The sequence below is a fragment of the Schistocerca americana genome, chromosome 3 (genome assembly GCF_021461395.2).
Source record: "Schistocerca americana isolate TAMUIC-IGC-003095 chromosome 3, iqSchAmer2.1, whole genome shotgun sequence".
Classification (NCBI taxonomy): Eukaryota; Metazoa; Arthropoda; class Insecta; order Orthoptera; family Acrididae; genus Schistocerca; species Schistocerca americana.
The window spans coordinates 288,926,112-288,998,200 of record NC_060121.1 but is presented as its reverse complement, the minus strand read 5'-3'; positions in this window follow the sequence as shown (position 1 = coordinate 288,998,200).

Here is a 72,089-nt window from a genome sequence, read left to right as displayed (position 1 = left end):
AAACGGAGTAATACGAGCGCGGCGCCCCACGAAGGTCTGAGGGACAAAAACGAAGAGGGCCGGCCGGCGTTTGAACGTTTAGCGCTTCCTGCGCCGGCCCTTGTGCCACGGACACCTCAAACACGCGCGCCGTGCTCAACGAGCGGTCTTACCGGAGATTTATAAGCCGCGTCTCGTTCGCCGCTTCCTGTTCTTTTTGGGGCGCGCTTTAAGGCAGGAATAGACCCTAGATGCAGGCTGCACCGCGGATGCTTCTAGCCACTCGCAGAACGCCCATCAATCTGGCAGGATGAAGCAAGCTGTCAACGCAGCGAGCCAAAGTCATTACGTCATAAGGGTACTGTACTCGCAGTTCGGTTAGTGGTAAAGGCGGCACTCGGTTCCTATAACGTCAGGTTTACGGACGCTATCTGGAAATTCTGTTTGTAATCGAGTAGTTACACGGTAACTCATCCGCAATGTAAGACCCTTTCATTCTGTAACTGGATACACACTCCGCAGGTCTCCACACGGTGCATGGCACAGGGCTCCCTGCCACACTGCTAGTCATCCCTTTTGCTGTTCCGCTCACAAGTGGGACGAGGGAAAAACGACTGTCTATTTGATCCCTAGTTTCTCGTATCTTATCTAATGTAGGCGGCAGTTGGATCGTTCTGCAGTCTGTCACAAAAACCTATTCTCTTAAGTAGCTCGTATGTTTCTCGAAAAGAATTTCTCTCTTCCAGGATTTCGCATTTCATTCACCTGAGCACCTTCGTTAATACTCGCGTGTTCATCCAACCTAACCAACTTGCACTGTGCCTCAGAAATGCTGTGATGTCTTCCTTCAACGCGATGAGGAGAGGATACCAAACACACGAGCAAAGCCGGCCGCGGTGGCCGTGCGGTTCTGGCGCTGCAGTCCGGAACCGCGGGACTGCTACGGTTGCAGGTTCGAATCCTGCCTCGGGCATAGGTGTGTGTGATGTCCTTAGGTTAGTTAGGTTTAAGTAGTTCTAAGTTCTAGAGGACTTATGACCTAAGATGTTGAGTCCCATGGTGCTCAGAGCCATTTGAACCACACGAGCAAAACTCTAGAGTGAATGGCATACGTGTTCTGTACACGGTCTCCTTTATAGATGAGCTGCATAATACATTACCATGCACAGTGGCATTCAAAACAGTTTCCATTCTGCTTGTATTTACACCTCCTGTATGGTTTCCGAGGGAATCTTATACCATACTTCCTGCAAAATAGTGGCAAATTGAGCTAACGGCGATGGAGCTGGATACTGATCACGCACTCTCCTCTCCAAAGTAGACCACAAACGCCAGATAATTTTGAGATCTGGTGGCTGCGATGGCAAGGGAGATGCCACAATTCATCCTTGTGCTCACAAAAGCAGTCCTGGAAGACGCGATTTGCATGAATAGGGGGCCCTTCCGTCATTGAACACAGGGTCACCATTGGGTAAGAAACTTTGTACTATAAGATGGATCAAGTCAGACAGATGATCACATTATCCTTGGCAGTGAGGAGGTCTTGCAGAGTAGCCCGTTGAATACCACGAAATGGCTGCTAAATCTATAGCCGGACCCCTGCCATGTTTCACTCTTGGGGCGTAAACTCGGCCACAACTTGGACACACTGTGAAAACAAGACTCAGGTGACATTCTTCCATCCCTACATAATCCAGCGTTCGTAGCTTCGACACCACACTTCTGTGTTATGGGCATTGGCATCACTAGCCGGTCGTTGTGGCCGAGCGGTTCTAGGCGCTACAGTCCGGAACCGTGCGACCGCTACGGTCGCAGGTTCGAATCCTGCCTCGGGCATAGATGTGTGTGATGTCCTTGGGTTAGTTAGGTATAAGTAGTTCTAAGTTCGAGGGGACTGATGACCTCAGAAGTTAAGTCCCATAGTGCTCGGAGCCATTTGAACCATTTGCATCACTGATGAGTGATTTTGGAAAACCAGCTTTCTTTGTAATTTTCTTCTTAGAGAACTCCCTTTGTGTTGTTTTGGTGCTGACTGAGTTCGCGAATGTGGTATTTCAGGTTCTGCAGTGACTTTTGCAGCTATCGTCTTAGTTTTCGTCGCAATCCGATGACCGCCTGTGACGTTCCCACACACACATTTTCGTCCGCGTTGTGACTTAGAGGATGAGGCTGTTCCGCTTTCCCTTGTCGCAATATTCGATACCGTGCCTTTTGAAACACGCAACACTTCATCTCCCTTGGTAACGAAAGCACACACCATGCGAGCACCAACAATTTGCACACGTCCGAATTCTTGTGGCTCCAACATAATTCACTCAGAACTATACAGAACACTGATCCGACCACGACTAACATTTGCAACGTATTGAGGATATTGCACCGGTGCCGATAGTAGTCAAATACAAATGCGAAACCTAAAGGATTGGTTAACACCTGCATTTACGTTTAAGCAAGCCTTTTTCGCAGCATTTCCCTATTTTTGTCCAACCCCTGTATGTTAATGGCTGTAGGACCGTTCTGTACCCTGTCGCGAAAGCCTGTTATCTTAAGTTTCTCAACAGCATTTCTTGAAAAGAATTTCTTCCCTCCAGAGATTCCCATTTGAGTTCCCGAAGTATCTCCGTAATATTCGCGTGTTGATCGAACCTACTTGTATCAAATCTAGCATCTCGTTTGTTAAGTACTGCGATGTCTTCCTTTAATCCCATTTGGTGATCTCAAACACTCGATCAGTGCTCAAGAATGGGTTGTACAAGTACGCAGTCTCCTTTACGGATGAGGTACACTTTCCTAGAATTCTCCCATCAAATTCGCTTTTCCCAAAACCGACCTTACGTTCTCTTTCAATCTCATGTCGTTTGAAACAGTACACCTGGATATTTAATCAACTTGGCTGTGTCGAGTAGCACACCTGTAATTCTATATTCGAACATTACAGGATTGTTTTTCCTACTCATATACAGTAACTTACATTTCTTCACTTTTAGAACAAACTGCCGTTCATCACACCAAATAGAGATACTACGCCAGTAATCATGTATCCCCCCACAGTCATTTATTACGACACTTTCCCATACACTACCAAGTCACAAACAAGCATTCGTAGACTGTTGCACAATTTATCCTTCAGACTGTCAGTGGGGTGGGTATCGCATCTTCTTTGCTAGGAGTAGACGCCATTTGCGTTAAATTACGGTTTGTATGCGAACGATAGCAGGAGTTTCTAAAGATCAACATAATTAGTTGTGTTTCATATGCTACTACATATTTGGCACTCTGCATCAAATCTGTTCGGTCAGTTTTGTCAATGATGAAGAGCGAAACTGACAACCTTCAGACCAGCTAAGCGATTGGTTAAACGGGTAACCGTGATGGTTAGAGAGAACTGTTCATCAGTACAGACGGAAAATTTATGCAACCAAGTCAACCTGAGCCGGCCGCAGTGGCCGAGCGTTTCTAGTCTCTACAGTCTGGAGCCGCGCATCCGCTACGGTCGTAGGTTCGAATCCTGCTTCCGGCATGGGTGTGTGAGATGTCCTTAGGTTAGTTAGGTTTAAGTAGTTCTAAGTTCTAGGGGACTGATGACCTCAGAAGTTAAGTCCCATAGTGCTCAGAGCCAAGTCAACCTGACCCGCAGCTATGATAAGTGTGCAACGATTAAAGCCCACACGCAGGAAAGTTGTGGAAAGTAAATACTGGATTTTCTCGAGACTCCACTTTTTTTCTAGGCATTAAAATGTTTTGCTCCTAATTTCTTGCAAAGCACTATGTGGCAGACATAGCATATCCGCGTCGTACCACTAGTTTTTATTTATTTATTTTTTTTAGTCACAGTTACTCGTAGAAAGCGCCAAAACGGTTGGTGTTCTTCAAATTGTTGTTGAGATCACCCATTTCGGAGAATATATTCCATCGTCAGACGATACTTAACATTAGCAGATCCCAAACATGTCAGTTTAATTTAAAATTTAAAATATTACTAGAAAAAACTGTGCAAACTATTTTTATAAATGCTTGTAATTTCCATGTAAAGATTTATAAAAATAGTTTGCACAGATTTTTCTAGTAATATTTTAAATTTTAAATTATTACTAGAAAAATCTGTGCAAACTATTATTATAAATGCTTGTAATTTCCATGTAAAGATTAAATATATAAAACAAAGAGGAAGCACTAGCTATTCAAAGAAGAAAATAACTCGTCTGAGTATCATGGAAGGCTCACATAAATTCTGCCTCGTCGCAATCTGTTTGATACGCGTTCGTGTCTTTGGAGTTCATCCAAAAATGACATATGGTGACAAACGCGTGTGACCCTATTCCAGTGTAATATGTTGCGACAACATCGTTCTTCTAAGTGAAATGAATAAAATCATCAGTAGGAACTCATGATTATGATTTCTTTCGTGTACGAATGCTATAAACTATAAACTAAGCAGTGACAACCGCACCACACTCATCTTCAAAGTCTTTGGTCTGTCATGATTTTGCTACAACAACGTCAGCTGTATGGGACGAATGAGACGGTGCTAAGTAATTCGTTTGACTTGTGGCAAATAAGTATGCACTACAGTTTAAAAATACATGCAAAAAGGACTCGTACTAGTTATACTTCTATTTCAGACTTTGAACATACACTACGTTATGAAGGTCAAAGATTAAACTCCGAGTAATCTTCCTTTCTTTTTCCACGGAGAAGCACGACGATCAAGTATAATTCAATGTTTTGTTAATTTACTAATGTAAAAGACAAAATTATTTAAAGTGCCTCTTATTAGAAATCGCTTTTGGTATTATGAACAACACTGAAGCCAATAACCTCCACAAACTGTCTTTGCAAAGGAACGTTTATTGTAGGTATTTTAGTGAACACCAGCAATTTTTTTAACTTATGTGCATTTGTTGTGCTTTGTAAGGGATAGTAATGGTCCGGTAGTTGCTAATAAGCATTTTTTGCAAAACTGTTCGTCATAACGGAAAATAAATTACTAGAGACAGATGCAGCGAGCTTTTACACAATACAAAATCGATTTCTGCCTAGTCGTTAATAAATATGACGTTGTGATTTATTGCATGAGACGTCAATGCGATTGTGTGAATTTTGCATTCCTGAATAAATATAGATTTCACCAATATCTAAAGACCTTCTGTCAACTTGTTGAAAAATTTTTATAAATAAATTTTTGTTTCTATTAGGCTTTGACGAATATTAGAAAACACAAGAAAAGTTTGATTGTGTCGGTAAATGAACACAGTACTAACGTTTCCATAAAAAAAAAATTACTGAATTTCTCGAGTCTTTTGATATTTGCAATGTGTTCTAACATGGCTCGGAGTTTGAACAGACATGAATGCAACTGGATATTCATTTCAATATTGAGACATGTGAGATCGCTTCAAACGCTTTTATTAAAATGTTTGGTGAAGCTGAGCAGATATGAGTGTATTTGAGCATGGGACTGAAAACAACTGCTTTTGCTACGCGGTGTATTTAACACTTCACCATACTGACGAAGCTGAGAGCTTTTCCTGAACTCTGTGATACGCGTTTGAATTTCAAGCGTGCCGCGGGCATCGGCTGTCGGCGGTATACCCTTTCTGAAACCGAAGTAAATTTCTTGCAGAACTTTACATTTCACCTTTAGCTGACAATGAAAGTTTTTCCTCCAAAGACAGAAGGTAATCCACCAAGTTCAATTTTTGTACCAGTTATATTTCGTGGACAATAGGGTGAGTTTCAAAATCTGAAATTACACTTAAATTTGCTGCACTTTTACAGCCCACTGCTGGTGTCTCAGCAACGTGAAATGACATGGAGAAAATCTTAATCACTGCAGTAAAATTAAAATCCGATCTTCGTACTTCACTCTTTACATAATATTTTCGAAAATAGTTTGCTGTTAAAACACTGTTCCAAAACTGCCGTATCTATGACATATTGATTGATCGCATATGGAGTGACAGATAAACAAGGAGGTCTATTGAGTTTAGACTGCGTTGCAGTTTTTGTGGTTTATTTATGTCCGAGTGGGTAAAAGCGATGAAAGTATACTCAGGAGCTGTGAAATACCAGATGAAATTATAACTTCTGTCACGTGCAACTCCGTTTACTTATAAAGCCAAAATTATTCCTAATGATGTCAATTCATTATTGATGTGCTTCGCACAAAAAAGGGTAGAAGGATATTGAAAATAAGTGGAAAAATAATTTACTGTAGGTAATTTTTTCCTTGTGTACTTACGAGTGACGAACTAAATAAATTACTAGTTTCGAATTTCAAAATATTTGAAGTATGATTACACATCCAAGAGTCTCTACGCCACCATTGGTGTATTACTAGGTAACGAATAAACAGGTGGCATTCATTGTCATGAAGATGTTCAAGTAATTCATAGAAGTTTTCACAAGCAAATAAGTTTTCTGTGGATTGTGTGTGTCATGCTCAGGAACTGTAAGGTACTCTGCGAATTTTAGTGTGTGCGGTGAAGTGCTACCTACATTTCGGGGTACATTAACACACGCCTAAGTAATTTATTTCAACTGTGATTATGTTTTTGGGCGATTCGCTAACCGTCTGATTGACTTCGCTTAAGCATAACCGAAATGCGATGGTTGCTATAAGAAACTGCTCATTAATCTGTTACTGACAAATTAGCGTTGTGAACGAGCATTGATTATGACGGCACTGGTATAACAAATGTAAGCGTTCGCTCTCGAAAATTACTGAATGTGATCAACATTTTTTGCGTAATGGAAAACCTTCATTATAAAAGTCGTTTCACACAGAATAATCACAGGATCCAATAAACGGAAGCTCTAAATTTAATTTAATATCTGAAAATGAGTTTCGCAATATTGCTTCTCGTCTTCAACTGGGATGTTTTTGTCTGAGGATAACATTTGGTTATGTCAAAGAGTGGAAGTTGGGATAGTGTGTCATGGCCCCCCGTGAGTGATAAAAAGTGAGTGATAATGTAAACATTGTGTACCATGTTGTAGCTGGGATTAAGTAAACTCATTTGTAACCGTTGTGGGATATTACAGAAATTGAGTTGAGCGCAGTGAAACCATTTGTAATGTATGTTTGGAAGAGAGTAAATTTAAAATGAAAAGGGACGCATTTAAACAGAAGAAAGAGACAAACCTGAAGTTGTCATATTTGCACATTATTTCTTAAAATATAGCTGCGTTTCTGTAGAGCACGATGAGTGGATAGAGTGCATTCGTGTGTGTAGAATTCTTCTTGTTTTCATTTTGAATTTCTCAGGATGTGTTTTAGGACGCTGTGAGTATAATAAAAGCAGAAGAGTCATTCTTCCTTTGGTATATTCCTGCAATATAACTAAAAAATTAAAAAAATACATGACTTTTGCACTATAATTCTTTGAATCTGTTTATGGAAGTTATTATTTGAAAAATAAAATAGATGTACGAACCGCTTATTATTGCAGAAAAGAAGTGATAAAATATTGGGATTAACGTCCCCGGCGACGAGGTCATTACAGACGTGGTAACAGATTGGGGAAGCATGGAAAAGGTAATCTTGTCAAAGGAAACATCCTAGCATTTGCCTTAAGCAGTTTGTGGAAACCACAGAAATTCTAAATTAGGATGGCTGGACAGGGATGTGAAGCGCTGTCCTCTCGAATACGAATCCGGTGACCTACCACCGCGCCACCAGGCTCGGTACTTCAAATTACAAGCCTATGCTGTGACTACCTAGCGCTGTGTATTTTGAAAGCACGTAAAACAAAGCATACAGACGACATGCACGGCCTTTGTGTAATTTATACGGCATACTCCAGCAGCAGCAATTGTTTGAAATGGCAACAGAGCGTGGACAGACATCTGCAGTCTCTGTTCAAGTACTGTATTGGAATGTTTAATTTTATTTTATTCAGTCCTGTTCATTTTATATGAAAGGCATAACTGCAAACAAAGACATACAGCATAAATGACAAATAACTCACAATATCTACCATTACCTAAGGTCGTTTGCGGGAAGTATTTTAGTTAGAAATGAGGCAGATATATTTAAGAGCGAGTAAGAGAAGATAATTCACTCAGTCCCTTGTAGCTAGCAGTAATACGGATTTATTTGTTTTAGATAACTGTCATAACTCCCGGCCACTAAAGTCTTCTAGTCACGCTCATGCACGTGCCAGATGCTATAACATATCAAACGGGTGAAAGGTATACAGATTGACACATACGGTCACAGTGGAATTCGAAATCTGATTCATCAGGGCATGCTGTTATCTTAATGATCACAGGTAATCCAACTCCGACAAGTAAAACAAACAAGACACACAACGTGACTACTTTATTGACATTATACCGCTTCACAGAAGATTGGCGAAACAATGAACAATAAATAAACATTGTGTTTCAGTGGGACCTGTACAACTGTAAGAAGAGATAATAGAGATCCATATTGAAACTCATGCTCTATTCATTACGATTTTTGGGCCAAAGATGCTCGAAACCGACAGCGGTGGGTACGATGCAGGTGCTACTACATTAATAGTGCCGTTTGTGTCAGAAATGCCGCCGCCAGCCTCGGTGTATTTTGCAATTTGTGTGTTCATGCTGTGTTGTTATTCAAAGATAGTTTCTTAATTTCGTATTTAGTCTGCACGCATGAATTTAAAAAGATAAATAAAATAAAGTAAAAACTTGAAATCAAGTTTCATTCATGTTTGAATTAAATTACAGTCGACTTCGATCTTTAACCAACGCCACAAACAACAGTAAACCTCACAAACAATAGTTTAGTGTAAACACTCAACCGAGAAACGTCGCAAAAGCTGTAAATATCAAATATTTGTATCTCACGGACAGTTAATCCCAGTGCATGTGACAAGGTAGTGTCTCTCCTTCTGAACAGTCCACAGTACCATCGCTTTTAATCTACGTCCATGCACTCTTGAAACATCCTATGTTTCGCTATTCTCAAACGAGAAGCGACTTAAAATTTCGAAACGCTGAATAGATAGTTGTTTACAAAATTCGTACTCATCTCGTGTCTGTTTAGCGATGTGTAAGTTTGAAATATAAGTTCGTACAGACCACGTGTTCTTCAGCACTTACAACGCATGTGTCAGCAGCAGTTGTTTTCAACGCCATCATTGAAACGGATGTCATTATACACACTGTCCTGTTAGTATCTCTTATTTCTGTTATGCGGGAAGTATTTTATTTCTTGTTCCTAGGTACTGATATAACATTTTCTTGGAACAAGCCAACATATTTGCATTCACTTATGCATTCTGTAAGTTATGTCCGTCGTCAGAAGATGATAACGATACAGCATAAATGAAAAAGCTGCATGTTAAATTTTTCACCAGTACTATGGCCGACAGTGAGATTCGAAGTCATGATTCTGCAGTTACCACGAAGATGTTTTACCGACGAAGGACAGTTCAGCTTCTATGCAACAAATAAAACATGAACATAAAGGGTGACTTAATTTATTCTGTTCATACTCTTTGCCTGAAAATTGGCCAAGTACTACCACTTCTCAGGTCACATTATGTCGTTATTGTTAACTGATACTGAAATCATTTGTTTTAACCGCGGTGTGTATTACGTGATACATACATGTCAGCACTGCTTAGTAAAAAAATAGCAATTTTCGAGACTTCGGACTGAATCTTACGTCTTGTCTGGAGTTCATAACACGTGAGATAAAATATTAGTACAAATATTAAAACATTTGAATGGCGTGCTGATGGTTCAGTTAGGCCTAATGCGTAACATATCTGTACTCCAGCACGTTGTAATTATAATGAAACGTAACCGTCTGGACTATGGCGGTAACGGCGCTCTCTGGCAACCGACCTTCTGAGATTAGAAACACCTGTACGTGTTCGCTATTTAAATTCGGGTATTTAAAATGAGTGTGTATAAATTATCCCACGAATACGAGAAGAAGCGTGATATGCTGTCAGTTGATAATGATGCACAATAGCAGGCAACCTGGCGGAACCCAAACTTAATAATAAAGCAGCTTCAGAAATAAAACCTAGACACACACAGGAGTCGAAACATAGCCTGTATCAGTAAACAGAATGAAAAAGAAAACTATTATGTTTTGCAAAGACAGAGTTTCTTCAAAAGCAGAAGAGCTTTCCGCCAACTACATTTCAGAAGTCGGAAGCTCCTGTATCCACATTTCCATGTTTGAGAATTAGCATTTTTCTTTTACGGCTCGCAAAACACACCAGCGATACAGAATAGGCAAAAAATGTGACATGCTGTCAAGCCACAAAATGCATAACAGCTGTGAACGGCGGGCGGCTCATCCTCCAGATTAATGCAGCATCAGAAATAAAAAAGAGACCCACGTATGTTGAAACGTAAGTGTCGAAACACGTGTTGGTCAATGACATAAGGAAAGATATTTTGAGACGTTACCCGCTTCGCGACATGAGACACATGTGTGAGTGGAGATACAGGTTTATATTGTCTTCGCCTCTCCATTTTTTGATGGCGTTTAATTCATACGATCAATTGCCAAATCAAGCAATTTCATCTTGAAATATGCTTGTAGCAGTTCATCTGAAGCGCAGGACTGAAGTATATTAAGCGAAGCAAAGCGTAACCACATCCAAAATTAGTAGTAGATACGGTAAGCACAAATTAAAGCCTAGTAGTTCTTGTGTGAACGGAATATGAAGGCCGGACATACACCAAATGGAAGTTCATGCCAGCCAACGAAAACTAACAGTACAGTGTATTCCAGAATTATCTTTACGACTTTGATCACGAATATTTCGGAAATGGGGGTAGACGAAAGAGTGCGGTTTGTGAAATAATGCTCTCACACACACACACACACACATACACACACAGACAGACACTTGAAGTTTTTTTTTTTTTTTTTAATTAGTTATTGACAAAAATGGTCACCACCCGGCAGATGGCACAGTGTTTGGCTTGGTTGATAGGGACCAAATCTGACACTCATTTCCAGAGGAACCAGTACAAAGTTTTGTTTGAGGTTTTGTGAACAATGCTGTCTATCAGATCACGAGCGAGACCTGCAAGAATTGCGAGAGTACGTAAGAGCGGCAGCTGCCCACGTTAATGAGGACACGCTGGGCTATAAATGGAATTGGAATACGCTATGTCCTATAGATGGCGCTCACGCTGAACTCTGTTAAACGGCTACCTAAAACTTTAGGTGTCTGTGAACATTATGCTGCAAACCGTACCTCTTTACCTGTTCCCATTTCCATAGTATATGTGATCAAAGTTGTAAAGATAATTTTGGAACACCCTGTAGATTAATTAATTATAACTGAACACGCCTCAGGTTGTATCCATGGAGATGAACGACACAAGCAAGAAAAACACTGTTTTTCATGCATTTTTTTTTTAATGAGGAGAGTACTCACTAGTGTGTGCGGCGCGGTAGGCGGGCAGCCAGGCGAGCGGCGGCAGCCCCCAGGGCAGCGATTCGAGTCCCGGCGGGGGCGGCGGCGCCTGCTGCGGGGGGTGCAGCGGCCGCGGCACCAGCGGCGGCGCCGGGGGCGGCGTCGGGGGCGTCGCGGGGCCGGCCGCGGGCGACGCCGCCGCCTCCGCCTCCGCGTCCACGTCTGCGCCGTCTTCCTCCACATCCACGTCGTCATCGTCGTCGTCTTCTATCTCGACGTCGTCGTGCGCGTAGCCGTGCGGCACGGCGTCTTCGTCGCGGTCGTAGTCATCGGGCTGCGCGGGTGGCGTCGACGGCTGCGTCGTCACCGCCAGCTGCTGCTGCTGAGGGGGCGGCGGTGGCGGCGGACTACGCGACAGCAGCGAGTCGACGCTGAAGGAGATTTTATGTTTGTTGCTGTGGTGATGGTGGTGGTGGTGGTTGTGCAACAGCGACGGCGTCGAAGTCGCGACATCGCCGGAAGGCGCCGCCGCCGTCACCGGCACTCCGACTGGGGAACCCCCGGAGCGAACGCTCGTCGCGGCGCTCATTGAGGCGTGTGGCGGCTCACAGTCTGCTGGCCACCATTCTTCTGTCCGGGCATTCTCGCGTTCTCCCGCTCGCGTCTTCTTTACATAACGTACAGGCTGCAGGCGAGACGCAGAAATGTCCACAGCGGACTAACTCCTCCGGACAGTAGAGGGCTTCGAAATGACGCCCGTATCAGTTATTGACACGTCACGAGTTACACTCTCGGACAATTTGTTCCGCCTGGCCCCAGACCGCCCACAAATTAATTAAGAACCGTGGCAGCGAGTGCGGGGATGAGAGGGAGGGGGAAAAAGGGGGACCGATACGGGCCAAAACAGCGAAGGAGTCGAGATGCAGCTGGCAGAGTGGGGGAGTAACGTCTTATTGTGAGAGGACGGGAGAGACGCGCCAGCCGAGGGAGACAGAGAGGCAGGAGCGACGGAGAGGGAGCGCCGCACAAAAAGGAAGCGAACAAAACGCGCGCGCCTGGCCGCGACGTCACCGGACGGCGGAAACAAAAGCAAGTCGGCCGCCGGTCGCTGCTCCGCCGTGCTCGCCCCTACTGTGCTGTGTGTGGCGCGGAGCCGTCCGCCTCTGGAGCACTACTGGCGACGGCTGCTGCTGCTCGCGCGCCGGCCAGATCGCATCTCACACACAGCCGGGCCGCCGTCAGCGCCGTGCGGCGCCCCGCCTACCGCAGGGGGGCACGCGGCCTGCGCGACTGTTGCCCCCCACCACTCCAGCGGGCTTCCCCCACCACGCCCCGTGCCGGGCAGCGCGGCGCGAGGAGACGCCCACTAGCGCCCCACCACGCAGCGCGCGCTCGGCCAATAGGCGCCGGCGCGTCACGTGGCGCGCCGACGGTGGTGGGGGTGGACTGTCAATGTCGCGCCGTGTAGGGGAGGGTGCGTGGGTGAAGCGCAGAGCGTCGTTGAGTAAGTGACTGAACGTCAGGCCACTCCGCCGAATGCCCGTGGAACGCCACTCGTGGGGTTCTCCACACGGCAAACTCTTCGCAACCTCACGAGGCAGCGTCCGCTTTTAAGATGGCTATAAAAGATATTTTTTAGCAAAAGCAGGCATCTCCTGTAGGCCACGCAGCCACCATTGTATATAATGTAAGTTAAACCAACATAGGTTGCTGGTTATTTGATTCATCTGACTAGTTTCTATCAGACACGAACAATCAGATATTCGTTGCCTTTGCGAATTGCCGAGCTGTGAATTAAAATTCAAACTTGTTGCCACGAGGGCACTGAATATCTGTCTGGTCTGTCGATGAGCTGAAGAGCGAGTAGCGCTTGCGCTGAGGTACATGGTCATTCGCGGAGGAATTCCCCAACTGCCTCGCTGAACAAGAACCAGTTTGCAGCCTAGGTGTGAATTGCAGCGTGGGGCGATTAACGCAGATTTTGTTGATGTGCTTCTCTTCCTTTAGTTTTATTGGTACCACAGCGTGCTGAAAACTAGAGCATCCGAAATTTGTATCCATCCGCTGGAGGGCTCCGAAATGAAGCGCTTAACATGGGGGTGTGTAACGTAACTACATCGTTGCCCGAGAAACAGCTTGCTATAATCGAATTTCAAATTCGGGGAGTTCCTCCACACTTGGAGCACCCTCTCCTTTAGTTTGTCACTACCAGGCCACACACGAGTGCTGCGACATCTGCAGTAATCCAGTACCTTGGGTTCACTGTCATCGATCATCGTCCACACATCCCTGACTTGGCCCCATCCGATTCTCAACTGTTTCCAAAACTCACAGAAACACCTTCGAGGACTTCACGTTGATGGTGATGAAGTGGTGCAAGCAGAAATACGGCTGTGGCTCCGTCAACAAAGTCAAACATTTCTACAATGAAGTTATCAACAAACTGGTCCCTCGTTGTTCGTCGCTAGGGTGGCTATGCAATAAATGTGTAGACATGAAGGATAAAGACAAAGAATTTTAGTAACGTTTGTTTTATTTAAAAAGCTTTAAGAAGTTTCACATAAAAAATTCAGCGGCGTAACTTTTCAGCGTGCTCTTGTATTCAGTGGAAAACAAATGCTCCCAGGAGTGTCTGAACTCAATCAACAGCCGCGCTGTGGAAGGGCCGTTATAACGTTATGAATGACTGGTACTTGCTCCTTGTCACTTAGTTGGGGAGAGAGAGTAAAGACTTTTCTCCTTGCCCTAGTTTTCAAACAGACTATACCTGAGGATATGCACGTCTTCTCAGCGACAGGTAATCAAATAAATTACATGAAACGAGACCCTCGACAGTTAACATGTGAACTGAGATTTTTGTTTCTATACGGTGAAAAAGCTATAAAATACATATGATTCACGCTCTTTTTCTCCTGTGTTTTTACATCCACGCTCCGTAAGCTACTGAAAAAAGAGTCGGCCACATATATTCCCTACACCAATTGTGGATGATACCACGAACTAATACCTAGCGATTATTGAACTTAGTTTTGGTTGAATATATATCCTGTGCTAAATTACTGCTGATCTGCCAGTGTTCGATAAAAAACTTTTGGGAATTTTTATTTTTTAGAAATAATTTATTTAAACGCCTACATCAATGTTATGCTCATAAAAACATTCCCCATTAACATAACGGAGCCAAGGTGCTCACGTAACGCTTCTGTATTTTTTCCTTCTGATTTACTAGTTAAATGACAATGAAAAAAATGGATACAAAACACATAGGATCATGCTTTACACCATAAAAAATGTTCCAGATTGAGGTATTGAAGTTATATTTAACAAAATGTTAAAAATGAAGAAAAAAGATCTTTGCCCGACCCTGAGCTAGCAACGCTGGATTTTCTGAGGTAGCATTCACGTATTTCTGTAAATGCTGGGGCCAATCAATGAAAACGGCCACTGTCATGTACCCCGTCTCTGATACCTGCGTTAATGAACCTAGGTCCCTCTGATTAGCGGGGGTTCATCATTTTTCTTTTGAACACATACATTGGCGGTAGGAAATGGCCTGTTGTACGTTGATACATCAAGCCACAGAAACGGTTTCACCTCTGCCGGCCGCAACTGCTTTAGTTAACACATTTTCGGCCCATTCTTGCCACAATTTTCCCGGTACAGCCTGTATTCTCGTTTCGTCTCGATTATAGACTCGATGGGGCGGAAAACTATATTTGGATTGCAAAGTTTCCAAGTTAAAAAAAAAAAAAATGTTCCATTTGTGATTTACTGCACCCCATTATCCTCGCGATACTGATTTTTCCCGGTTGCCTCGAACTTAAATTATGGTGAGCGATGAATGAACGAGACCACTCTTCCCCTACCACTTTCGGTTCTTTATTAAAGAGAAACTTACGCTATTACTGTGGCCAAGCAGATTTGCTAAATGTCGGAACTGTTTAAACGAAAGGCTATATAACATCATAGAATCCAGACTGATGCAGTGCTTCACCTATTCAGTTTCCTATGCCTCAGAAAACACTCTACTTGAAACCCCCTCCCCCCCCCCCCTGTCCCAATGACGCTACTCCGTAGCTTGCTTTAAGTCTTTTACGAAATGTGGGTTCAATACATCCAAGCCTTTTAGCTCGGTTTCTAATGGAAGATCCACTTTCTATTAGCTTCTTAGCCTCTAACAGAAGACAACGACGTGGAAGGCATTTTCCTCTCGTAGTTTTTGTAGGGCTAACATGATGTTGAACTAGTGAAATAGTGAATTAGTGAACTATAAATTAATGTGAACTACATATGTAAACTAAACCTGCGCGTTCAGTACTAAAACCGAGTAAAGAAAAGACAAACATTTTGCGGCAAAGATACGCTTCCGGACATGTGCCCCAGCTAGACCGTAGGATCTTTGCCCCCTGGCGCTGGTTTCTGAACTTCTGGTATCAACTAAGCTTAAAACATGAGTTATGTACTTACATACGAGGTATTGGTAATTCTTAGGGATTTTGGTATACCAGTGAGATAGCTATCAGTTATATGGAGAATACTTAAATGGAAAATTTCAAAATAACTAACTCACCACATGTGCCGAAACCTTAAAAAGTGCAAATCACACTCGCAACACACCTGGCTCATCCACTATCACAGCTTTCAATTCAAGGTGCAAGGCTGCCACATTACACTCAGAAGTGAAAAAACACTAGATTCGGATCTTTGTCCCTTGCGCACCTTTGCCCCTCCTCCCCTAAAGATACACATACATTAACGCCTCATACAATCACCGGAACACGACTGGAACTCGGTCTTTCGGATAGCGTTCACTTCTTTCATAGATGCGTTATTAATCTGAGCTATGGTTGTCCGTTGTCCAAATAAGACCTGTAAAGGTTTTCTTTATTTTTGGGCACAGAAAAAGTCAAAGGAGCTAGGCTGATGGATATGGAGGCTGGGACGTCGTTACAGTATTGGTTTTGCCCAAAGATTTGTGAAGAAGTAACAAAGTGTGAGCAGGTCCGTCACTGCGATGCAAAGGCCATGAATTGTTTCGCTACAGATACGGGCCCTTTTTTCCGGATTGCTTCGTGCCAACTATGTTGAATTTGTATGTAGTACCTTTCACTGAGTGTGACAAACAACGTTAAAATCGAACACAGTTGCTTAACCTTCACATTTTAGTGCAACTGTCAAGCTCTTTTCGGTGTTGGCATTTCAGATTTTACCAGTGAGAGGACAGAGCCTTAGTTCCGACGTCCTCACGTATCGTACGTAAAACATCCGAATACATTTCATTGTATGAACCAATAGATGTATCAAACTCTTCAGCTACTTCTCTGATTTTTATTCGCTGATCGTTCATAGTAATTTTTCACTTATTCAAAGTTGTAATCTGTTGATGTATTGGGATTTCATGGCGCTAATCATGCTGAACGTGTCACTATCTCCTTCGAAACGTTTATATCACTCGTCAACCCTTGTTTTACTCATAGCAGCCTCAGGAAAAACAATATTTAACATTTCTACGGCTTTGCTGCACTATATTCCACTCTTAATGGTGAAATATAATACATCCAAACCATCTAATTCATTTTGACAAAAAATAAATAATCGCTGATAATACCAAAAAACCAACACATTGGTGCTGTAATTGGAAGTTTAGACGAGTATACTCAAGATGAGAACCTCACTGAGACTATCAACAATAAAAGAAGACACGTTAAAAATAGGTTAAAATCAAATAAAACGACTGATACAGATGACATCCCTGCAGAGCTCCTACAAAAGTAAATTACCTGCTGTGGTATCTAAATGTTTTCAAGAGGGTATCAGACCACCTGGCTTCAGTGAAAGTAGAATTATTGCATTACGCAAGATGGGAAATGCGAAGGACTATAGAAACTATAGAACAGCAAGCCCTTCTGTCACGTGCATCAAATACATTATTGTGAGTAGTCAAAGAAAGGATAAATTTAAACTTAGTCAACAATCAGTTTGGCTTCGGAACAGGGAAAGAAACGAGAGAAGCATTATTGTCCCTACGTCAAATTTTGGAAAGAAGATTGGCAGTAAACAGAAAAACATATATAGCATTTACTGACTGTGCTAGAAAAAGCTTTCGATGTGGTTGACTGGAAGTTATTGTTTAAAGCAACGTGTAAAGCATGATTTCACTGGAAGTCAAGGCACTTATCTGGGTATTAATAGTGGCAAGAAAGACACAAAAACGGAAGAGGAGTGAGGCAGATGTGTCCTCTATTACCTTCCGTATGTAATATGTTCATCGAGGAGGCAATAACAACAGTGAAAGAAAAGACAACTGCAATCAAAATTAATGGTATTCATATTCACAGCATCACATTTGCCGATGGCACTGCGACAGTGACAGACTCAGAGAAAGAACTAAATAAACTTCTTAACGAATTAAATTAAGAAATAACAAAACCTGCAGTCAAATGCCGACGAGACAGATGGGAGAAAGTAAGTAAATTTTTTGTTATTTCAAAAGTAATTGCCAAAACTTTAATAAATTCATCCCACTGTGAGACAAGATGGTCAATGCTTTCATGGGATAACGTTTGCAGTTGCCTGCGGTATCGTATTCGTACCGAGGCGGGCCCACATTGTGGCAAGGTTGTTTCGACTACGGTGCACGTCCCCCATACATCCCTTGCTCTCTCCTCATACGATTTCCATTTCTTCGGAGCGCTGAAGACAGATATTCGTGGCCGTCGATTAGCTTCGGACGAAGAGGTGGACGCCTGAACACAACCATGGTTCCGGAGGCAACCGCAAATATTTTTCCATGAAGGCACTGACCTCCTTGTCTCGGAGTGGGAGGAACGTATTAACAGTTATGGCGACTACTTTTGAAATAATAAACAGTTGTCTTAATTTTTTCTATCTGTCTCGTTTTTATTTAACTGTCTCTTATAAAAGTAAATACCAAGAAGACAAAAGTCATAGCGATACACAAGATAGATGGTGGAGGTGATACAGAAGTAAAAATAGTCAGTGAGCAGCTCGAGGAAGTAAACGAATTTAATTATCCCTTTAGCATTCTGCAGGAAAGCTATAAATGCCTCAAGAAAATCAGAGAAGACAAATACTGACCAAAATTAGAAGCTTCTACTGAACAAGCACATCAGCTTACACACTAACAAAAGAGTTGTAAAGACCTTCGTTGGGGTGTCCTAACGTATGGACATGAAACTCGGACGTTAGCAAAGCAAGAAAAAGCTCGTCTTGAAGCTGGAGAAATGTCGTTCTGGGAGAGAATCACAAGAAACAGCTAGATTGGCAGAAAGACGAATGAGCTGGTGCTACAGGAAATAGGACAGAAGAAGGAACCACTCAAAATTATAGGCCAATAAAAGCAAAACTCGTTGGACACTGAATCAGAAATGATATTCATCTGGTAGATGTTTTCGAAGGCGAGATCGTAGGGACGACCGAGAACATTCTATTTTTAAAGAACGTGAGAACACTGCTGAAGAGAGCAGATTGTTGCTGCAGAGACAAGGCTTAGTCTTTTGAAAGAAGAAGAAAAAGAGTTACCAAGACACATGTAATGTTTTTGACAGCTGACGATAGGTTAAAAATGCTATAAGGCTAAAGCTCTCCAAATACTTTTTCAGATATGTGTACCAAAACAATAACAAACAATCGCGCAGCTCGGACAAATATACAAAATTACAAAATTCCCCTTGCTTTTTCAACACACCTCGCAATAAACGATGCTCATTCTAGATCTCACTAATGAAGCAATAGGACGGTAAAGTTGGAGGAATTGATTCAACCTAGATCAATAAACGCTTGCAATACTAACAGTGGCACGATTCTGCTTGTTTGTGGACATTCCGGTGGACAGCTACTTTAACTAGGCTGTTGTTATTTAATCAAGTTGTATTTTTCTTTAATCTGTATCGTAAGTGTCGCAAAAATATCGTTTTAATCTCTTCCTGATATGAAATTTTAAAATTGCTCGGATATGCGACAGCAGAGACCTCAGGTTAAATTTATTTCAAACTTTTCGACCAGCAGCTGGAACAATCGGTCCTTAGGAGTAAGCAGTGTTTCATCACTTCTTCATTCCAGTTTCACCTCGTAATCCACACTGCAGCTCCGAAAAGTTGAGATCATGAACGGCAATGGTAGTAAAGTTCACCGAGGCACGTAAGATTCCAGCGTTTGGTTTCGAAATTGGTTACTCACCTAGAACAACACCATGAACTTCATAAACCACGAAATATTTTATCCTATAGCAAGTTCGATCACATGAGTCGTGGGCTAGCTAAAACCACTAAGTGCGTTGTGACAGAGCAGCCACTACATTATCATATTAGATTAATTAGTAAACAGGCACGATCTTCAGAAATAGGTCTATTACAAATGTTCGGTCACGCGTTAAGCAGGTGTCAGTTCTCACCTTTTCGCTGACTAGGGGTGTGGTACAAAGACAACTATGTTTCGTTGTAAAGCGACAGTTCACAAAATGTGTGGCCCACTTTTTTTTCAGCTGTATAGTGAAAACTAAGCTGTAAAATTCTGGAACCAGGCACCAGCGGCAAATTTATAGATTGCATGACTAAAGAAATTGATCGTGTAAAAATCATTAAGATAATTTTAAAAAGAGCTACTACAGTGCGGAAAAGCAGTCATTATCACTCTGCTCCATCTATGTAAGAAAGGAGAATTTTTAATAAAATGGTAAAATGGAAACGTGTTGTACTATACTCTTTGCACAATGATTCAGAGATCATTAGGGTAAATACTGAAATAAACTTTCAATGTATTTATTTTCTGTACCAATTGCAGCATGTTCTTGGTTCAGAATGTAAGTTGTGAGTGTTAGCTTAGTCTAAATTCGAACTAGAGGTTCCCAAACTGTTATTTCACACTGCTCCCCTGCCCGCCTTTGAGTGTGGTGGGATGAGAGGAAGGGTTAGGCGGTAGGGGAGTTATTCATAAAGTAAGAATTACAATTTTTCTTCTTGTGTTGATAAAACATATTTAACACATGCATGTATGTATGCATTGAACCGGGGACCTAGAAACGACGGTGAGGCTTCGGTCCGGCCGTAGCCCTTAGTGGCTCACAACGCCACAACTGGCTACAGAAGTCCACTCACCCCACCGCCGCCCCACACCGAGCCCAGCGTTTTGGTGCGGTTCGGCCCCCAGTGGACCCGAAGCCGTGGTAAATTTAAATCGTAAGACCACGCCGGCTGAATGCACGTGCAGTCTCTCAACCTCTGCACCGCCACCGCCACACAAACCTAGTCAACGACCGAGGGCTCTAAGTGACGACTATTAATTTTCAATGTGACATTCCACTTCTCTTCTTCATAGCGGCAAGTCGCGGCCCAGGGGTCCCAAATCAATCCGATACGCGCGATCCCACAACGTGAAGTAATTACACCACTACCAGAGAAGGAACTTTTAAATGGTGGCCTGAGTTTCTGCCCCGCTATGTTTGTGAATTAGCGTTTTGTTAAGAGCCAGCGGCCTCGTTTTAGCTGCGAGATGTTAAAAAATTACACCTTATCACTGCCCAGCAAAAGTCCGATTGCATTTAGATAACTTCCAAAGTACGATGTCTGGACTTAGTCGCAGCGTCGTAAGTATCAGTAAATAGAAAATCTCTGGATGAGAAAATCTGAAAGACATACAAGAAACAAACACTCAGGCTTACATAGAAGCAATGCTACATATTCTAAGGAGTAATAAACCTCGGAAAGTCCATTTTTCTACCTGCACGTCCTCCATAAAAATAGTGGTTGCCTGATCCAACATGAAACGGGCGTCGAATAATAACCACTAGCTTTGAATAACTCACCTCAGCGTCACGACAAAAAAAAAAAAAAAAAAAAATGGCTCTGAGCACTATGGGACTTAACTTCTAAGGTCATCAGTCCCCTAGAACTTAGAACTACTTAAACCTAACTAACTTAAGGACATCACACACATCCATGCCCGAGGCAGGATTCGAACCTGCGACCGTAGCGGCCGCGCGGTTCCAGACTGTAGCGCCTAGAACCGCTTGGCCACCAAGGCCGGCAGCGTCACGACATCCAACGCGTTTATTGCGATAGCGAAGCTGGAGCCGCAATATTACTCGCGCCTCCGCTGAAATCAAAGAGCCTGTATTGTAAATGTGAAGTGTAGATAATACTCCGCAACAAGGTTCCGCTGGGTACCCTGAACCAAATTCCAAGAGCGATTCCCTGATTTCATGTTTTTAGATCAGTTCTCGAAGTTTTGTTATACACTGGTGGAACAAAATCGCAGCACGGAGAAATTGTGCGACATAAACGTAACGCCGGCCGGAGTGGCCGAGCGGTTCTAGGCGCTAAAGTCTGAAACCGCGCGACCGCTACGGTCGCAGGTTCGAATCCTGCCTCGGGCATGGATGTTTGTGATGTCCTTAGGTTAGTTAGGTTTAAGTGGTTCTAAGTTCTAAGGGACTGATGACCTCAGCAGTATAGTCCCATAGTGTTCAGAGCCATTTGAACCATAAACGATACCTGGTAGATGTGTTTCTACATCCGAAAGACGAAGTCTATTCAAATTTCGCACCAATCGCATAAGAGTGGCAGCAGTAGCGACGCTATGATGATGCAAATCAGGTTTGCTTTAAATACACGCTGTAACGGTCTTGAGCGTTAGTTACCTTTGAGACTGGTCGTGGTGGGTTGGTGTTAGTTAAGACTGGCTTTAAGGCGACAAGGACGCCGTTATCAACGTACAGTATAGCCTTTTCTAGTCAAAAATGACCACTCAGCGTGAGTTTGATGGTTCGTTAATTGCAGTTTATTCGCCGACAGCAGTCGACCAACAATTGTATACCTATCGCAAATATACTGGATGCTCTGTGCACCTGCATTACTCTTTGAATGTTCAACCGCTTTGTAAATATGTGGAATGTGCTCCATATTGCATTATGAAGATAAAAAGCAATAAAATTCAATGTTGTCATTACGGGACCGTTGGTAAGACTGCAATTCAATTACATCATGTACTCATATTATTAATTACGAACTCAATTTTCAGATTCTGTAAGGATTTGGATGTTGCGGACGAGCCTGCAGCACTGTTCAAAATGTGTGTGAAAGCTTATGGGACTTAACTGCTAAGGTCGTCAGTCTCTAAGCTTACATACTAATTAACCTAAGTTATCTTAAGGACAAACACACACACCCATGCCCGAGGGAGTACTCGAACTTCCGCCGGGACCAGCCGCACAGCCCAGGACTGCAGCGCCTCAGACCGCTCGGCTAATCCAGCGCGGCTGCTGCACTGTTGACGTTATTTCACACCTCTGCTACGAGAACTATCCGGCTTCACTATTTGGGCCCGCACTGCACATTGCGGAGTCCTTCCGACCATAAATTAGTCTTTGTTTATAGGTTCTGCTGACACACCTGGAGATTCTGTGGAGCGTTATAGACTAGCTTACAAATTAAGTGTAGTATTCATAACGACAAAAATGGTTCAAATGGCTCTGAGCACTATCGGACTTAACTTCTGAGGTCATCAGTCCCCTAGAACTTAGAACTACTTAAACGTAACTAACCTAAGGACATCACACACATCCATGCCCGAGGCAGGATTCGAACCTGCGACCTTAGCGGTCACGCGGTTCCAGACTGTAGCGCCTAGAACCGTTCGGCCACACGGGCCGGCTCATACCGACAGGCAATATAGTACGAGAGATAATTCAAACATCTCACTGAATTTGAATGGCGTCGGTAACAGGAATACGAAAAGCAGGATGTCCCTTCTGCAGTATTGCAGAAAGACTTCATAGAATCGTAGGCACTGTACATGATTGCTAGCAGCGGTGGTGGCGAGGAAATACGGTCGCAAGAAGACCGGGCTTCAGACGGCCCCCTGGCACTACCGATGGAAAAGGCCGTTGTGTTCGGCAAATGGCTCTGGCGCATCGTACTGCATCTGCAATTTGGCCAGCAGTTGGCACCACAGTGACACAACTGTTACGAATTGTTTACTCCAAGGACAGATTCAAGTTAGACGCCCTGTAGCGTGCATTCCACTGGCCCCAACCACCGGCATTTGAAACTTCAGTAGTGTCGCGAGAGCTCGTTGAAGGGTTGGATGAAGGCCCGGTGCCAGTGATGGTCACCCGTTGGTTAGAAGATGTACTACGCTATGCCACTTTGATCTATGGAGAGTCGCGTGTTGATACATGATTCTAATTCGTGTACTGACAATAGCCCTGCCTTCGAAACTGGACACACCTCGTCCCCAGTACTAATACAAATCGTTAAATCTTAGACAAGATGTAACTGAGTGAGTGTAACCGGAACTGCGCACAAAGTACGCATACGAATAAAACAGAAGTACTCAAGTTACATGCCCCTACTACATTGTACATACTCTGTCAATACTACACTCGTCAACATTATTGCAATGCGTTGAGGCGGGGAAGGATCAACACACTTTAGTATCGGTACTTAACGCTATAGTAATTAGGATTTAATTAAATCTTGTGCACACTGCACGTTATCTGAAACCTAAACACGCTCGTTCAATGATCCGTAACGTGAGTTGTTACTGGTAACAAGATTTCAACAATTCTCAGTAAAACTTCGTACGTTGTAATTCATAACTTGCGCCGATTATGGCGTTATTAGTAAGTACTTAAATCATTAGATCACTTACTGACATAAAACAAATTCATAACACGAAATAACTATAGCTATCGCTGGTTGTTTACGTTGTTCAGGTTGATGATCGGTATAGTTTACTACGCGAATATCTTTCTGTCACTACTATAAAAGCCGGCCGCGGTGGTCTCGCGGTTAAGGCGCTCAGTCCGGAACCGCGCGACTGCTACGGTCGCAGGTTCGAATCCTGCCTTGGGCATGGTTGTGTGTGATGTCCTTAGGTTAGTTAGGTTTAAGTAGTTCTAAGTTCTAGGGGACTGATGACCACAGATGTTAAGTCCCATAGTGCTCAGAGCCAAGAACTACTATAAAACAGAAACACCTAAAAGCGAATAATAAATATTTACCGTTATCAAAATTTCATTTACTTACGGTGAATCTCAATTTCCTACACCCTTGTTCAGTTAAATTTAATAAACCGTTTCTTATTAACGATAATTCCGAACGTAGCAACTAAAGCTATAATTTCATGGCCAACCAGTGATACAGCGAAAGCTATCTCTACGATACTATTAATTCTCTTACGATCTGTAAACGTTATTTCCTTTTGTCCCTGTTTCTTATTTATTTCTCTCTGATAACCGTTTAGTGAATAAAGAAGTTAACACACGCTTGCCTTTTCTTTAATGAAATGTAATTAAGTCCTTTTTTTCTAATTACTGATTTTTGAATCTTAATAAAATCTAACATGACATTGATTCATTGAGTCTACTTCTGTGACCCGGAATAGCTGATTTATCTCTGCAAGACTGACTTTTAACTTCTTTGCATCAGTGTAGCTCTATTATTTACGCGACTTGCGTATCTTTAGGGATTCAATCCTTTGCACTGTAGAATTAGACTCCGAACTCAGAATTCAGTTTAACTTGTCTTTATTAGGATCAAATAATTCTTTCCTATACATCTTCCATATGAACGAGCGTCATTCAAAAAATGTGAACTCCACACAAATCGATATAGAAAAGACAAAACAAAAACACAAACAAAAATGCTATGTTCCCCCACCACTTTTGTACAAACCTTAATACAACAATCAAGATTAATCTACTTCAGGTGTCGACAGTCGCGTTTCCAGTAACCGTCCCTAATTTAAATTTGCCACTCGTCATCTTACCAAGCAATGGAATTGAATATCATCGAATAATATTAATTGGTTCCGCTCGGGTACGAAGCCTATTTTCAAAGATAAGTCTCACAAATTTTTGGGGCAACAATAACTGTGGACTCTTTTACATATGTCGTGCCGATCTTGGTTCCTGGCTTTATAAAACACCAATTGAGACTTAAAATCAAAGGTGCGCAAAACGCAGGGCAGCCACCTATACAGCTGACAGCCTCGCGACTAAATATGAGACACTACCGATCAGAGAAACGAGAAACACTTGGAATACTTTGTAGATCTTCAGTGGAAGCATTCCAGAGTACCAGTCATCCTCGGATTTGGGGAAACTCCCCTCGTTCCCCTGAGACTACCGACAGATGGAGTACTCAACGTCCTGTCGACTTCAAGAACGCCCTCTAAGAACCCCGTGGAAATTCGCACCTGTCTGATCGGTCACAGCAGTTTAACGCAACTCAACTTAGATGGTACTTTTACAAATGGGATCGAGTAATTACAGCCCGCATCTCGTGGTCGTGCGGTAGCGTTCTCGCTTCCCACGCCCGGGTTCCCGGGTTCGATTCCCGGCGGGGTCAGGGATTTTCTCTACCTCGTGATGGCTGGGTGTTGTGTGCTGTCCTTAGGTTAGTTAGGTTTAAGTAGTTCTAAGTTCTAGGGGACTTATGACCACAGCAGTTGAGTCCCATAGTGCTCAGAGCCATTCGAGTAATTACTCTTCCAACACCCATCCCTATCGCTATCGAAAGGATACACCATTGTAGGACCGACGTCACCAAAGAATCTATATGTACATGCATACTACACAAGCCACCATATGGTGTATGGCGGAGGATACCATATACCACTAGTAGTCATTTCCTTTCCTATTCTATTCGCAAATGGAGCGAGGGAAAACGACTATATGCCACCATTCGAGCCCAGATATCTATTATCTTCTCTTCGAATTCCGTAGGAGAGATGTACGTTGGCGGCGATGGAATCGTTCTGCAGTCAGCCTCAAATGTCTGCTCATAGATTTGCTCACTAATGTTTCGCTAAAAGAACATCGTCTTCCCACCAGGATTTTCATATGAGTTCAGTAAGCATCGCCGTAACTCTCAGGCGCTGACTGAACCTAACGGTAACAAATCTAACAGCACGCCTCCGAAATGCTTCGATGTCTTCCTTTAATCCGACCTTGTGGGAATCCCAAACAGTCGAGCAGTACTCAAGAACGGGCCGAACAAGTGTTCTATACGCACTCCCCTCTATAGGTGAGCTACACTTTGCTAAGACTATCTCAGTAAACTGAGGTCGACACTTCGCCTTCCTTACTACCTTCCTTATGTGCTCCTTTTGTTTCATCTCTCTTTGAGATGTGATTGGGTCAAGAAGCATACCACTAATGATGTATTTGAACATTATAAGATTGTTTTCCCTTTTCATCTACCTTAGATTACATTTTTGTATCTCTGTAGCAAGCTGTCATTCAATAAAGCAAAGTGAAATGCTTTACAAGTCATCCTTTATCCTCCTACGCACATTCAACGGCGAAAATTCCCTGTTTGCTATAGTGTCGTCAGCAAACAGTTGCAGATGACTGTTCACCCTGTCAATCAGATCATTTATGTATACAGAGAACAAGAGCTGTCCTGTCAGACTTACCTGGAGCACAACTGATCATACCCATGTCCTCGCTGAACGCACGCCGTCGAGGATAAGACGACACCAGGTTAGCTATGGCAGTACACACTTGATATACGTAGATTTATCAACACTTCTGTGATATTTGTACCGAAATGTTGACGTTTTCTGTTTGCTTTATGTTGCGCGGAGGAGACCCTGCCGATTCATCGGCGTTCCACTGACGCAGCAAATCGGTGGTGCGGGTCAGTATCACGAGAGCTTCGGCGATCCGCGACAGCACCGCGAACATCGGGGTACCATTGTCAGCGTTATTTCTGCGCTTTGTTAAAAGCTATTCTTTGAAATGCATGTACCATAGTGTATCAGGTGAGCTTGTATGGGCACTGTACGTTGTCAACGCTCGTAAAACGAAACTGAATGTTAAGTACATAAGTGTCAACTACGACTACTGATTAGCATAGCAATTGTATCGCTGAACCATAATGAAGTTCACTGAAGTTAGACTTGTTTCAAGATAGCCTTTAAAAGCATCAAGTTAATACTATATTGGAAGGATAGATCTTCTACTGCAATCTGGTGGTGACTACTGAAAGCATTCTGAAGTTATTGACGGACAAATAATTTCATAAATTAATGCACGACGGAACATATAGCAAAAGGGTTTCCGGGTGGTGAGAAGTGGCTGAATCACATTTTCGGACGCGTTACACCGCTCAAAATATTAACTTTCTGCAACCTGACGAACTCTGTACAGTGAGAGAAATGGTTTGTTTGGACTGCTTGACTTCAAATTTGATCATGGTGGTCATTCAGGTAAACGGTATCCTCACACGAACTTTCACCTTGCATTAAAATCTGTGGGCTTGCCAATCATCGTTTTAGACCAAAGAGGTTCTTGAACTCAGAAATTTTGAAGAGTAATAATCAGTTATTGACTGACATTTAAGAAGAAAGTAATGGAAAGTGAGATATGTTAACGTTGCGCAGCGGAAACCATCTCTGTGACCGACCTTATTTTCTCGAGTCGATGTGTCATTCTTTTAGCGCAGCGAAGGGCTGTTCTTACACGACGAAGACAATGTACTAAATATTTAACAGAAAGTGGAATATATTTACGACAGAAGAAGATATAAAATTATTTACGAAGACATTCTCGTGTGAGGTGTAGTCGCGCCGGCAAATATGGTCATTTGTATTATGAGAAGGATTCTTTGATAAATTTTAAGTAAACGTCAGCACCTGTGATGGAGGAGTGCAGCGCTTACCACGTTCTGGTATGATCACAACGCAAAATGGGCAGCAGAAACACTCGTAAACAACAAAGCGAGATCAGAGTAGCGGATGTTGAATCGAATGCAGGCTACCAGATAAGCATTGAGCGAAAACGTGTAGTTGTGGAGAAACAGCTGCAGGAAAGCAGCCAGTCAGCTACAGCTGGATTGGAGTGGACGTCAGTGAAGAACTGATCGCGGGAGTTTTTAAAGACGCGATAGCCGTCCGCCGCACGCCAGGAACTTTTGAGCGGACGAGCCAGTCGTTTCTTCAAAGATGTCAACTTCGTAGCGCTGTTAGCGACAGAAATTACGAGCATTTACGGTAAAAATGCTATTTCATTTTTCATCAGTACTTAGCTCTCATTTACTGATCTTCCTGTTAGTATAAAAGTTCTTTCGTTCTCTCAGAGCACTGGTAAAACCTGAAACATATACCTTTAGTTTTTAGCAGTATTAGTCCTTATAGTACCACACGCAGAATGGTGCCGTTTCTGCAGTGCAGAACAAATTATTGGAGTTATAGCTTCCAAGAGTATTCTACTTAACTGCCCAGCTTTACCTACCAAACTCCACAAAGAAATAACGTTTGGCAACGCTTGACATATATTGGAATTTAAAATTTACTTTGCTTTGACTATTCAGCTTAAATAATTATTCTCATCCAGTTCAGTCAGTAACTAGATTGAACCCATGGTCGTGGGGGTAGAGTTTCTGATTAATAATCCTGGATATCCTGGATATCGGGTGCTAAAGTAGTTACTGCTTAAATTTTGAATAAAAATCGTCAGTAATGGCGGCCGAAAGCTTCCGGCTAAGAAATCACCTTCCCTCTGCCAGCGGCTTGTGAAAGAGGGTGGAGGAGCGAACAGAGGTTCAGCGCACTCTACTGCCCGTGCGATGGGAAACTGCCTCTAAAAGGTGGAAGAATCTGCAATGGTCAACAGCATGAGGATACACATGATAGTGGAAAAAACTACATGAAAGACACATGATGAGAATCCACAAGACGTATGGCCTGTAACTGAAAAAGTGTCATGACGATCTCTCCATTGACAAAAGATTTCTGATTAGTCCTCCATTCCGAAGGGAATTGCCAAGGATGGATGATCATGAGAAAAAAATGGAATAAACAATCAAAGACCAACTTCCTACGTCTCAGACCAACTTCCTACGAGTCAGAGTATGAAGTTCAGAAGTTCTAACTTAGTAGAAAAGTTAAAAAATCGGAAAAGAGGAAGGTAAAGGCTCAGTCTACACGTAGTGAGGGTCAGTGATGTGAAACGGGAAGAAGTTAAGAACTGATCAGAAGAGTATAGGATAAATAAAAAAATGGTTTAGTGGCAGTAGGGTTCGTTACGAATAAAAAGGTAAGGCAGAGAGTAAGATACTACGAACAGTTCAGTGATAGGCTTTTTCTCATCAGATTTGACACCAAACCAAGACCAACGACAACAGTTCAGAATTATGGAAGTAATGACTGGCTGACTTGATTACAGTAGGCGGCAGTGACTGATTGCTTGTGTTAATTAGCCTTAGCCAGTCCATTTTACACAAAGTGTTTATGTTATTCTCTTGTGTGCTGGAATACTGTGGCATGTACAGACTAATTCCAGCATGCAGAGAGATTTAAGCAGTCATTCTTTCCTCACTCCATATGCAAAGGAATGAGATGAAACATGAACATTTAATAGCATGCTAAGTACCCCCTGCTAACCAGTTCATGGTCACAAGCAGAAGATGAAGAGACGAAGTATGTGAGGATATTGACCGCGTATTTCAGAATTTAAATGGAGGTGGCAATGTAATATTCATGAGGAATGGGGATTGGAATGTGATAGTAGTGGAAAGAGTGGAATATAGAGTTAGGGAAGAATATGGGCTTGATAGCAGGAATGACAGAGCAGAAAAACTAATTGAGTTCTGCAATAAATTTCAGCTAATAACAGCGAATATTCTGTTCAAGAATCACAAGGGAAGGAGATATACTTGGAAATGGTCCAGACATTGGAAGATTCCAGCTGGATAACATCATGGTCAGACAGAGATTCCGAAATCAGATACTGGATTGTAAGGCATACCCATGACTAAATATAGACTTTGATCACAAATAGAAGTTTAGGAGAGTTGTCGGGAAGAACCAATGTGGAATGAAGTGGGATACTGAAGTACCGAGGAATGGTGAGATGTGTTGGAAGTTAACTAAATATGAGGATATTGCAATAAGGAACACCCCTTTAGGCAGTTCAGTTGCGGAGAAGTGGACATCTCAACAGAGTCGGCGGTGCAGACACTATTCATCCAGTGTCACGTAGATCACTGTTCGCAGTGGGGACCGTGAAACGGCAGGGCCATGCGTGCTCCTTTATTTCCGCAGAGCCCCGACTCTGTCGTCTCCTATAGTTGGAGTAACGAACGATGGTGGTCGAGTTTAGGCCTGTTCTGTGCACCTACGTCACGCATTCTCCGACAGCCAATGAGCGTTGCGTAGTGCTGTGAGCGCTCTGCTCTGAATGCCGTAGCGGATGGTGGTGATAAATGATACATTCCGCGTAAGTAAGGGAGATACATAATTTGCAGGATATACGCTTTCTTCAAGCGAAAAGCATGCGCTTGCGCGTACCGCAACTGTCGCTTGGAATCGTCAACAACTCATTTCTTGTCTGTGTCTCGACATGCGTGAACGGCCACCGTTCGTGAATCGGACTATAGCCGTCAGAGATCTTTGACAATCGGTCATCAACGAGCTCAACTGCAACATAAATCACTTACAAATAAATCGAGTAGGAACTGCAGAGAAGCCAAGGCGAAACGGTTGTAGGAAAAATGTGAAGAAATCGAAAGAGAAATGATCGTCCGAAAGACTGATTCAGCATACAGAAAAGTCAAAACAACCTTCGCTGAAACGAAAGGCAGGACTGGCAACATTAAGACTACAACGGGAATCCTACAGTTAAATGCAAAGGAGAGAGCGGATAGCTGGAAGTAGTACAGTGAAAGCGTTTTCGAGAAGGAGGAATTTTGTAGTGATGTGATAGAAGAAGAAATTTAAAGTGATATGAAAGACCCAAGAGCCCAATATTAAAGTCATAATTTAAAAGAAGTATGGAAGACACGAGATCAAATAAGGCAGGAGGGGTAGATAACCTTCCACCGAAATTTCGAAAATCATTGGGGAAGGCGGTGAGGGAGTGGAAACCAAACGACAAAGTTGGTGTGCAGAATCTATGAACAGGCGACATATCATCAGACATTAGGAAAAATAGCATCCACACGAAGCAGTAGCAGATAGTGCGAGAACTATCGCGGAATCAGCTTAACAGCTCATGCCCAAATTGCTGACAAAAATGGAAAAGAAGATTGAAGACCTGTAGTAAGGCGACTAATTTGGCTTAGGGATAGTAGAGCTATCAGAGAGGAATTCTGACTTTGTTCTTGTTAATGGAAGCAAGACTGACGAAAAATCATTGCAATATCACAACATTTGTCGACCTGGTAAAAGCAATCGACAATGTAGTATGGAGCAAGATAATAGAAACTCTGAGAAAACTAGGAGTAAGCTGTAGGGAACGACTGATAATATACGATACGTACAGGAACCAATAGAAGACAATAAGATTAGAAGAGCAAGAATAAAGTGCTCAAGTTAAAAAGGGTGTCACACAGGAATGCAGTCTTTCGCCAATACTGTTCAATCTATACATGGAAGAAGCAATGACGGAAATAGTATGAAGGCTTGTAACCTTCCCACAAAAATTAAAAAAAAATAATAATATGAATATGATTCTAATTTTTGTGTAACCTCAGAACAAAATTGGTTCCTATTTATAACCTCCCTACAGAAATTCATTCACATTTAACTTCCACACAAAATTTGTTTCCCATTTAATGTACCCACCAAATTCTTTTCTCATTTAATGTAAGCTCGAAACAGAAAAATTCCTAAACCTCGTAATAAAAAAAAAAAATTCAGTAACCTGGTAAATTTTGGACGAATAAAAAAGCAAAAATTCTTACCTCAACAAAGTCGCGAAATATCTGCTCTTACAATAAATTTTTCCGGCACAGCTCTGTGCAATGCTGGCCGATAGATTTGTCATTTATGAAAGGAAGCAACTAATTTTTCTTTTGCAACAATCGGAATGATTATGGATTGGAGAAATTAGTAAATTCTTTAAATTGAAATGAATGCTTGTAAAAAAATTACTTTATATGACAAAGATTATTATTAGGACATTTTTAAAACATTTGCATGGGAGTTCAGATAACATTACTAGATATGCGCGAGGCTGCTTTTTACCTTATACAATAATACTCAGGCTCCGGCATCGCTGCACCGCGACCGGCCCAGCCAACATGATACACCAGACAGGACTGACAAGCGCAGACAGGCGACTGCTTGCTAGCAACAACTTACTGCTACTGCTACACAGCTCCTACTCAGTCAACACTGCTCTCTGGTCAGCGATTCACTTATACCTTGCATATCACAGGCAGTGCATGAGCAATACATCGAAATTACATCTGCTCGGACCTCTTACAGGCTCAACAATAGGATTAAAATTCAAGATAAAAGGATATCAGTGAAATAGTTGGCTCGTGGCATTGCTATCTTCAACGAAGGTAAAATAGAATTAGAAGACGTGTTAAATGGAATTAACAATCCAATGAGTACAAAATATGGATTGACTGTAAACCGAAGAAAGACGAAAGTAAAGAGAAGCACCAGAAATGAGATTAGTGAGAAGCTTAACGTCATAACTGGTGATCACGAATAGACGAAGTTAAGGAATTCTGCTACCTTGCAAGCAATATAAACTACGATGAACGGGGCAAGAAGGACATAAGAAGCAGACTAGTATAGGGAAACAGGGCATTCCTGGCCAAGACTAGTGTAGTGGTTTAATATGAGGAAGAAATTTCTAGCAAAGAATGTTTGGAGTAGAGCACTGTATGACAGTGAATTATGGACTGTGTGAAAACCTGAACAAGAAAAGAATCGAAGCGTTTGAGAAGTGGTTCTACAAAAGAATGTTGAAAATGAAGTGGACTGAAGAGATAAGGAATGAGGGGGTTCATCGCAGAATTGGCGAAGGAAAGATCGTATGTAAAATACTGGCTCATAGAAGAGATATAATGATAGGGCATTTGTTAAGTCATCAGGGATCCATGATACTAGAGGGAGCTACAGAGAATAAAAACTGCAGAGGAAGGCAGAGATTGGAATATATGCAACAAATAATTGAGGACGTAGAGTAGACGTGCTGCTCTGAGATGAAGAGGTTGGTGTAGGAGAGGAATTAGTGGCAGGCCGCATCACGCTAGTCAGAAGACCGATGAGCCAAAAAAAAAAAAAAAAAAAGGTGGGATCTTTAGCATAACATGTGTTAGCTGGAGCAACACACATCCGCGCGCTGTTACTGACTGGCTGTGTTGTTTTACGACCGTAGCTCCGCAGTGCTACTTTTCCGACTTGTTAATATCCAAAAGAATTTGCTTGATTTGCCTTCGCCTTGTGGCATTTTTGCCGCACTGCGGGTAATAATTTGTCAAGACATCTTGGACGTGGAGTGTGGAAAAGCTTCAGTCGGTAGGTGACTTAGTCCCTGAGCTGCTACAGACCGTAGAAAATACCGTACAAAATAGGTGGCCTTTTGTATAACTTCAAGTGATAATAATAAACCACTTAGCAATGGACCAAGCTGACCATACTGGTATCTCTAATCACGTCGACGTTTTATATTTGCAATATTAGTTATTAAAAAAATAGTTATTATGAACAAATGAGTCAAATTAACATGTCGAATGTCGACGGAGTTGGCCGACCTCTGACGAAAATGCACCCTCCGAAGGCAAGTGAGAAAATATGCTAGGTGTGGTCGTTAAGCAGTCTAGATAGTGGCAGGCGATATCAACATGTAATTCGTTATGATACGATTAAGTTATAGTTTAGTTAATAGAAAAATAAGTTTTTAAAAAGCATTGGGCGGTTTCTGATGATACCTTACATGTCTCTCGAGAAAAGACCGTGACATTAGGTATAATAGTTGCCGTGTCCGATATTGTGACTAGGCTTCGCGATCGTGACATTATCTTATGGAATTTTGCTAGTTCTCACGCGGTATTGAGTTTGTCATATCGACAAATTTAAGTTGTTCCTTGTTTTACATAACTGGACGAATAAGTAAAATGGTAGCTGCATTTCTTGAATTAAAGACAAGTGATTGTGGTAATAATGGTAGCTAAACCAAAGATTACGCTCACTTTCAGCTTTTGGAAATAGCTACGATAGAAGCCGCGACCTTCGGAAAGGAATTACAGTGGGAACGTCTTTAGAAGAAATGAGGTCTTTCATCCATCAATCAGCGGACCACCGAACCCAGACTTAAGAATTGACACTTGCAATTCATCCAACGTAGTTTTTCATGCACAGATTTACATTGAGAATGGTTAAAGAGTTGGTACACACAGATGTAGGGAAGGTTGCTATCAATGGGCCACCTAAGAAAATGTGTAATAAAATCCACAGAAATTGAAATAAATATTTTATTTTCAGTGTAACTTGAACATTATCTATTACATCTGCCTGCAGAAGACACAGAAGCCATAAATGTTCAACATGAATCAAGTATTTGAAAATAAAAGCAAAACCATCAGTTAAAATTGGTACATATTGACCTACCTAGGCCTCCGATTGGACAAAATTCGGTGTCGTTAATTCAAGTCACCTTGCATTGCATCACTTAATACCTAGTCTCCAAATACAGCACGTAACTTTATATTGAAAATGTGACAAAAATAGTGTCTAGAATCTGTTCCCAAACCCCTGGATCGATTTCAGCCCTATCTGGTACAAAAACAGCAAGCTTCATGAGTATCTGCACTGTGGAGTTAATAACTTCCTAACTCCAATAGGAGTGGAGAGACAGGCAAATTGTGTTTTTTACAGCCCCTGGCATACATGCTACCCTGTCTGACAAATTTACCTGGTTTACAGAGCAGTCTATCTGTCAGGGGCAAGAAACAGTTTTCTGCACCTCAACATGTTGGCTGCCCTGCACGACAATTGTGTTGTGTTGAAGTAGTGTTGGTATGCTTTGTTGAACTGTATTGCAAGGGCTACCTGTGATCATAAGTATGGCTGGGGACAGGTTGAGATGGATGGGGGAGGGGATGTACAGGGTAAGGGGGATGAGTATTGGACAGTGAGGGGGGAGTAGGGGAGATGCATGAGACAATTGGAAGGTGTAGAGTGGTGGTGGGCAGGTGGAGATGGAAGAGGAGGAGGCAGAGATTGAAAGAGACAGAGGGAGGGGGTATAGTTAGAGGAAGGTCGATATGGTTAGAGGGAGGGTGAGGGTCATATTGTAAGAAAGAAGGAATGGAGGAAATAGAGAAAGAGAGGGGAGAAGGAGATGAAGAGACATAGAGGATGGAGAGAGGAAATTGGAAAGGTTGGAGGATGAGGTGGACAAGTAGAGAGAGCAAAAGGCATTCACAAAAAGGGGTAGGAGAAAATATATTCAATAGAGGGCTCAGATGCATATGCAGGCGAAGCTGCAGGAAAAGGGCTAGTTACCAATACATATGGATATAAAAAAATATGGAGTAATAGGTTGTGTCCTAAAATATCGCCTGCAATGACAACTGATAATCTGCCAACCGCTCATTCCAGCCAAGTGAATGAGTGGAACCAGAAATGAACCCAAACAGCATAGTTGTGCATAGTCGGCTTTGAATTAACTGGATCCGTACCAACCATGGGACCTGAGGTAAAGTGCCACAGAAGTGTGATATAATCTCCTCCAAACAGAGTAACTGTGGTGCTGAAAGACCGATGACCTGTGTCATTACACAACACAGCAACCGGAGGGCATATAGAGCATATGGTTAGTGGTGACATCAGTTGCCAAAGATTTCATTAACAAAGTAAGATGCAAATTCGTGAATTACTTTATATTTTCGTTACTCTTATCAGTTGTGAGCTAAGTTAATTTTTTTTACTCTTCTGTTTTAATTCTGTACATCCGTGTAAGGTTGTACTCTTAATTAACATTTCCTGTTTTTGTGATGTCGTCCATATGATAAATAAATAACTGCATACGAAACTTCCTGGAATTACACACTGAAAATATTCAAAGTGTGTAGCTATGAATGCAATCATCCTATGTAGTAATTACGAAGTTATAGCAAGGATGCTCAGTATCCTCAAATGAAAACTGGTGAGTGAATTAAACAGTTTTCTCTTAAAAAGGAATTAGATAAATTATTTCAGTTCCTATTTTTATTTCTGCTTCCCTTATAGCATCCATATTTTACGTGGATATTATAACAAGAATGAACTGGTACGTAAGGATGTTTGGCTAAAGTGTTTCTCCCTTCGTATCATTCACCAGATGGCAGGACAGAGAACATAAATTTTACTTTTTATAGTATTTGTGGAGCAGGAAACGGTGGGAGTGGAAAGTACCTGGGGGTGTTTGGGTGTAAGTCCTTAACAGTATTTAAATATATTTATTCAGTAACTTTAACAACTTGAAGCACGTACATAAGATGACACAAGTATGATACTCAACACCCAACACGAAAATGCAAAATTTAGTATCTTACACAATAGAACGTGCAATAAAATAATCAGCACCTGAATTTCACCAACTTTACAATATAGAAGGCAAGAACTATTCTACCAAAATTAATAACACAACAGAAAAAGGACAACAAGCAAAAACACAACAACCAGTCTTAGCTCAGAATACCAAAACCTAAAATAATACCCAAGCAAAAAGCATCACTCTGATACTAAACTATTAGTTAACAAGAGGTTGAATATCAGCAGTAGAATACTCTAGTTCAAACTACCCTCTATTGGGCACAATAAATAACAACACCAAATCACTGAACGGCAGCAACAAGAAGAGATTAAAATTTAACTCAACACAACAATATTAAAATAAATTGTACAACTCTAATACACTAGTGCCTACAAGTGCCTCACTGTAGTTAAAAATTGTGATCTTGTGATAGCTTAAATTATCTGCACTACAAAACTGCACTAATAACAACTGGCACAATTTCTCTTAACCATTTGTTGCATGACTGTCACATATTACAATGAGATATTGTTTGCTTTTCTCCCACTATTTTGGGGTTATTTTATTGTAAGTACTGGACACATGTGCCTTGATGGAAAGGGAAGGGAGGTGTGTTCCTGGTGTTGTCTCTCAAGTTCTTGTTTGTCGGCAGAAAGCGAGCAGTGAATCTTGTTAGAAACGGTGAGCATGTCCGAGGAGTTGCACAGTTTTCCCATGTTTGTTATTCAAGTTCTCCTCCTCGCAGATAGTTTCAAAGGAGAGTTAGAAACTAAGGGGTTTTAACTAAGATTCTAGGCGACTCGTCCCCCAGCCGCTTTCTGGTGCTGATTAGTGTCGGCTACCTAATTTTGGAGAAATGTGTCACTGCTGTGGGCCCGCGATCTATATTCTGAACATCTTTCTAATCACTTTGCTAAGCAAATTGTATTGCTTAATTTCTTGAAATGTGTTGCCTCCTTTTGCCTTGTTAACTTTGATTTGCAATTTGTCCAGATGGGGACATCTTGTGTTTTCTTCATCCAGTCTTCCACATAATTTGGAATCTCCCCTGAGTGTTACTTATATTTTGTAATAAGTTTTTAAAGAACTTTGTTCTCTGTTAATTTTATGAGAATTATGTCAGCCATTCAGATGAATCAAAAGTTACTCTCAGATTTATCTTAGATTTCAAGATCACTTATTGATCTACAATTTATCACTCGTTAGGCGGCCCACAGATGGGAAAATACAGCCTGTTGTATTTCTAAGCTATTCTCCCTGTGACGGTGGTCAAACTCAACGTCGAGCATTGCATTCACTCATCATATGTGATTGTATATTTGTTTATTAACCGGAGAGAGTTTTTTTATGTCCCCTAACCTATAACCCGTTTTTTGTTATTTCATGATATTACGGTCTGTGATCTTGCAATAAACAACTTTCATGTCGACTCGCATCCAGGATCTTATTTCTGGTTGTGTCGTTATATCTTGCATTTAGGACGGCGTAGTGAGACACGTTGTGTGGTGCGAAAAGTTGTAGCCACCTTCTTTGGTCCCAGTTTCTATTTATTTGCGCATTATACTGCAGCTGTAGCACGTATCAGTGCGGCGCGTACTAAGTGTGTGCTGTTTTTAATTTGGTTCTTAGTAATTGTGACTGTGTTTTGGGGGCTTTAATTTTGGTAAATTTTTATTGGTGTGAAAATTTTGATTCGATGTGTGAGGTTCTTTTTGTGCCTATTGTCATTTATTTATGTCAGATTTCAGACAGCGATAATTTACTTTGAGAGAGATCTTTTTATTTCATTTTTTTAAAAACATAGATAGGTCTAATCGAGCGCGATTTGGAGGAGCAAGGAAGATTTAGCCAGGAGGATTCAATGGAACCGAAGGAAATCGTGTTGGGAATTTCTGGGGGGGAGGGGGCTCGTGGAGACGCCGGTAACAACTGCGTTGCTTAAACCCAAGAAACAACAATGACAACCAAACAGAGTCAAACTGGAGTGGCTTGCGAAATGGGGTCGATCTTGGTGTGGACCAGTCCCAATTTCGGAATCCCGGGAGACGTTGCATTCTGGATTGAACCAATGCTAGGGAGAGCTGAAGCAGAAAGCAAAGCAGCGCAAGAGAGAAATAGGAAAGCAGAAGCTGATAGAAACTAATGCTGGAAGGAGGTAGGAAGCCTGAAGCAAACTGAAAAGGAATGCAGGAGCACAGAAAGCAACTTAGGACAGAGTTCGCAGAGTTACAGAGAAAGGTCATCGCCATTTGAAATCAGTTGGCGAAAAGTCGGATGAGATTCAAAAAACAAAAGCAGTATAAAGCAGCATGTTCAGGCTGGCTCAGGCAGCGTCGAAAGTGATGAAAGTAGAGGAAACAAATACCTCAGTTTCTCAACGAATGCGGACTATAGAGGAACATAAAATATCACACTGGACTCGCATTCGGGAGGACGACGGTTCAATCCCGCGTCCGGCCATCCTGACTTAGGCTTTCCGTGATTTCCCTAAATCGCTCCAGGAAAATGCCGGGATGGTTCCTTTGAAAGGGCACGGCCGACTTCCTTCCCCTTCCTTCCCTAGTCCGATGAGACCGATGACTTCGCTGTCAAAACAACCCAACCCAACCCTAATATCTCAATATCACAAAGGATATAAATTCTGGATGAGTCAACTGTATCTGAGACCTCAGAAACGAGTTTACTTCTCTATGATAGGGTCTAGAGAAGTTGAGGAGAGAGACTGAGCGAACGGGACGCGTGACACCGGTTACACAACTAGCAAAAGATAAACTGAGAATCGATAATGAGGGCCATATTTGTGAGAGTTTGGAGACTAATGGCATGCTTTGAACAACAGGTGACAGGGCGACTATGGGCGTCTGTGCCCGTCAACGGGCAGGTGTTTTATGACAAGCACTTCTTCTCGCTCAGAAAATTCCTTACTTATACCACATGTATACAGCTTGCTAAAAGGTGGATTGGGCAGTTTAAGTACAATCTACTGAACTATTGGCAAATTAGAAGGAAGTTGTAGTTCATTAGTGCATGAGTGGGGATGTTATCGAAAGAGTTTTACCAGTCACAAAACACTGTACAAGTGTAGAAAAGATAACGGATTGGCACAGACAACTATCCATATGTACATCGAACACAAAGATCATACATAAAGCCCAAAGCGATAACAGCGACGCACCATAGCAACTGTTATCATTTAGCATTTTTGGTCAACTGCCATGAATGATCTGTCAAATCTGACGATAAAACGTCAAGTTATAAAAATTATAATAAAAGACCATTAAAGACACGAGCAAACCACGAAACAGCTTATAGCATAAGAGTCCTAAATTTACACCACGTTGTGATACGATACAGAGTGACAGTGACCACCGATGGTATGCGGACGTAAGTACTAAATTTGTATAACCAACAATATCTACATCTACATTCATACTCCGTAATCCACCATACGGTGCGTGGCGGAGGGTACCTCGTACCACAACTAGGTTCTTCTCTCCCTGTTCCACTCCCAAACAGAACGAGGGAAAAATGACTGCCTATATGCCTCTGTACGAGCCCTAATCTCTCTTATCTTATCTTTGTGGTCTTTGCGCGAAATATAAGTTGACGCCAGTAAAATTGTACTGCAGTCAGCCTCAAATGCTGGTTCTCCAAATTTCCTCAGTAGCGATTCACGAAAAGAACGCCTCCTTTCCTCCAGAGACTCCCACCCGAGTTCCTGAAGCATTTCCGTAACACTCGCGTGATGATCAAATCCACCAGTAACAAATCTAGCAGCCCGCCTCTGAATTGCTTCTATGTTCTCCCTCAATCCCACCTGATAGGGATCCCAAACGCTCGAGCAGTACTCAAGAATAGGTCGTATTAGTGTTTTATAAGCGGTCTCTTTTAAAGATGAACCACATCTTCCCAAAATTCTACCAGTGAACCGAAGACGACTATCCGCCTGCCCCACAACTGCCATTACATGCTTGTCCCACCTCATATCGCTCTGCAATGTTACGCCCAAATATTTAATCGACGTGACTGTGTCAAGCGCTACGCTACTAATAGAGTATTCAAACATTACGGGATTCTTTTTCCTATTCATCTCCATTAATTTACATTTATCTGTATTTAGAGTTAGCTGCCATTCTTTACACCAATCACAAATCCTGTCCAAGTCATCTTATATCCTCCTACAGTCACTCAACGACGACACCTTCCCGTACACCACAGCATCATCAGCAAACAGCCTCACATTGCTATCCACCCTATGCAAAAGATCATTTATGTAGATAGAAAACAACAGCGGACCTGCCACACTTCCCTGGGGCACTCCAGATGATACCCTCACCTCCGATGAACACTCACCAAGGAGGACAACGTACTGGATTCTATTACTTAAGAAGTCTTCGAGCCACTCACATATTTGGGAACCAATCCCATATGCTGGTACCTTAGTTAGGAGTCTGCTGTGGGGCACCGAGTCAAACGCTTTCCGGAAGTCAAGGAATATGGCATCCGTCTGATATCCTTCATCCATGGTTCACAAGATATAGTGTGAAAAACGGGCAAGTTGCGTTTCGTAGGAGCGATGCTTTCTAAAGCCGTGCTGATGCATGGACAGCAACTTCTCTGTCTCAAGGAAATTCATTATATTCGAACTGAGAATATGTTCGAGAATCCTGCAAAAAACTGATGTTAAGGATTTTGGTCTGTAATTTTGAGGATCCGTCCTTCTACCCTTCTTATATACAGGTGTCACCTGCGCTTTTTTCCAGTCGCTTTACGTTGGGCAAGAGATTCGCGATAAATGCAAGCTAAGTAAGGAGCCAATGCAGTAGGGTACTATCTGTAAAACCGAATTGGAATCCCATCAGGACCTGGCGATTTATTTATTTCAACCCATTCAGCTGCTTCATAACCCCAGGGATGTCTATCACCATGTCCTCCATACGGGAATCTGTACGAGACTCAAAAGGCGTTATGTTTGTACAATCCTCCTGCGTGAAAGATTTCTCAAATGCTAAATTTAAAATTTCAGCTTTCGTTTTGCTGTCTTCCGTTGCCAGACCAGACTGATCAGTGAGTGACTGGATGGAAGCCTTCGACCCGCTTACCGATTTTACGTAAGACCAGCATTTCTACATCTACATCTACATCTACATTGATACTCCGCAAGCCACCCAACGGTGTGTGGCGGAGGGCACTTTACGTGCCACTGTCATTACCTCCCTTTCCTGTTCCAGTCGCGTATGGTTCGCGGGAAGAACGACTGTCTGAAAGCCTCCGTGCGCGCTCTAATCTCTCTAATTTTACATTCGTGATCTCCTCGGGAAGTATAAGTAGGGCGAAGCAATATATTCGATACCTCATCCAGAAACGCACCCTCTCGAAACCTGGCGAGCAAGCTACACCGCGATGCAGAGCGCCTCTCTTGCAGAGTCTGCCACTTGAGTTTATTAAACATCTCCGTAACGCTATCACGGTTACCAAATAACCCAGTGACGAAACGCGCCGCTCTTCTTTGGATCTTCTCTATCTCCTCCGTCAACCCGACCTGGTACGGATCCCACACTGATGAGCAATACTCAAGTATAGGTCGAACGAGTGTTTTGTAAGCCACCTCCTTTGTTGATGGACTACATTTTCTAAGCACTCTCCCAATGAATCTCAACCTGGTACCCGCCTTACCAACAATTAGTTTTATATGATCATTCCACTTCAAATCGTTCCGTACGCATACTCCCAGATATTTTACAGAAGTAACTGCTACCAGTGTTTGTTCCGCTATCATATAATCATACAATAAAGGATCCTTCTTTCTATGTATTCGCAATACATTACATTTGTCTATGTTAAGGGTCAGTTGCCACTCCCTGCACCAAGTGCCTATCCGCTGCAGATCTTCCTGTATTTCGCTACAATTTTCTAATGCAGCAACTTCTCTGTATACTACAGCATCATCCGCGAAAAGCCGCATGGAACTTCCGACACTATCTACTAGGTCATTTATATATATTGTGAAAAGCAATGGTCCCATAACACTCCCCTGTGGCACGCCAGAGGTTACTTTAACGTCTGTAGACGTCTCTCCATTGATAACAACATGCTGTGTTCTGTTTGCTAAAAACTCTTCAATCCAGCCACACAGCTGGTCTGATATTCCGTAGGCTCTTACTTTGTTTATCAGGCGACAGTGCGGAACTGTATCGAACGCCTTCCGGAAGTCAAGAAAAATAGCATCTACCTGGGAGCCTGTATCTAATATTTTCTGGGTCTCATGAACAAATAAGGCGAGTTGGGTCTCACACGATCGCTGTTTCCGGAATCCATGTTGATTCCTACATAGTAGATTCTGGGTTTCCAGAAATGACATGATACGCGAGCAAAAAACATGTTCTAAAATTCTACAAGAGATCGACGTAAGAGATATAGGTCTATAGTTTTGCGCATCTGCTCGACGACCCTTCTTGAAGACTGGGACTATCTGTGCTCTTTTCCAATCATTTGGAACCCTCCGTTCCTCTAGAGACTTGCGGTACACGGCTGTTAGAAGGGGTTTCAGCAAGATCTTTTGCTAAGGTATGACGGTGGTAGTGGTTGTATGCTTCGCGCATCGCTCTTTTTACAGCAGCACGAATCTCTACTAACTTTTGCCTGTCCTCGTTCTCCCGATCTCTCTTGCACCGCGAGTGCAACTGTCTTTGCTTCCTGACCATTCTCCGAATTGCGCTGTTAAACCAAAATTATAATAAAATAAAAATTCATATGTAACTTCCGCAGATGGTCTGAAGATGGCATTCTAGTCGAAATGGATCCATCACAAAAAAATAGGATGCGTTTAAGCATCACAGAAGTTCCGCCACTGGCAGCAAAAGACTTTTATGTCTATTCGGCGTATTTTGACGAGATCCTAGAACAGAATCAGCATCTTGACCGCCCATATAACAGCGGTGAACCGATTCAGTTGTTCATACATTCAGTGCCAGAAGAACATAAAAATTCTCTCTCTGTGCTAAAAAAAGAGTGATCAGAACCATTTAAGTTATTTCAAACAGATCTCGATGAGTACACGCAGGAAGATGGGAGAACGAGTTTGGCACACAAATGATAATGTAGAGAAAAGTAGCAACGGCAGCTGGGCGCAAAATCATAGGGCATATTGACGAAATCCGAAGCCCAGACATTATGATGAGAGATATCGTCTGCGAATTGGTATGCAAGATCAGCCAAGGGCGTGGGAAAATGGAATAATGAAAATAGTCGAAATGCGCAATCCGGCTCCAGATCGTAGTCAACGAGTGTGACTAGAGAATATGCAGAAAACGATGACAGATAGGGGCCAATTCTACACCATGAATATGATAAAATTATTACAAAATCACAGACGGCTTTTGGCAGAGATGTGCTATTAAAACTGGCAATAGAGAACTTCTCGTTATGCTGGATACGGGTAGTCTTATTAATGGGATTTCTGAAACCACGTTTTTAGCTTGTGAGAAGGTAAAAAATTATGTGACTTTACCACGGTAAAGAACACAGTTGAGGGGAGTAATAAAGGGCTAGACTGTTGAGGTGAAGAAGCTTGTGAGATTTTCTTTCGTGTGTCGGGGTGTGACATTTGCGCAGTCCTAAACCGAACTACACACCGACCAGCACAACGCCGCGAAACGGCATCCAGAAGGCGGTGACCCGTGGGCCAATGGAAAGACTGGGCAGCGCCACACCTCCATGAAGACAGAGGTCAGCGCCCCCTGTCAGCCCATCGGTGGTCGCCCAGTTCGGTCACAGACTTAGAGAGCATCAGTACTAAGTGGTAGGACGAATTTACTTAGCCTGCGTTCTGCGAGTAGTGATAGTGCACAGCAATTTCTTGTAGGACGCACAACCAGCACCTCAAGTTAAGTAATATTTATTTCCTTTTTAGAAATAATGTGATACGTTAATCTTCAAGTTTTTTACAAATCACTTTGGATTAATCGGCCATCCAGCTTCTCTGCTTCCTTGTTTGTGTCGGTGCTAACTCCCACAATGGGCGACACAACAACATTCATTCTAGTGTTAAGAGTGGTACATTTAAGAATTTTAGATATAAGGTTTTTACTAGACTATACAGTATCCCACTGATCTATAAATAGTATATGGAGCCAGAATGAAATTTTCACTCTGCAGCGGAGTGTGCGCTGATTTAGAAACTTCCTGGCAGATTAAAACTGTGTGCGGGACCGAGACTCGAACTCGGGACCTTTGCCTTTCGCGGGCAAGTGCTCTACTAACTGAGCTACCCATGCACGACTCACGACCCGTCCTCACAATTTCGCAGGAGAACTTCGGTGAAGTTCGGAAGGTAGGAGACGAGGTACTGGCAGAAGTAAAATTGTGAGGACGGCTCGTGACTCGTGCTTGGGTAGCTCAGTTGGTAGAGCACTTTCCCGCGAAAGGCAAAGGTCCCGAGTTCGAGTCTCGGTGCAGCACACGGTTTTAATCTGCCGGGAAGTTCCAAAATCAGCGCACACTCCGCTGCAGAGTGAAAATTTCATTCTGAAAACATCCCCCACGCTGTGGCTAAGCCATGTCTCCGAAGTATCCTTTCTTCCAGTTGTGCTAGACCTGCAAGTTTCGCAGGAGAACTTCTGTGAAGTTTGGAAGGTAGGAGACGAGGTAAAGGCAGAAGTAAAGCTGTGAGGACGGGGCGTGAGTCGTGCTTGGGTAGCTCAGTTGGTAGAGCACTTGCCCGCGAAAGGCAAAGGTCCCGAGTTCGAGTCTCGGTCCGGCACACAGTTTTAATCTGCCAGGACGTGTCAGTAGATGGAGCAATAAATTAAAGAGATGTTGGAACAGGCGAGTACTGAAAGGGCAAGCAGTTGCTATAACAGGTCCGTGGTCAGAGTACCGTAGGAGAACGATACAGACAGACTGGTGCTGGATTCCTAACAAATGAGTCCGCAGACTTTAGAAATTTGATACACAAAATTACATGGGAAAAGTGTCTTCTCTATTGTTGTATCATAGGCAAAGTTTGGCAGATCGAGCTAGATACAGTTTTCGACAGCACGCGGCGTTTTTTATGCTGTGTTGGATGTTACCTGTTGTGTCGGTAGCTGGGCCGACACCGTGAAGTTGAGATGGCTGAAAAGGCAAGCTAGACTAACGCAGACGGGCGTGAAGTACTGGAACAGGATACGTAATTAATGTTAGGAAGAAAAGTACGTTGCTGGTTTAATACTTAACTTTACTAAATCATGGTGGTACATCGATCTTGACGATACACAGGAGACTTTAAGTACAATCACTGTATGGCTAATGGCGCCTTGCTAGTTCGTAGCCATTAACTTAGCTGAAGGCTATTCTGTCTCTCGGCTAAAGAGAGAGAAAGGCTTCGTACATCTGGTCGGTAGCTAGGTTCTCGTACAACTGGGCGGTAGCTAGGTTCTCGTACAACTGGGGCGAGTGCTCTCTCGTATCACGAGACCTGCCTTGGTGGTGGCGCTAGGTCTGCGATTACACAGTGGCGACACGCGGGTCCGACATGTACTAAATGGACCGCGGCCGATTTAAGCTACCACCTAGCAAGTGTGGTGTCTGGCGGTGACACCACATTCCTCCCCCGCAAATCGGCGAACGGTCGTGTGATAAGGCTTCCGCCCGCCGTGGGGAGGACCACATGTTGACGTATGCGATGAGGTGGGGAGCCTAACAACAGGCGAGGCTGTGCCACCCGCACCCGGCCATTCGGTCCGAGGGGAGCTAGGAAACGCCTGAAAAACTAGTCCAGGGTGCACGTCAACATGCGGTGTATGCGCCCGTAAAGAGACAGGAGGGACCGAAGGATCAACCTCCATTGCGTCGGGGTAGCCGACGCGCGATGACGTCATGTGGTCCGGAGCGGGCGGGAGTTCCATGGCGGAGGACAGCTGGTCACGGGAAGCGATCGGCGGCGCGTGACCCTCGGAGGCGCTTGGCGGCTGCAACGAAGCGTCGAATGCGGGCGGCGCCGGCGGGAGAACAAGCGGCGGCTGCGGCTGCTGCTGCTGCTGCTGCTGCGGCGGCGGCGGCGCGTCGCCATGGGGCAAAATGGAAGGCATCGTCGGTAACACCTGGGGATGAGGCGAGTCAGTAGATGGGTCCCCAGGGCGCTGACCGGACGGCACCGTCGCTGAAAGCAGACGGGGAGCGGCAGAACCCGAGCGACGACAGAGGCGCAGCTGATTTAGATGCCGACGCACCTCACCAGAGGCCCCCAAAACCAAATACATCGCGCGGCCGAGGCAGCGAAGAATGCGCCCTGCGAGCCAACGCCGTGAACCTCGATAGTTGCGATAAAATACAACGTCGCCTGGAGCAAAAGCAGGAGTCTGCCGCTGCACAGGAACCTGATGCGGCGGATGCAGCAAAGACATCAAGGTGCGATGAGGACGACCGTGGAGCAACTCAGCCGGCGAGCGACCATCTCGGGGCTGAGAGCGATACGAAGACAAAAAGAGCAACAATGCGTCCTCCCGAGAGTGCGACTCTTTCAATTTCAACATCCGTGACTTGAAAGTCCGGACCAATCGTTCAGCGGCACCGTTGGACTGAGGCGAAAACGGCGCGGATGTCAGATGTTGAATACCATTGGCCTGGCAGAATGACTGAAATTCTGCGGACATGAATTGTGGGCCATTGTCGGAAACAATAGTCTGCGGAAGACCTTCAATGCAAAAGATAGCAGACAACGCTTGGATGGTGGCGGAGGACGTCGTGGAAGACATCCGGACAACAAAAGGAAAATTACTGAAGGCGTCGACCAGAACCAACCATCGAGCATTCCAGAATGGACCAGCAAAATCAATGTGCAAGCGTTGCCAAGGGGAAGTGGCTTTTGGCCATGCAAAGACTTTCCGCGGCGGTGCGGATTGTTGTTCGGCACACGCCGGGCACGAAGAACACATATTCGTAATCGCAGCATCGATTCCGAACCAAGTACAGTGCTGACGAGCAAGTTGTTTCGTTCGCACTATACCCCAATGTCCTTGGTGAAGAAGCCGTAAAACAGAGGACTGTAACGAACGTGGGACCACGACTCGGGACTGATCATTATCAGAACGCAACAACAAAACACCACGTCGAACAAAAAGTCTCTCCTTGTGAGCAAAAAATCGGCGAACCAACGGATCCTCGATCCGAGACTTTGACAAAGGCCATTGCGTAGCAACAAAACGTAAAACAGTAGCAAGGACAGGGTCAGCAGCTGTGGCTGTAGCGACACGACGAAAATCAATCGGAAACGATTCGACCACTTCATCGGTTTCCGTATCAATGAACATGCAAGCAAGTTCGGAAGAATCGAATGCTTTATCCTCAGCAACAGGCAAACGGGACAACGCATCGGCGTTTCCGTGCTTAGCAGTGGACCGATACAAGATATCGTAGCGGTACTGCGAGAGGAAAATAGACCAGCGAATGAATTTCTGCGCTGTACGTGGAGGTACAGGCTTGGTCGGATGAAAAAGCGATGTCAAAGGTTTGTGGTCTGTGATGATGGTAAAGTGACGACCATACAAGAAATCATGGAACTTAGTAACACCAAACACGAGAGCCAAAGCTTCTTTCTCTATCTGTGAATAATTTCTTTGCGCAGACGAGAGCAATTTGGACGCAAAGGCAATAGGGCGATCATGGGAGCCAACTTTGTGCGCAAGCACAGCACCGATCCCGAAATCCGATGCATCTACCATCAACAAAAGGGGTTTCTGGGGATCGAATGGCGGAAGGCAAGTATTAGAAAGCAACGCCGATTTCAACTGGCGAAAGGCGCGTTCACATTCCGTCGTCCAGACGAACGGAACACCTTTACGGCGTAAGCGATGAAGCGGAGCTGAAATGGAAGAGGCATTGCGCACATATTTATTGTAATAATTAATTTTACCCAACACACTCTGTAGCTGTTTCACCTTTTTGAGGGGAAGGCAATTCTTGTATGGCACGGAGGTGCTCTGGACTCGGATGTATGCCTTGGGCATTAATGACATGTCCCAGGTATGGTAAGTCACGAGCAAAAAAACACACATTTGTCCTTCCTCAAGCGAAGACCATTTTGCCGCAAGACCTGAAATAATGTTCGTAAATTCGCAAGATGATCTTCTTCTGTCTGTCCGGAGATCACTATATCGTCCAGATAGTTTGCTGCAGTAGGGACCGACGCACAAATAGTTTGTAAATATTGCTGAAACAAGGCAGGGGCGGATGCACACCCGAATGGCAGTCTTTTGAAGCGGTACAATCCAAGATGCGTGTTAACCACCAATACGCGCTGGGATTCGTCGTCCACCGGTATTTGCAAGTACGCATCGGCTAGGTCCAACTTTGAAAAATATTTTCCCGGGCACAGTTTAGCAAAAAGATCTTCCGGGCGGGGCAAAGGAAAAGTAGCAGTCACTAGCTGTGGATTCACTGTGGCCTTGAAGTCCACGCAAAGTCTCAATTTTCCGGAAGGTTTTGGCAAAATTACTAAGGGTGAGGCCCAGAGAGAAGCTTGCACACGTTCAATTACACCCTGTGATTCGAGATCGTGTAACGTTCTTGCGACCTCATCACGCAATGCGTGGGGAACATTGCGCGCCCTGAAAAATTTCGGTTGCGCGTTTACCTTCAGTTCTAAATGTGCTTCATAGTTTTTAGCGCAACCTAAGCCCGGTGCAAAAATGTCTGCAAATTCGTCACACAGCCGAGAAACACTGTCTGTAGGCACAGTCTGATTCACTGATAGGACCTGATTTACAATAGACATGTTAAACAACTGAAATAAATCTAGACCAAACAAGTTCACCGCAGAAGAAGAACGAAGAACGTAAAATGACACAAGTTTTGTTTGTCCCTTGTATGTTGCAAGAAGGCTGCACTGTCCTAACACAGGAATTTTCTGTCCGGAATATGTAGTTAGCTTAACATTTGCGGAACGCAACGGAGGTTTGCCCAGTTGTTTGTACGTGTCGTGATTGAGCAATGAAACTGCAGCTCCGGTATCGAGCTGGAATGGTATCACTTTGCCTTCAAAGTCTAAGTCCACAAAAAGTTTATTGTCCTGCTGACGACAAGAGCGACTGTTTTGTGGAATTGGAACAGACACTGGTACAGAATCACTTGCTAATTGACGTGATTTCCGGCGACGTCGACGCACAGTTTTTGTGGGACGAACACAGTTACTGTTAGAGAAAGTGTCACTGGACGAAGCGGAATTAACGACATGAATGTCCATAGGCGAGGGTCCACGAGCCTGAGTGTCCTTGGTTCGATTCCGGCGCGAAGCAAAGGGCCTGGAATGATTGTGATTGTCTGATCTGAGCTTTTTCTGGCAAACACTTTGAACATGTCCTTTCTTATTGCAGAAAAAGCAAATAGCTTGGCGTGACGGGCAATGTTCACGCGAATGTCTAGTAGCACACCGCGGGCACGATTTCACTACATTTGTGGGCTGGCGCGGCACACGTGGCTTAGCGCGCGGCTGCAGCTGTGCGGACGTGCGCGAGGCCCGGTTACCGGGCCGCGCAGCGCGTCCAGCGGGCCGGTTAATGTTACACACGGCTGGCGAAGTTTCAAAAGATTCCTGAGCACAGCCAAGTGTGTCCTGTCTATCCAATATGTCTATCACTTGTTGAAGGGAGGGATTAACTAGTTTCAAAATTTGCTCCCGTATGCGAACATCAGAAACGTTCTGTGCAATTGCATCACGCACCATTGTATCTGAATAAGAAAGACCACAGTCACATTCAAAGGCACAGTCCCTAGTAAGTCCTTGCAATGTTGCTACCCACTCCCTATTAGTTTGACCGGCCGTACGTTTTGTACGAAAGAACGTATACCGTTTTGCAACCACATTAACTGTTTCTTTGAAATAGGCATCTAATGCAGACAAAATTTCCTCGTAGGACAGAGTTGCTACGTCGCGTCTGGGAAACAATTTCACTATCACACGGTATGTGGACACACCGACACAAGAAAGCAAAAACGGCTGCCGCTCTTTACCTTGAATTCTGTAGGCTGCTAGATGAAAGTTGAACTGGCGAGACCACTCGTGCCAGGTCTCATCGGCTGCCACGTATGGTCGAAAGGGAGGTGCAACAGCGTTTAGTGGCAGCGGTAGCGAAGAAGCGGCTGCGGCCGCATCGGTTTGCAGCGCACGTTGACCCTGGACGAGCTGTCCAAGGGCATCCAATAACGCCTGCGTCTGCTGATTCTGCAAGCGATAAAATTCGGACAGTATATCTGGAGAATGTGGCGAAGCCATGACACAATTAAATGTAAGCAATCAGAAAGAACTCTTTTATCTCGTCGCCAATGTTGTGTCGGTAGCTGGGCCGACACCGTGAAGTTGAGATGGCTGAAAAGGCAAGCTAGACTAACGCAGACGGGCGTGAAGTACTGGAACAGGATACGTAATTAATGTTAGGAAGAAAAGTACGTTGCTGGTTTAATACTTAACTTTACTAAATCATGGTGGTACATCGATCTTGACGATACACAGGAGACTTTAAGTACAATCACTGTATGGCTAATGGCGCCTTGCTAGTTCGTAGCCATTAACTTAGCTGAAGGCTATTCTGTCTCTCGGCTAAAGAGAGAGAAAGGCTTCGTACATCTGGTCGGTAGCTAGGTTCTCGTACAACTGGGCGGTAGCTAGGTTCTCGTACAACTGGGGCGAGTGCTCTCTCGTATCACGAGACCTGCCTTGGTGGTGGCGCTAGGTCTGCGATTACACAGTGGCGACACGCGGGTCCGACATGTACTAAATGGACCGCGGCCGATTTAAGCTACCACCTAGCAAGTGTGGTGTCTGGCGGTGACACCACATTACCAATTTAATAATCTACCTTCTGGTTGGTCAACATCTTCCTGCATGTTCTCCGCGAGGAGTGGTAAGTCTAGAAACCGATGACCTAACCAGTTTGGTCGCTTAGGAATTCACACACATTTGAACATTCCTGCATGTTCGTAAGGTTCCTGAACATGGGACTCAAGGACGAAACTGAAAGAGTCACACCGAATATATACATGAGATGATGTTTGCCGCAGAGACCTGGGACGACCACACTGATTATGTGCGAAAGTTTCTGCAGGCACTTCATTTGGCTGGAATTAGGATAAGTCGAGTTACGTGCGCCTGGGACACGTAATTTCTCGAGACAGAATCGATCCTGAAGACGAAAAATTATATGCAATGTGGGAATTCCCGCTCCCAACAATCAAGATGCAGCTGAGCTCTTCCTTGGGCTAATAAATCTCTATCAGAGATTTCTGGGGAATGGGATCTTGGTGTAACCCAGACTTGCGCCCTCGTAGGGAAATACGCACCCTGTATCTGGGATGAGGGCCGAAATAGAGAGTACTTTGAGCTGAAGGAAGCTTTAGAAAATGCACCTAATTGACCCACACCGAGTTGAACCATCCATTTTGTTCTGCTTCAGATTGCAGCAGAACTAGAACTAATATGGAGGTGTTCTAGGAGGTGGATGTGATTGGGTGAAAGGAGCACAGATCAGTCGAATTTGGCAGTGATGTGCTAAACAACAGTGAACGTAAATATTATTGTATGGAAGTGGAGCTCTCAGCAATTGTCTATAAATTCCAAAAATTTTGGTACTATTTGTATGAAAGAACCATCATTGAATACACAGCTCATAAGACCCCGGAATTTCTGATGTCACAAAAACTCACGCATGGAAGGTTATCGCACTGGGCAATCACCTACAAAAATTTGCATTTTAAATTAAGCACATTCCTGGTGAGGAACGTTGTTGGTGATACACTATCACGCCCGCCAGTTGGGTTAATTCAGGGCAGATAGGAGGAAATAAACGGGAACTGATCTGAGATCCCGTTCTTGGAGGAGGCCATTTGAGAGTTTCATCGGTGACACCCTGAAAACTGCAGGAAAAGAACAAGAAAAAATCCAGCGTTAGATGAGGTGAAAGAAAAGATAAGAAATAAGGGTTTCCCATCATTGAGGCAGTTTTATCTGCTGCGAACAATGCGTTATTCCACTGTGGAAATCAAAATGGGTCATCATGGGTGGTATGTGTGTCAGAGGAGCTGCTCGACAATCTGATATGGCACACCTACTGAGCTACACATACTTCGCCCCATGGAGGTGCACTGGAAAAGTTAAAGAACTGTACTTTAATAATATGGAGTAACAGGCAGGAAGGTACATGGAAGTTTGTGGACAGTGCGAAAAGGCAAAACCTTCTTGCACAAAACATGCTATTCCCTTTTCCCCCTTTCCCCTAGTAAATTACATGGCTAAATGACCTTCAGCCTCTGTGGACCGATTGTGAGAACTTAAGGCGGTCACTACTACATCCTTAGCCGTAGAGTTCATGGCATAATACATGACACTGACGCCACTGAAAACAACTCTTGGGAGTTCTCTTTCGAAGGCTCTCAGGAGAGATTTCCTAGGTGAAGTTAGGCATGTAAAACACGTGGTTTCGGACATCACTTAAAGCCCTTTGATAACCGTTGTACCCGGTCCATAAGGTTAAGAAGCACCCTTCTCACTGCAGGGAGTAGTACTTGACAGCGCATACGTAAACCTTTTTTGGTGAGTCGACAGTTCAAAATGGAAATACGGATTAATGAGGGACAATGTGCAGAACACTTACCTAAGGTAGTATCATATCGTAATTGATGTGTAGACAGATGTGCCGACACAGTGTGATTTGAGGGGACCGCAATGCACGCTATAAACACACGAAGGATGGCGTGAGGTCTGAAACAGGATACGTAATGAATGCTATAAAGAAAAGTACGTAGCTTCTGGAATACTTAACTTTAATCCATCCTTGGTACATCGCTATTGACGATACAAATGAGACTCTATAGTTTCTGACAATATACTGCTAATGGCGCATTGCTAGGTCGTAGCCATAGACTTAGCTGAAGGCTATTCTAACTATCTGCTCTGCAAAGGAGCGAGGCTTCGTCAGTGTAGTCGCTAGCAAAGTCGTCTGTACAACTGGGGCGAGTGCTAGTCCGTATCTCGAGACCTGCCTTGTGGTGGCGCTCGGTCTGCGATAACACAGTGGCGACACGCGGGTCCGACATGTACTAATGGACCGCGGCCGATTTAAAACTACCACCTAGCAAGAGTGGTGTCTGGCGGTGACACCACAGTAATATTCCGCCTTCGGGCACCACCGAGAGCTGAGAACAGAGAGAGACATTGGAACCGTGGGCAGTAGCCTCGGGAAGTGCAGGCACAAAAGTGCCAAACCTCATGCTGGGATGACTGCTTCAAACAGACGAGACTGTTGTTGCATGGCTACTCTCATGAGGACTCAGCAGTGCATCCATAGATCTAAACTATGTGCAAGAAAAACTGTGGCCAGTACATGGAGCTGCCACAACATAGGACACTAGAGAACACAGGATCGGAAATTACCACCCTGCTCTATGAGGCGTGGACAGCAAAGGGTGGCAAGTCGTTGAGGGCAATTGCAAATTTGGCCAGCCAATGACAACGCCGATATGACGGAAAATTCGTGCAGTCAGTGAGCTGCGCGAAAAACAAGGAGAAATTTAAGCAGAAGGACAGTCTGGAGGGCAAGAGGACATAGAGGGAGTCAGAGACAATAAATCAACAGTGATGACACATTGAATTTGGTTTCTGGAGCCATGTCAGCCTATTGCTTACTCCATCTCCAGACTTTGATTCAAATCATTACTTTCAATGTTTATCTCCACTTTGTGACTTATTCTTTTCCAGTTCCATGCTGAACGCACGAATTCTTTCTGTGAGTGCTTGACTGTTATGCATTTGACAACACTGCATTTTGCTTGTCTGACCTCTTCCTCTGAACACTGCAATTACGTTGCTATTGCGAGGCAACCACCGTTGTCAGTCAGAGCGGAAACAGCCCCAGGTCTTCGCCTCTAGGCCACTGAATACGAAAGATGAAAGCTGGCGACGCCAAATCTCTCACAACTACGAGTACACGACGAATCGCACCGACATCGCACGTGCAGCCGCGTGACGTGTTAGTACGAAGAATTGTGAGATGGTTTATACCTGCCTCCTACTTCTCATGGTAGTGGTATGATAGATACTGCTTGCACGAAATCTAATTGAAATATGACGAATCTGACTCCACCCATTTGAATAGCTGGCAAGTAAGGTCCGATCGGTCGCAAAATGGGAACCACTGTGAAAATAAAAAATGTTTTACTGGCAACAGTTAGGTACACCTTCCAGCTGCTTCTCTACATAGTCGCCGCTAGTACTTACACATTTGCCTTAACGTTGGACCAGCTTTCCAATACCTTCATCATAGATGGCAGCCGCCTGTGCTTTCTGCCAATTCTCTAAGCTGATCTATAGCTCGTTGTCTGGGTCAAAACGTTGTCTTCGTAGCCAGCGAGTCATGTGAGCAGAGATGAAACTCAGGGAGATTCAATTAGGGGCTCTATCGAGAATGGCAAAACACTTCCAATCGAAAACGCTGCAGGAGCATCCTCACTGCCCCTTCAGAGTCCGGCTGAGAATTGTCACGCAGAAGAAAACGTATGACAGTTGTGTTATGTGGGCTGCATGACATCAGGCGAAATCTCACACCAGGCCCTCGTACTTGGCGGGAGACACTACTGTTCTAAGCATCCTTACGTGCTCACTATGTACTCAGAACTGGGGAGAGCGACATGACGCGACCTACGGGCATACTAGAGACACTGGGCAACACATCTGTGCAAAGCTTCATCAAATTTTCACTGTGGTTTCCGTTTCGAAATCCAACGGACCTTACTTTGGGAACAGCCCTCGCATACACATTTATATGGCGTTCTCGTTTGCCAGAATGTAATTCGTGAGTCCATAACTTACTCACACGAGCCACTGAATTAGATACATGTAGCAAGGAGCAAATAGCGTCTGCATGCGCCCAGATAACGGCAGCAATGTTTTAGGCCACGAACTCCATGAGACAGAGGAAGTGTTAGGTCATTACTGTGATCCATGATCGCTCGCTGTCACACAACTCACGGAGATTCGCTTGAACTGGGTCCAAAGTGTAAATAAATCAGTCTGTGACATTCCAGAGGCACCATTTCTTTCATCTTCCCATATTTAAATTATATAGCACACCGAGGGATCTCTCAGTTACTGTGAACATTCCTGTTAGTGGTTTCTCTAGCTCATGATGAACTTCATTCGCAAACTGCGAAACGGTACCACCACAACTATATAATTTACTGGAAACAAATGAAAATTCGTGCCGGACTGGGACTCAAAACCGGATTTCCCGCTTTGCGCCAGCAGTCACCAGAACAGTTTCGACTATCCGAGCATGCTTCAGAGACAGACGCAAACTTCCATATTTCAAAGTGTCTGCTACCCATAGCGCTCGCACAATTATCGAATTTACATGTTGTCTGGATAGGGAGACACTTATTTAGTTTTCTGCCTTGGCTTTTGCATGAAATACATTGGCTCTAGCACTATGGGACTCGACATCTTAGGTCATCAGTCCCCTACGACTTAGAACTACTTTAACCTAACTAACGTAAGGACGTCACACACATCCATGCCCGAGGCAGGATTTGAAACTGCGACCGTAGCAGTCGCACGGTTTCGGACTGAAGCGCCTCGAACCGCTCGGCCACGGCGGCCGGCTGAAATACATTATTGCAATGTCCATATTTGACAATGTCTGTAAAGTCCAATTCAATGTGAACTGTTGCGCGATCGATAGAGGGCGCCACCGTCTCTAAGAGAACATCTTTTCCCTTTGCCGTAGGGCGGGGGGTGGAGGGGGGGAAGGGTTGGTGCGAGGGCAGTGACAGTGACACCGGAAAGGCGAAACAGTTCGCCCACGGAGAGATGGCCGAGTTGGGAACTAGAGGCGAGGCGAGAAGACACACGCAGGCGGGTTCGTGGATTGCGAATTGTTATTACCTCGGTTGTGGCGGGCTGCAAACCTTTGGACGTGTGCGGCGTGTACCAAGGGAAGGAGCGTGTTGTGTACTACAGCGACCGACCACACCTCGAGGCGGCTGCGGATCACCGCTGTGTTGAAGTTGTGTGTCGGCTTGACGCTTCCCTATCTGGCTTATTGTACGGACATGTCTGGTGAGCTTCCGATTTGGTTTGTGGGATACGAGTGAGTTGAGCATTGGCAGTAACCATAGCTGCAACTGTCATTTCCCGTTTAGTTCACTAATTTTCTGCTTGTTTGTTCGAAGTTCACTTCCTGTTCCATATCAGACTTCTGGTTATTGATCCCATTTCTGTCTCTAGGCACTCGTATAAAACTATTGAATTTGTTTCTTTATTTAACGCTCTGATCTGGGTGTTATTTGTGATGTTTGGTCTCAATCTCCCAGTTGGCTGCTGTAAGGCGTCGGATTTATGGCGGAGCGCAATTATACACACATCAAAAAAAGTTTTGCATCACCCCGGTCCCCAGAACTCCTGAAGACTGACGTTGAACGGATATTGAATCACAGACACGGTGCCTTTGACAGTTCAGAGCTGTCACTAAGCCCGCCCAAAGCTGTAATTAATCATGCATGAGCAGCGCCTACTAGACGGAGGGGGTCCGACAGCCGATCAGTTCAAGTCATTCCACCAGGAAGGACGTACACTGCTCGTCTTGTCTGTAGATCAACCATGCCTAGACGGTCAATACCTCGGTTCGATCACGTCCACATTGTTACTTTGTACCAGGAAGGGTTCTCAACAAGGGAAGTGTCAAGGCGTCTCGGAGTGAACCAAAGCGACGTTGTTTGGATATGGAGGAGATACAAGAGACAGGAACTGTTGATGACATACCTCGCTCAGGCCGCCCAAGGGCTACTACTGCAGTGGATCACCGCTACCTACGGATTATGACTCGGAGGAGCCCTGACAACAACAACACCGTGTTAAATAATGCTTTTCGTGCAGCCACAGGACATCGTGTTACGACTCAAACTGTTCGCAATAGGTTGCATGATGCGCAACTTCACTCCCGACGTCCATGGCGAGGTCCATCTCTGCAACCATGACACCATGCAGCGCGGTGCAGATGGGCAGAACAACATGCCGAATAGACCGCTGAGAATTGGCATCATGTTCTCTTCACCGATGAGTGTCGCATATGCCTTCAACCAGACAATCGTCGGAGACGTGTTTGGAGGCAACACGGTCAGGCTGAACGCCTTAGACACGCTGTTCAACGAGTGCAGCAAGGTGGAGGTTCCCTGCTGCATTATGTGGGTCCGACGTACGCCGCTGGTGGTCTTGGAAGGCGCCGTAACGGCTGTACGATACGTGAATGCCATCCTTCGACCGACAGTGCAACCACATCGGCAGTATATTGGCGAGGCATTCGTCTTCATGGACGACCATTCGCGCCCCATCGTGGACATCTTGTGAATGACTTCCTTCAGGATACCGACATCGCTCGACTAGAGTGGCCAGCGTGTTCTCCAAACATGAACCCTATCGCACATGCCAAGGATAGATTGAAAAGAGCTGTTTATGGACGACGTGACCCACTAACCACTCTGAGGGATCTACGCCGAATCGCCGTTGAAGAGTGGGACAATCTGAACCAACAGTGCCTTGATGAACTTGTGGATAGTATGTCACGACGGATACAGGGATGCATCAATGCAAGAGGACGTGCTACTGAATATTAGAGTGTGTACAGCAATCTTGACCACCACGTCTGAAGGTCTCACTTGCAAGGTGTGGTTTTCATAAGCAATAAAAAGGGGCGGAAATGTTTTTTAAGTTGAAATCTATTCCAGTTTTCCGTACAGGTTCCGGAACTCTCTTAATCGATGTGATGCAAAACTTTTTTTGATGTATGTGTACTAAACGCATTCATTTCATGTGCCACGCTCTGATGTACTATTATTGGAAGACAGAGTTTCTGTTACTGTCTCATTGGTTGTTTATATTACCAAAGTTGACTGTGTTGTTTGATTCATGGTCAATGATATTCACATTACCTACAGGTAGTTTGTCGATATGTGACGCCGTTCTTATCTATGTATAACATGTAATTTTGACCTCCGATTAGAAGTTTCACTTTACTAATCTATGACATATATATTTTGTTCCTTATTTTACATTCATACAGTGTACAACTGTTCTCTTGTTTTATTCGTTAATTTATCTTTGCTGTCATTTCCTGTACAGTTTGATTTTTGTTTTCTTACTAGTACGTAATACCAATGTATATAACTGACTTCTTAAATTCTACATTGTCCCTTTTGTTATCTAGAGTAGACTGTTGTTATTGTTGTCTCTACAAGGCTACCTGAAGATGGCATAGTGAAACGCCAAAACTGGACGTAAAAATAAAATAAAATACGAAATACAGACGGTTGATGAAGTTTTTGATTTGACATACTGAGTGGAAACTTTCTCCAAATCCTTCTGCAGTTCCGTACGATCTTCCGAAGACAATATTTTTCTTGACATTGTGTTGCACGAAACATTGGGAGTGTCAGGTGCCTGAGGTTTGTTGGAGCGAACATACTGATCATTTTTGAAAACAGATTCATTAACAAAGAAATCTAGCAAATTAGAGTGCATGAGCATTATAAAAGACAGAAGAAAATGTTCCTTGTGCTCAAATCCAACATGAAATGCCAACTCTGAAAATTCCTGGTCATTAAAATAAATGTAACTTTGCAAGAACAGAAGAAGACAACGTTAGCAACAAATCTATATACAGTTACGTATACTAGCTGGAAGAACGATAACGAAATAGGCGGCTGAGCGCTAGTTCGGGATACCATTCACAAATAAAATACAAATGAAAACTGACCCTAAAGACCATAAAGCTGATATTAATTCATCCAATCCACAAAATGCAGCATGAAACAGACCAATTAAGCAATGAAGGGTAAAGGCCTACACTGTGCTGGAAAGTAGACAAGACAGATAGGTCAAGTAAAATCAAACACCAAACCGACCAATTAGTTATAAGCAGATTTTACATTTAAAGGCAACTTAAGAGTAATATAAGAACACACCCCCAGGATCCAAGTCATTTAAATTTTCAACAACTGAAACTTAGTTCAGCCAAACACAATTAGGGCTGGCAGCGAATCCGGCATTTGGGTAACAGTAAACAGCAAAGCAAAGAACCCTTCATCTGTTAGCTCAGCATGAAGGTGAATCACATCTACAATGTAACCGAGTACCCAACGACACGACACTCTCCTTGTGGGCCACTGTTCAAGAGTACACACCAGGGGTAGCAGCCTATCGTGTTTATTCCAGTCTTCTGCTAGTCCATCTCCTCCTCTCTCCTATCTCTTTCTATGTCCTCCTTCCCCCTCGCTGTCTCTCTCCTCATCCTTTTTTTCCCACGTATGTGTACAAATCCCGATAGGAGGTTGGTGGTTTTTACCCATGCAGGATTTCTTTCCTGACTGTAACTAATATGTGTACCAAATTTCACTGAAGTCATTCCAGGGATTTACAACGACATTCTTGCCCGTGGGTTTTGTTGTAGACGCGCAATATACACTCCTGGAAATTGAAATAAGAACACCGTGAATTCATTGTCCCAGGAAGGGGAAACTTTATTGACACATTCCTGGGGTCAGATACATCACATGATCACACTGACAGAACCACAGGCACATAGACACAGGCAACAGAGCATGCACAATGTCGGCACTAGTACAGCGTATATCCACCTTTCGCAGCAATGCAGGCTGCTATTCTCCCATGGAGACGATCATAGAGATGCTGGATGTAGTCCTGTGGAACGGCTTGCCATGCCATTTCCACCTGGCGCCTCAGTTGGACCAGCGTTCGTGCTGGACGTGCAGACCGCGTGAGACGACGCTTCATCCAGTCCCAAACATGCTCAATGGGGGACAGATCCGGAGATCTTGCTGGCCAGGGTAGTTGACTTACACCTTCTAGAGCACGTTGGGTGGCACGGGATACATGCGGACGTGCATTGTCCTGTTGGAACAGCAAGTTCCCTTGCCGGTCTAGGAATGGTAGAACGATGGGTTCGATGACGGTTTGGATGTACCGTGCACTATTCAGTGTCCCCTCGACGATCACCAGTGGTGTACGGCCAGTGTAGGAGATCGCTCCCCACACCATGATGCCGGGTGTTGGCCCTGTGTGCCTCGGTCGTATGCAGTCCTGATAGTGGCGCTCACCTGCACGGCGCCAAACACGCATACGACCATCATTGGCACCAAGGCAGAAGTGACTCTCATCGCTGAAGACGACACGTCTCCATTCGTCCCTCCATTCACGCCTGTCGCGACAGCACTGGAGGCGGGCTGCACGATGTTGGGGCGTGCGCGGAAGACGGCCTAACGGTGTGCGGGACCGTAGCCCAGCTTCATGGAGACGGTTGCGAATGGTCCTCGCCGATACCCCAGGAGCAACAGTGTCCCTAATTTGCTGGGAAGTGGCGGTGCGGTCCCCTACGGCACTGCGTAGGATCCTACGGTCTTGGCGTGCATCCGTGCGTCGCTGCGGTCCGGTCCCAGGTCGACGGGCACGTGCACCTTCCGCCGACCACTGGCGACAACATCGATGTACTGTGGAGACCTCACGCCTAACGTGTTGAGCAATTCGGCGGTACGTCCACCCGGCCTCCCGCATGCCCACTATACCCCCTCGCTCAAAGTCCGTCAACTGCACATACGGTTCACGTCCACGCTGTCGCGGCATGCTACCAGTGTTAAAGACTGCGATGGAGCTCCGTATGCCACGGCAAACTGGCTGACACTGACGGCGGCGGTGCACAAATGCTGCGCAGCTAGCGCCATTCGACGGCCAACACCGCGGTTCCTGGTGTGTCCGCTGTGCCGTGAGTGTGATCATTGCTTGTACAGCCCTCTCGCAGTCTCCGGAGCAAGTATGGTGGGTCTGACACACCGGTGTCAATGTGTTCTTTTTTCCATTTCCAGGAGTGTATATACTTCACAAGTATTTAACATATTTCACGCATATTTGTACACATATTTCACCTGCATGTCTAGCACACTTCGCTGTGCAGTTTCATTTTCGCCTATCTACAACTACATATATACTCCGCTAGCCACCAAGCGGTGTGTGGTGGAGGGCACAATTCGCTCCAAAGTCAACCCCCCCCCTCCCCACCCTACCCTCTCTTCCACTCGCGGATCGCGCGAGGAAAAACCGACTGTCTGAACGCCTCAAAAATGATTCAAATGGCTCTGAGGTCATCAGTCTCCTAGAAATTAGAACTACTTAAACCTAACTAACCTAAGGAGATCACACACATCCGTGCCCGAGGCAGGATTCGAACCTGCGACCGTAGCGGTCGCGCGGTTCCAGACTGTAGCGCCTAGAACCGCTCGTGAACGCCTCAGTACGAGCTCTTATTTCCCTTATTTTTGAATGGTGATCATTACGCGATTTGAAAGTTGGTGGTAATAATATATGCTCTACATCCTCGGTGAAGATCGAATTTCGGAATTTAGTGAGCAGCCCCTTCTGTTTAGCGCGCCGTCTATCTGCAAGTGTGTCCCACTTCAAACTTTCTGTGAGATTTGTAACGCTCTGGCGATGGCTAAATGTACCAGTCACGAATTTTGCCACTCTTCTTTGGACCTTCTCAAACTCTTGAATCAGACCCAACTGGTAAGGGTCCCATACTGACGAACAATGATCCAAGACTGTACGAACTAACGTAGTGTAAGCTATTTCCCTTGTTGAAGGACTGCATCGCTGCAGGATTCTACCAATAAACCGCAATCTAGAGTTCGCCTTACCCGTTACTTGTGTAATCTGGTCGTTCCATTTGAGATCATTTCGAATAGTCACACCCAGATACTTGACGGACGTTACCGCTTCCAAAGACTGGGCATTTATTTTGTACTCCTACATTAATGGGGATTTTCGCCTTGTTATACGCAATAGGTTACACTTACTAATATTGAGATGTAACTGCCAGTCATTACACAACGCATATATTCTCTGCAAATCCTCACTGATTTGTTCACAACTTTCGTGTGATACTACTTTCCTGTAGACTACAGCATCACCGGCAAACAGTCTCAGGCCGCTGTCAATACCATCAACCAGATCGTTTATGTAAATCGTAAAAAGCAGAGGACCTATTACGCTGCCCTGGGGCATACCTGAAATTACGCTTGTTTCTGTTTGAAGTCACCCCGTTCAGGACAACATACTGCTCCCTGTCTGTTAGAAAACTTTCTATCAAACCGCATATGTCATCGGATAGACCGTAAGCACGCACTTTTTGTAGCAAGCGACAGTGCGGAACTGAGTCGAACGCCTTATGAAAGTCGAGAAATATGGCATCAACCTGGGAGCCGGTATCTAGAGCCTTCTGTATATCAAGCACAAAGAGGGCCAGCTGTGTCTCACATGACCACATGACCACTGTTTCCTAAAACCGTGCTGGTTTCTGCAGATGAGCTTCTCAGAATCTAGAAAGGTCATTATGTCTGAACACAAAATATTTTCCATGATTCTACAACAAATCGATGTCAGTAAAATTGGCCGGTACTTATGTGCATCCGATTTTCTACCCTTTTTATAGATCGCTATGACCTAGGCCTTCTTCCATTCCCGTGGAACTTTCCGCTGTTCCAATGGTCTCTGATAGATGACGGATAAGAATGGTGCTATATTCATAGCATAGTGAACATAAAATCTTACGGGGACACCGTCTGGGCTTGATGCCTTCCTGGCGTCTAAGGATCTTAACTGTTTTACAATCCCAGATACAGTAAACACTATGTCAGCCATCCTTTCGTTTGTTCTATGATCGAAAGAGGGAATGGTGCTGCAGCCCTCTACCGTAAAAGAGTTTTTGAAAGCTAGGTTTAGAATTTCGGCCTTCTGTTTATCATCATCAATTACATTAACCGTACTGTGAGCAAGAGCAGGTATTGAATTATTTGTAGCGTTCATAGATTTTAAGTACGACCAAAATTTTTTGGGTTTATTTTTAGAATCTGCAGATAAAATATGGCTTTCAAATTCGTTAAAACAATCTCTCATTGTCCTTCTGACAGCTGCTTTCATTTCGCATAATTTCTGTTTGTCAGCGGGGCAGTGACTACGTTTAAAACGACTGTGCAAAATTCTCTGCTTTCTCAGCAACTTCGTAATATGTTTGATGTACCAAAGTGGATCCTTTCCCTCCCCTATACTTTTGATAGGCACATACTTTTCTAGCACATGGTGGACAATAACTTTAAATTCCGACCAAAGATTCTCAATATCTTTGTGTCCCGCGGTGAATGCTGGAAGCTGACTATGAAGACATTCATTAATGACACTTTATTTGCTTTCTCAATCATGAAAACTCTACGCTGTATGGTGATCTAAATTTGTAGGTACATCCAGTCGTATATTGTTTGTGAATAGAGTTAGTAGTAAACAAGCAAAAAATTAAAACGTCATGCTTAATGTCCCACTTTGTTCAGCGAGAACGTAGTCAGAGACGAACTTCTTTCGTTTCTTCGTTTCTTAATTTTGTGGGGTCATCAACGACGAAAAGTTTCGTAAAGGTTTTAGATTATCAGTAAAGGTATTTGCACGTCTCTAAGTGCTGTCATTGCAAAATACCGGACAAGTAAAGTATTGGTATTCTAGCGTCCATGGCTACACTGCTTTTCCAGTCCAACCCTTTGATAGGTGGATTGTTCTTACGCTCACAGTAATTCCTTCCAGACGCTAAATGATACCTGTACCAACTTTCATTAAAATCGGTCCAGTGATTTAGTAACAGATGTGGAACATACACCGATGTTCAGAAAAAAGATGACAGCTTGAACGACTAGAGACAGGAGTTCATATTCATAGGACATGTACATTTGTACGCTCTGCAGATATGATTAGCATCTGAAACATGTCGGTCCGCAGGTTCAAGATCAACATCGATATCACGGTGCAACACCACCTACCGGTAAAATGTGCCTGCAAGTCTCGTTATAGCTATAAACCAAAGGTAACGGGACAGTACGACTTGAGCAGACGTGCAGGATGCCTCGCAGATGTAGGAGCGAATCGTACCGTCGAATCAGTATTTTGAAAGAGGGCGCATTATATACATGAGAGAATGTGATGCATCCATCAGGGGAATTGTTGCTCGTGTGGGACGAACTGTTTCGGCACTGCAACGAGTGTGTGCAGATTGGTCCACGGCAGGCCGTATAATACGACGAGACTGGTCAGGTCGCACTACCCAGACCATCCCCTGAGAAGATCGGCACCTCATCAGAATGGCATTGTAGGGGAGATCTGCGTCCTCCTCGGCTCTGGCTCAGCAGTGGAACTGTGTAACACTTCGTACACTGTCAGGGCTGACAGTCCGTCGCCGTTTATTACGGTATGGGTTACGTGCGCGTCGTCCACCTCTCCGCCTTCCTTTGGCGAATGTACAGAAACGTGCTTGAGGCCAATGGTGTACTGAGTGACTTCATTGAGGACAGGCTAGGCATCAAATAGTGATTTCGAAGTAATCCTGCTTCTGTTTGTTCGAAAGTGATGACCACATTTTGGTCCGCCACAAACAGGGGGAGCGGCATCACAGTGATTGCATTCACACAAGAGATGCAGCGCCAACTCAAGACCTTATGGTGTGGGGTGCTATTGGGTTCAGCCACAAATTACATATGGTTGGTGTCGAGGGCACTGTGACGTCCCATAGCCATACCCATTCTGCACAACATCCCAGAATCCATTTTTTAGCAAGACAATGCACGACCACCTGTTGCTGCATGTACACGTGCCTTCTTGGTGTCACAGGATGTCAGCCTTTTGCCCTGGCCCACCAAATCAGCAGACTTGTCGCCAATCAAAAACGTGTCGGATATGTTGAAACGACAGGTGCAGCAATGTGACCCAATGTCAACTACCAAAGATGAACTTTGGAGCGATGTGAATGCAGCGTGAATGGCTATACCACAGGGCTCCAGTCGCGCCTGACACGCATCAGTGCCATAACGCATGGAACAAGTTATCAGGACCCATGGCGGACCCTGTACCTACTAGGCAACAGGACACATGCTGAACCGAAGTACCTGAAATGCTAATCATTTCTGCAGAACATACTAATATACATGTCCTGTACATTTGAACGTCCTATTCCTAGTCGTTCAAGGTGTTCTGTTTTTGTTGTGCATTTTCAAATTCTCGCTATCGCCGCGCAAATAAAATTTCCTCACTGACACTTCGTCCGCGTATAGTCTGGCTCACTCTCAGGATGACAGAACGAAACGCGGCCGAAATATCAGTGGAGGAAATATTATTTGCCTGGCTGCATGCCCGAAATTTGATGGACTGTTCTGTGTTTATTTTTTCTGAACGTGAATGCCTTACTCGTTCTATGAACTTCTTAGGGGCACACCCGATGCTACTTTCGCTTCTGTGGACTATTCACTGTTCAGTATCGCATGCGGGATTCTATTCGGCAATTATTCAATTTTTGACAAAGGGCACTGCTCTGAGTCCTTCTGCTTTTCGCGCTATTACAATTTCACACACAAAAGAGCACTGGTTTGTTCCCTTTGGACTGCTCTTTACTGATGACCCTGCTGCTATCGTAATTGTGGTTCGCTCCTACAGCTGCACAAGACAGTGACATTGTAATTTGCTGTTCAGTTGTACTGTATCATCTCTGGCAGTAGTGTGAGTCAGTGTCCTCTTCGTTGGCGCACCCGTGACTTTAGTCGCAAATCAACTGTATTGTCTGGAGGTATTGTATGGAGGATCGTGAGAGCATCCAGAATTCGTAGGAATACGTTGTCTTTTAAATTCAGTAACAGAATTAAGACGACTACAGCCACGAAAATGTGTTCCAGGTCTAATATAGGCCTACATCTAACGAACACCATATTAACGAAAGAATGACGGTAGGAACCGTAAAAAAAGTTAACGCTACAATTGCTGTTGTCAAGTTCCCTGTTATTTTAGACACAGAAACGCAAAAGCCTGGTCTATCGGTCAATGTAAACAAGTAATGTCGTCTAACATTACTACTTTTGATTTATTCGATACTACAGCGTATACAGGAGATGAACAGAAATACGGAAACACGGAAAACACTGCACATTATCATGCCTAACGCAGTGTAGGGTAACAGTTAGCATTGAAACAGCTTCCAGTTGTCTCGGAATTGATTCTCGGAAGGGTTTTTGTACTGGTTCAAATGGCTCTGAGCACTATGGGACTTAACTTCTGAGGTCATCAGTCCGCTATAACTTAGAACTACTTAAACCTAACTAACCTAAGGACATCACACACATCAATGCCCGAGGCAGGATTCGAACCTGAGACCGTAGCGGTCGCGCGGTTCCAGACTGTAGCGCCTAGAACCGCTCGGCCACTCCGGCAAGCCGGATTTTGTACTATTCTTCCTGCGCAATAATGATTATTTCAGGTAACTATGATGAAGCTGGGTAGGTAATATTGACTGAGGTGCCCAGGCGAGATGCGATAATTCATCCTCGCGCACACAAAACCAATCCTGGACTGCGCGAAGTGTGGGAACAGTGCCGCTATCGTCTAGGAACGCAGCACCGCCATTGGGGAACAAACATTGTACCATGGGATCGACCTTATAAGCCAAACTGGTCACATTATCCTTGACAGCAATGCTGCCACGCAGAGTACCCGTGGAGCTCACAGAACACCATTACATGGCTGCCCAAACCATCACCGAATCCCCACCACATTTTCACGTTTCGGACGTAAACTCCGTCAGACGGTTGAAACAGTGCAGCAGGACTATTTGACATAATGCCTTTCTTCCATTGCTCCATAGTACAGTTTTTATGTTTACTGCAGCACATTTTCCTGTTACGGGAATTTGCATCACTGATGAATGGTTTTAGAATTCCAGCTCACCCTGCATTTTCCAGCTTATGGAGCTCCCGTAGTGATATTTTAGTGTTGACAGAGTTCGAGAGCGCGACATTCATTTCGGCAGTTATTTTTGCATCTGTCACCCTTTTAGTTTTCGTCATAATTCTCTTAAGTGACTATCTGTCACGACCGCTCAACATACACTTTCGTCAAGGTTGTGACTTCGAGGAAGAAATTCTTCCGCCGCGCGACTGCTACGGTCGCAGGTTCGAATCCTGCCTCGGGCATGGATGTGTGTGATGTCCTTAGGTTAGTTAGGTTTAATTAGTTCCAAGTTCTACGGGACTGATGATCACAGATGTTAAGTCCCATAGTGCTCAGAGCCATTTGAACCATTTTTTTTTTGAAGAAATTCTTCCGCTTTCCCTGTACACGGTATAAATCTTCAACATCTTCAACATGGTGCCTGCTGAAACAACAGCCGGCCGGGGTGGCCGAGCGGTTCTAGGCGCTACAGTCTGGAACCGCGCGACCGCTACGTCGCAGGTTCGAATCCTGCCGCGGGCATGGATGTGTGTGATGTCCTTAGGTTAGTTAGGTTTAAGTAGTTCTAAGTTATAGGGGACTGATGACCTCAGAAGTTAAGTCCCATAGTGCTCAGAGCCATTTGAACCTTTTTTTTTTGCTGAAACAACAAACATTTCGGCTGCCTTGGTTGCGGAAGGACCCTCCATTCGTCCAGTGTTCTGACCACGACAGACACTTACAACGTATTGAAGACGTTGAACAGGTGCCGTTCAATACCACAGCGCAACCTGCTGGTTTTGCTAGTTCAAATGGTTCAAATGGCTGTGAGCACTTTGGGACTTAACATCAATGGTCATCAGTCCCCTAAAACTTAGAACTACTTAAACCTAACTAACCTAAGGACATCACACACATCCATGCCCGAGGCAGGATTCGAACCTGCGACCGTAGCAGTCGCGCAGCTCCGGACTGAGCGCCTAGAACCGCGAGACCACCGCGGCCGGCTGTTTTGCTAGTATCTGCATTTATTTGAATTTTTCTTTTCTGAATTCCTCACTGTGTTTCCATATTTTTGTCCAATCTCTGTGTACACACTGATGTTTAGAAAAAGAAACAGAACACCATAAAAGACTAGAGATAGGACGTTTATATTCAATGGATATGTACGTTAGTGTGTTCTGCAGATACGATTAGCATTTGAACCACGTCGGCCGGCGAATTCAAGGTCAACATCGATATCGCGGCGGTTGGTCCTGGCAGAGGTTCGAGTCCTCCCTCGGGCATGTGTGTATGTGTTTGTCGTTAGGATAATTTAGGTTAAGTAGTGTGTAAGCTTAGGGACTGATGACCTTAGCAGTTAAGTCCCATAAGATTTCACACACTTTTTTTTTTTCTTAACCGTAAAATATGTATGCGGCTCTCGTTGTCACTGAAAAACGAAGGTAATGGATCATCGTGACTTGAGCAGACCTGCAGGATGCTTGTGACTTGGCTAGACATGCAGGATGCCTCGCAGATGTATGCGCGAATAGTACCGTCAAATGAGTGAGTTTGAAAGAGAGTGCATTATTGGCGTGAGAGAATGTGATGCATCCATCTGGGAAATTACTGCTCGTGTGGGTCGAAGTGTGTCGGCAGTGCAACGGTGTGTGCAGAATGGTTCGCGGAAGGCCGTAGAACGCGACGTGATGGGTCAGGTCGCACCACCGAGACCACTCCCTGAGAAGATGGACACCTCATCCGAATGGCACTGCAGACAGATCTGCGTCCTCCTCGGCTCTGACGCAACGTTGGAACAGTGTGACACATCGTACACTTTCAGGGGTGTCAGTCCACCACCGTTTATTGCGACATGAGTTACGTGCGTGTGGTCCACTTCTCCTCCTGGCTTCGAGGAATGTGCAGAAGCATGTTAGGCAGCAATAGTGTATGGAACAACATCATTGGGGGCAGGAATGGCATGAGATAGTGTTTTCAGACGAATCCAGGTTTTGTCTGTTTGAAAGTAACTGCCGCATTTTGGTTCCCACAGACAGGGGGAACGGCATCACAGTGACTGCATTCACACAAGACGTGCAGCGCCAACTCAAAGCCTTATAGTGTGGGGTGCTACTGGGTACAACCAAAAATCACAGTTGGTTCGTGTCGAGGACACTGTGGTCATTATGGTCTACGTGTATGAAATCCTGCGGCCCGTGGCCATACCCTCTCTGCATACCACCCCAGACACCATTTTTCAGCAAGACAATGCACGACCACATGTTGGTGCACGAATAAATGCCTGGCTCGCCAAACTTTTCGCAGTTCGAAAATGGATATGGCGAAACGATGGCTGGAGCGCTGTTACCTAATGCCAACCTCTTTGATCAACTTTGGAACCAGGTGATTGCAGCACGGATGGCTATACGACAGGACAACATTCGCGCCTTATGCGCGTCGATGTCATCACGCATGGGACAAGTTATCAGGCTCCATGGTGGATCCTGCACCTTCTAGGCTACAGCACACATGCTGCACCGAGGTGACTGAAATGCTAATGATTTCTGCAGAACATACTAATGTAATCTCCTGTGAACATGAACGTCTTTTCTCTAGTCGTTCAAGGTGTTCTTTTTTTTCTGAACGTGAATGCACTTTCTTCTTCTCCCTATTATTTTCTTTTGTCTGTATACCTTATCTACATGGGGTCGGCATGGTAGTTATCATATTTGGCAATGTTAATGTTAGAGGTTGGCCGGATGCCCTTCCTGTCTCACACCTTTGCACCCGAACTGTCTGCGTGTGTTTCCATTCACAGGAAAGCGTGCGAACTTCTCTTAATCTTCACGAATCGTGTAATTGAGGCGGGAAGTGGGTATAAGCCCGGTATTCACTTAGTCAGATGTGAGAAACCGCCTACAAACCACATCCATCTTTCCTTCGTCGTTACTCAGTCAGGCTGATTCGATCCGAGGCCGACGCTCCTGCCCGCATTCCGGAAGGTGAGTGTCAACACGAGTTACCAGATCGGCTCAACCCCTGTGTACACTGACGAGCGAAAACATTATGACCAGTGCCCAGTGAGACTTTTAGTGTTGCGGGCACGTGATGCGGAAAGGAATTGTAACTGGAGCCGAGACGAATTGGTAAATTCATGCAGCGGCGGTGAGGACAGTGAATTGGGAAATTCGATGACATGAGCGGCGTTGATAAAGACCAGATTGTTAGGGTTCAGCGGCTGGCAACTAGCATCTCGGAAACGATAGAGCCGGTTGGCTTTTAGGGTGCTACAGTCATGAACATCTATGGAAAGAGCCAAGAGCAACGCCTCATGGCAGATCTGACGTTGTGGTTCAGTGCTGCTGCGTGCACAAATATTCTGGTTCACACCATTCAGCCAAATTCTTAAACATCGGGTTCCGACACAGACGATCCCTACGTATTCCCCTCTTGACCCAACGACATAGTCGATACGCTTGTAGTTGTCACGTAATCATCGAGACTAGATGTCGGATCTATGGAAACGTCTGACGTGGTCAGGTGAGTCGCGTTTCTTGTTACACCAGGTGGATGGCCGTGTCCGTCACACGGGCGAACGGCTGCTTGAAACGTGCACCATGGCACGGATGTAGACCGGGGAAGTCGAAAAGGTGCGGATCGTACCGAGGATGACCGACAGTTATTCTTCCCATTCAAATTTCACGAGTGGTGCAGGAAAAGTGGCAAGCTGGCAGTCGTATCAGAAATACCGGTTGTTGCACACCGTGCAAGGTCGTCTATGGAGTATGAAATGGGATGTAGTTACCACGACGCTATATGGCTAGCGTCCCCAGGGGAAAGCATTTATCGGAGGCATTTACTTGAGACCGTATAGTGACCGCCTTCGGTTACTTTAATTCTTGCGTTCAACACATATGATAGGTGTATCGAGCACATTGTGCTCATGTGGGAGCGACCTAGATGGTTGTAACGCAATAAACTGGTAGACAAGATCGCAGGAATTCTTTTTATTCCATGATTGCCGGTTTCGGCGAAACTGAAGCCGCCATCATCGGATCTTAGGACACATACAGGTTACAACATCAAGGCACACAGTGGTGATATTAATAGTTGCCTATAAAACGCAGGCCTTACAAAATTGTCATACGTAGCACATAGGTGTCCAAGAGAGATGACATTATAAATGTTAAGTGTCTCCACCACACACAAGCGCAAGCTACGTATGACAATTTTGTAAGGCCTGCGTGTTATAGGCAACTATTAATATCACCATTGCCTGCCTTGATGTTGTAACCTGTATGTGTCCTAAGATCCGATGATGGCGGCTTTAGTTTCGCCAAAACCGGTAATCATGGAATAAAAAGAATTCCCGCGACCTTGGGTACCAGTTTATTGTGTTACATATGATAGGAACTCAGCATCTATTTTTGGCTTACTTTTACTTCTACGTTCATGAACAAAAGTCTTATGTATAGAATCGAGCATTCCAGGAAAACACGTTTCTTTATAATTTCAAGTTAGAGTAGTTCAGTTTAAATTACTTGCTTTTCTTTGCTCCTTTCTATAACTTACTCGACAGAATAGGGAAGCCAGCGTAGGATGTGTCCCTTATTACCCTCTTAAAAAAAAGGACAAAGTGAAACATAAACCA